This window comes from Vicia villosa, linkage group LG5, assembly GCF_029867415.1.
Source record: "Vicia villosa cultivar HV-30 ecotype Madison, WI linkage group LG5, Vvil1.0, whole genome shotgun sequence".
NCBI lineage: Eukaryota > Viridiplantae > Streptophyta > Magnoliopsida > Fabales > Fabaceae > Vicia > Vicia villosa.
This window is the reverse complement of record NC_081184.1, coordinates 16,330,010-16,400,433: the sequence shown is the minus strand read 5'-3', so window position 1 is coordinate 16,400,433 and position 70,424 is coordinate 16,330,010. Positions and strand designations below refer to the sequence as shown.

Genomic DNA, 70,424 nt, shown 5'->3' with positions numbered 1-70,424 from the left:
GTGAACTATACATTCATATTTGAGGGCTTTGATCTTGTTCGAACCGGAAGCGTGGCTCTGGTTTTAAATCGGGAGCGGTGAGCTTGATACTCACAATTGTACCATATGCATGAGTCGCATTAATTGCATTTCAAGTCGCATTTTGTGTTATGTGACTACTTGAATTGATGTGATTTGCTTGTGTGATGATTGGAAATTGTATTTGGGTTGAATATTGTGGATCTTGTTCAAATTATGAAGTGTGATGAAAGATTATGCTATTGTATGCTATATTCATTGTCATTTTATATTTATTCATAATGAATTGAATTCTCATCCTTCTGTTTGAATGATGTTCACTGTGACATCGCGTAGGTTCCGATGAGTAGTGTGCTTGCACAAGAATTTAGCCGAGGAGCTTATCGGTTATTTCGTTTTGCTTAAGTAGTGAGTCAGATGTTCTGATCATGTAACACTGAGGGGTTTTGAAATTATGTTTTGAATATTTGGATATTGTTGTCTTAATTGTATTTTAACATGATACTTTGGATATATTATGTTGGAAGCTATGTTGTCTAGTTTTTATATGACATATATATGTGAGCTGATTATGTCACTATGATTAGGTAGATGAATATAGTATGAGATATATTCATTGAAATTGTTTGAGTAATATGATTCTGTTGCGATATGCATAATTTATTAAACATGAAGTTTTCAAACTGTGTTATGAATATGATCAGGTGCATGTTTGTATGTATGATTTGGATTTTCATTGCTATGAAAACAACATGTGACACTGATAGGTAAAATAGCAAGTGTACTATTTTGCCTCTGTAGTAATAATAGGAAAATTCCCCGAATGTCGATCTCAAGGACTGCGTAGTAATATCGAGTTCAAATTATAGATCAATTAAACAAAAACTAATATTGGGGTTTTGTTTGCAAATTGTCACTAAACAATAATTAAAATAAGCAGAAAAGTAAATTGGCTTTTTGACAAATATGAGTATTATGCTAGGGGTATAGTGTGTGATTGTTCCTGTAATAACCTTGGATTTAGATCTCTTCAACAAGTTCATAACCTTTAATTACCGCCCTTTAGATTATTTTCCCCTAAGTCCTTAGTGGGAAAACCTTTGAACATTCATCCTAACTCCTAAGTCCTTAGAGAATTATGATGAAATCAAGCCTTTATGTTATCAAGAGTTAACCGGTAACTATAGGGTATCCCTAGTCCTAGGTGATATCTACTATAGTCTAATCGTACAAAAACCTTAACAACCGCTGTCCAGCTGGTTGTTAACCGTAAATCAATCTTGTTGGTCCGACAAAGAAAGCATAAAAACCTTGTACAATTAAATTAAATAAGAAAACAAATCTATTGATGAACTCAGGAATTCAAAATCATTACAGAGTCAAATCAGGGACACCCCCTAGCATTAGGATTTAGTTACTCATATTGTTCAAAGAAAACAAATTATAAAATAGATACATTACAAGAATTGAGATGAAAGTTGATCTTCAATCGCTTCCGTTCATGAAAACCTTCTTCTCTCCCAAACCCTTGTTTTCTCCAATCTTCAATCGTGTCTTCTCCTAGCCAAAAAGTCCCCTCTCTCTTGCCCTAAAGTTGTTTTTATAATCAATCTTCCATTCCGGTTGAAACCAAATGCCAAGAATACCCTTAATGATTCCATTTGAGTAAGGAAGCTTATAAACACATATTCAGCCCGCGCTCATCAACACGGGCTGTGTTCCTGCACACGGGCGCCCGTGTTGATCCTCTGACTTTGGTTCAAACTCGCATTTCTAGCCACATTTCAATACGGGTGGCCGTGTTGATTAACACGTTCCGTGTGAGACCTTAACTTCATAATTTGGCTTTGTGTTCTTCATCAAAGTTGTAGCCCTTTTCGTTAGCGAAATTTTGCCACCGGAACCGCGTCAATCGGAGTTACGAAGCTCTAGTTATGATCAAAATACTACACACCTGTCACAATGAGAAACATGCTGAAAATTTCCAGATCTCACACTTGCTAACACGAGTCGTGTCAGCCCCGTGACTTTCATCTCTTTTGCATTTTCTTGGCCACGCTTCATCCTAACATGGCCAGTTTCAGGTGACACAGGTGGTCGTGTCAGACCTCATGTAGCTTGACTTTTCACTTCCTTCGAAACTCCCCTTTTTGTATTTTTTGGCATTGATTTGTCTCGATTTATTCCTTTAAGCCTGCAAACAGTAAAATACACAACCAAAGCATAAAATGTAGAATAAAGAAATAAAACACTCAATAACATAACTTAAACATACCTAAAACAACGGTAAATATATGTGTGAAAATCATTGATCAGACACCCTTTTTATTATATGCATGTTATATATGTGTTTATCGGGGTTTAAATGGGTGTTACACTAGTGGTATCATTGCATGGTCGACCAGTTGGTCAAGGTTATTAATATCTTTTATTCCCGTTGTATTAGATTTGTGCATCTGACACGATCAATACTGTTTGTTTCTTTGGTTGTTGGTTGTCTTAGGACGATGGTGTTAGAACAAGAAATGTTCTGATCAATATTCTTAGTTTTGATGATAACATTATATATGAATTTTGTATAAGAGAATGTGGTACTCTAATTATTCACGTTTTTCATTTCAGGAAAAGTATAAAAGAGTATGCACAAAATCAGTGTTTAGAAGCACTGACCCAGAAGTTCTGGATGGCTTCATCAGAACATGGTCTGGCAGACATCAAAAGATGGTCCTGCAGAATCAGAACATGATCTGGAAAGCATCAGAAGATGGAAGTCAGAAGTAAAGCTCTGAAGATCTGATGGTATCACGCTCAAAATACTTCTAAAGTCTGAAGACAGAAGTTGCATCTGCACCAAAGCTGAAGACTCTGATATTCAAACGTTTGTTCTACATAATCTGAGTCCAGAAGAAAGTACAAGATGAAAAGGCTATAACGTCAAATCTCTGACTGACAAAAGGAATGTTAGAAGCTACAAAAGGCAAAGTCAGTAAAAGCAGTGAAAGCATGGCTCGAGGTAGTTAACAAAAGAGTGAAACATTAAATGCAACAGTGTATTATTCACGCAAAGCATTAAATGCTCCCAACAGTCACTTTTCCTTAGCGCCTATAAATAGAAGTTCTGATTCAGAAGCAGTAACGATCTCTTGCGCGAAAGAACTAAAACGGTGTCAAAATGAAATCAAACAAAAGAAAAGAAGAACTTCATATTCAACCTCACAACTTTGTAATATCTTAGTGAGAGTTAGATCTTAATCTTAAGAGAAAAATCACTTAGTGATTATAGCTTATCAAGAAGCATTTGAATCTCTTGTAACATTTATTTTACATTGATTGTAAAAGGAAGTTCCTAGAGTGATCAAGTTGTGATCAGAATACTCTAAAAGACTTAAAGGGTATCTAAGTGGAGTACCATTGTAATCAGTTTGATTAGTGAATTAAATCCTGAGTTGAGGTAAATCACCTTATCAGGGGTGGACTGTAGTAGTTTAGTTAACAACAAACCAGAATAAAAATAATTGTGTTATTTATTTTTATATACCATTTTTGAGAAAGAACCCTTATTCAATCCCCCCCTTTTTAAGTGTTTTTCACTCCTTCAGATGGTTGCAGGAAACAACGATGATGTCATTGCTGAGGCATTGAGGATGTTGGTTGGATCTCTTGGTCAGATTCCTCAAGTGAATGCTGGTAATCAGAATTGATGATGATGAGTTTCGTGCTTTAGGGAAGTTCCAGAGGAACAATCTGCCTATATTTGAGGGAGAGCATGAACCTGATAAAGCACAAGCTTGGTTGAAGGCGATTGAGAAGTTGCATTTTAAGATATCGTATTGTCATTTTTCCTATGTTAAATGACTTTTGATTAAAGAAAACATCTTTTATTAGTGGATTCATATGACTGACTAGGCTCAGAAATTTATTGGAGTGTAGTTTTCCTTTCTAGGACAAAACTTAGGTGCATTTTCTAAGATGTTTTTTGAATGGTTCTAACTTGTTAAGAGTCTCACATCGGACAATATATGAACTTAACATATTTCTTAGGTCCAAATCTTATCCTACAAGCCGATTTTGTAGGGTTGAGTTAGGTCCAACCATATTTCTTAACATGGTATCAAGAGCCTTCTGAGCATGAGAGAGTGTGTTCAGAGTCCCACATCGGACAATATATGGCCTGAACATGTGCTTATAAGTGAAGACAATCCTCACCCTACAAATCGATTTTGTAGAATTGAGTTAGGTAGGTCCAACCATATTTCTTAAGACCATCTCCAATGGTGCAACTCATTTTTGAGTTCTTTATGGGTCCCACCAGCCATATCATCTCAAAATAATTTATTTAATATTTATTTTATTGGTGTAATTCAAATGGGTCCCACAACTTTACCTCATAAATTAATTTGATTGTGTACCACAATTTTTTACTAGTTGCATTGCAATGCAACTCTACTATGACATGACAAATTATTTTAATATTTAATTATTATATTGATGTCTAGGTGGAGAACTCATTGAAAAATACTACCATTGGAGATGCTCTAACATAACTTAATCTTTTTTGCAGTTATCACAAACGTTAAGAAAATTATTTAAACACTTTGGAAAATGCACTTAGGTTTTGTCATTTTTTCTGTTGTGGGAACTCAACTTGGTTTAAGAATTGAAATGTTTCAGGTAATTTGCAACAACTCACGTTACTCGTTAATAGGGGTGATCAAAACCAAACCAACCCAATAGAAAACCGCAAACCAAACCAAACTGAAACCGCAAAAAACCGCATTTGGTTCGGATTAGTTTGGGTCAGTTCTTACAAAACCGCACGGTTCGGTTCGGTTTGCGGTTTGTATTTTGTAAACCGAACCAAACCGAATCAAACCGCACTATGTTACAACCTAAATTTTACTAACTTACATCCAACCCAAACTTAAACTTATTATACATTAGCATTATGATTACGAACAATTTTCTCATCCTTACACATATAATTTCAGTCCCGATCTTCTAAAATCTCTAATAACATTATCGCACCTTCTTTGTCACATACATCTTCCCTCTTCTTCTATAATCTCTACTCTCTTATATTCTTTCTTTTTCACCTTGTCATTTTTATGTAAATGTTCCGTATTTCAGTTTCGTTTTTATCGCATATCTTCTTCTCTAATCTCTCAACACTTTTTTTCTTTTTCACTTTCACTAATCTTTCGTCTCTTCTATTTTTTTGTTTCGTTATAATAATTTTTATATTGTTTTATGGTATTATTTTATGTTTAATATTTCACTTTTGTCTAATTTAATTTTTACATATTAAATGAAAAATTGTTGTCAAAATATGACGAGTTTTGTTGTTATTTGATAGTGTATGAATGTATAAATACAAAATTATGTTATCATCTATATGTGTATGTATGGCTCAATAAAATATTTGTAAAAAACCGAACCAACCGAACCGAACCAAACCGCATTAGTTTGGTTTGGTTTGGTTTGGTTCGGATTTTTTTTAAAAGCCAACCGAACCAAACCAAACTGCACTATTTTTTCTCTTGCGGTTCGGATGATTTTTTTCGTCAAAACCGCCCAAACCGCACCGCGAGCACCCCTACTCGTTAAAATGACTATACAATATTATAAAAAATAAACAAATACAACTAAATTTTATTATATGTGTTTTTTCCAAAATAAAAGTTATCATTAAATGTTTACCAACTTTGCTTTTGTCTTTCTTTGTATACCTTTCAATTGTCTTGTTTTACTCGCAAAGTTGTTAGCATATATATATATATATATATATATATATATATATATATATATATATATATATATATATATATATATATATATATATATATATATATATATATATATATATATATATATATATATATATATATATATATATATATATATATATATTATGACTAGTGTAGACATACCCGAAAAGGTAAATGGCTTGTGGGTTACACACAAAAGTTCAATATTAGTTCTTGAAAGTTGATGCGCGCATGATTGCTTTTTGCATCACATTGTTATAAGTCTGAAAAAGGCTAGGAGTAGACAAGAAAGATCATGTAATATGTGTAATATTATCACGTAATGGTGATCTTGTCTCAGACCTGTGTCCAGAGAGGTAGGCATTCAACAAAAATAATTCCTGACCATACAATTTATGATTTTTGAAGTGAAATGACATATATACCAGTTTTCGTTTTATATTCTTTGTTTAAATTTGAGGTAATTGGTGGATGTTGTAGGTTCAAGTGAAGGATTCTCAGAACTAACTGTTACATATTCCCAAACTTGAGAGTCAAGTCTTACGGTAAAGGCAACATATGGTGGGATCAGCAATAGCTTCATGTAAGTTTCAATTGAACACATTAAGCTAATACTGAAGTTGAGTTGCTCCCTTTGAGGGATCAACAATCCCCTTGTGCTCCCAAGGTCAATCACATAAGGAGGTGCTATGCTATATGTTAATGTTCCTCTGTGATTATATGAATAACATCATCAAAATTAATTTTGATGGCAGCTTCTTGATAACCTAGGTCCATCAGGTTTTGGAGGAATCATCATGACCCTTGTCCTTCTATTGTAAATCACATTTGGAAGTTCTTATCTCAAAGTTGGACACTTGGACTATTCCTTTTTAGCATACTTTTTGAGAGGCACATGGTTGTGTAGATTAGCTTTTTTTTTTTTTGGAGGATTAATTAAAATTGATTTAGCCATAATTGAATCTAACTTGTAGCTTGATTTAGAGTTTTTGTCTTTAGAATTAATTTTTAGCATCAAATTATGTTCAACTCATGGATTTATTTAAACAAAAAATTACTTTACAGTCTAATTATTTAGTTAGAATTGATCTTATAAGGGGTCCATTTATTTTAACTTTAAAAAATTAAATTTTTTCTTTGTATTTATAATAATTTTTATAAAAAAAAATTTAAAAAGAAAAAAATTAAACTCATTATAAAATAAAAGACTAATTTTGACATCTATTAACATAAATGTATATTATAAAAAATTAATACTATAATACTATTGACATCTATTTAAAATAGTTATAATAAAATGATGAAATACCAAAAAAATATTTTATGAAAACCATTTAAACCAATTTTTTTTGATTTTTTAACAAATATAATACTATAAAAATTATTTTTTAAAAGATTGAACCAAACGAATTCAAAATCAATTCATTTCAAATTAATATTTAGGCAATTTCTCATTGCATCCTTATATTATGGGGTGCACCTCAAAATCCAAAAATATTTTTGAGTGAATTCGGAGATACATTTCTAGGCGCACCAAATTCAAAATTTTTTTTTTTAAAATTTAGTTCTGAATTCTCCCAAGGTTAATTTAGAGATGTATCTCCAGAAATACTATTTGTTTTAATTACCATCAATTTCTTAATAAAAATCAGTTTCAATTCTATCAAATAAATTGAAATAAAATGATTTGGAAGAATATGTGAATCGAACATAAAAAATGATCTCAAGGAGTGAGAAAAAAAAGAAAGAGAAGTTACAAATAAATAGAATAACTATGAATAAGACTCTACTAGGATTGGACCATGAGTTCTCCAATGATTTATACATGTCTGCATCTGGATGTGAAATTTGTATTTCTGAACCGTCCATTACAAAAATAAGTATACGTGACACAACCTCCTGAATTTGTGAAAAAGAATCAGGAAGCGATGGTGTACATATTACATAAAGTGTTGTATGAACTAAAACAAGCTCCTATAGCTTGAAATTTGAAAATTGATTCATTTTTCAAGCTTCAACGATTCAGAAAGTGTGAGATGGAGTATGAGATTTATGTTCAGCATATTTTTGAAGGCAATATGATTCTGGTGTGTCTCTATGTTGATGATATATTGCTAACAAGGAGCTGTTCATATGAGATAGTCAAGTTCCAATAGGTGCAGATGAATGAGTTTGAGATGACTGATATGAGAAATATGGTATCTTTTTCAGGATAGAGATTTTGTACTCTGAAAAAGGTATAATTTTGCATCAGTTGAAGTATGAACTTGAACTTTTGAAGAGATTTGAGCTAACAAATCACAAGACTGCAATCACACATGCTGAGACGAATAACAAGCTGGATTATGATGTTGAGGGTGATGATGTAGGTGCTACAAATTTAAAATAGTTGGTTGGCTCATTGAGATATCTCTGTAGCATCTGACCTGACATTTGCTATGCAGTTGAAATAGTGAGTAGGTTTATGAAAAAGTCAAAGTGGTCACATTACCAAGCTGCTGTCGGGATACTGAGGTACATTAAAGAGACTCTGAGGTATGGAGTGTTGTTCCGTTCTGGTGTCAAATATGACTCAAAGGTGATATGCTATTCAGACTCTGATTGGTGTGGAGACAGAGTTGACAGAAGAAGTACTTTTGAATTTTTTTTCAAGTATCTGGGAAGTCTCATTTGTTGGTGCTCCAAGAAGCAACCAGTCGTTGCCTTGTCAACTTGTGAAGCTGAGTACATTGCAGATATTTTGTCTGCGTGTCAAGCTAGTTGGTTTATGAACTAACTACATGATTTGAAGATTAAGGTGAGTAGGTCTGTGAGGTTTATATTAACAACAAATCACCTCTAAGCTTTGCTAAGAATCCAGTGCTACATGAAAGGAGAAAGCACATTGACACAAAGTATCATTTTCCGAGGAATCAAATTCAAAAAGGAGTGCTAGAAGTTGTGCACTATAGCACTTAGAAGCAACTTGCAGATGTGCTGACTAAAGCTGTCAAGATTGAACACTTTATTCATTTGAGAGTTGAAATTGGTGTTGTAGATTTTGGTTAGCTAAATATGAATTAAGAGATAGTGTTAAAATTAATTCATGTTCAGAAGTTGTGTTGTTCCAAAATGTGTTGTTAGTCAGAAGCTACTGCATCTGAGATGGTTGGTTAGGAGTTTTCTAGAAGTTGGTCTTAGCTGTTAGCTTTAACTTTGCATATTTTTGTTGTGCCTATGTGACAATTTCATTGGTGTATTTAAACACTTTAGTGTAACAGATTTTTTAAAAATGAATTTTCACTATTAAGAGTTTGTTATGTTTTTCTCTTTTCTCTCTTCTTTCATCTTCATCTTTAACCTTGTGCACCAACAATTTTAATAGTTTTGTAAAGACATAACAAAGGAGTGAATGGTTACCTTGCGGTTGTAGAGTGTTAAATCGAGATGAAACTGGATCGGAATTACATGGTGACAACGACGGCAAAACAAGGTTGGTAGTTTTGAAGCTAAAGAGAGTGTATAAATAAAAATGGTTCTGATGTTTTTTCAGAGAAAGAAACATAATTTGATGAATGTGAAAGTGATGGTGTGGGAAATATGGGAAAAGGATTGTCTCCTATGAAATAAAAAAATAGTCAAAAACCAAACCTGTTTGTTGTGACTCCATCTTTGTCATGTCTTTTCACCATTCTGAGCTCGAGTAACTTGGTTTAAACGAACATCCAGAAGACTAAAAAAATATTACATGATCGTAACTAGAAGCCAAAATATCCAGCCAAAGAAAATTTCTCTCTTGAACTACCCTCCATTTCCATTTAAGCAAGAGTGCGACGTTAAACTCTTCGATTTTCTTAACTCCTAAACCTCCCCTATCCTACCCAATAAATTTTCTTCCACCCTACCCAATAAATTTTCTTCTTAAGATCTTTATCACCCAAAGAAAGTTAGCTTGAATCCTTCTTATAATGAATTGGAATATGACTCTTGTCAATCCGAATGAGTGGAAATGGAAAAAAAATGACTTAGTTGATTATCAAGTTGACCTTTATTAAGTGCAATTAAATTTTAAGAGAAGGGCATTTAAGGGAAATCACACCTTCTTCTTGTATTTTAGTTAGATAGTTGATTGATAACATATTTTTAACGAGTTTGACTTGTTCAAATTTCAGCGATGTTTCGCTGGAAGCTCTATGAGACGAGTTTGACTTGTGCAATTTCAGCGATGCTTCACTCCAAGCGTGAATACTCGCACAAAGCAATCAGAACTTGCTATTCAAACAAAGTTTTGCAATTTCAGATTCACTCTTCGGAGAAATTTTCCATCAAATTCATCCATGTCTTCCAAATTTGAATCCAGATCTAGTTCCGGTCCAAACCAGAAGAGGTACAACGTGTTCTTGAGTTTCTGCCCTACAGATGTCGGACAGTTTGTTCCCAATCTCGATATGGCTCTTAGTTCAGAAGCTGGAATCTTTGTTTTTGGGGAAGATGAGAGGTTTCAACACGGGGAACAGGTAGAGTCGGTGCTGAATGTAATTCGAGAATGCAGAATTGCTATAGTTGTATTTTCAAGAAATTATGCTAATTCAAGCTCGTGTATTAAAGAATTGGAGAAAATAACCGAGTGTTGCCGAACCTCCGATTTTAGTGTTCTTCCCTTGTTTTGTGATGGTGTTCATGCCTCATATGGAAGTTTAAAGGGAGATATGTTTGGAGAGTCTTTTCCTAATTTTATTGATAGAATATCCATGAAGGGAATCCCTAAAAATGAAGATAAGCTCATGACTTGGGTGGCTTTGATCACTAAAGCTACCAAATATTTAGGATCAAGTGATCGCCTACACAAACCCACACACAGGTAATTTTAAACTTGTAACTTGCTTCATTTCAAATTATGACTTTTCTAATAATGTTTTGATTGTGAGCTTTGCAAATTTAAGATCTTTCTATTATAGTTGTGACTTGAGATTTTAATTTAAGTTCTTTTGACCTATGAACATGTTGGAGACTTCTTATACTTATACTTGTAATCATCTCTTATTCATGTGTTACACAGGTATGAAAATGTATATATTAAGGATATAGTTGAACGTGTTACGTGTGTGATAAGCAACAAATACTCATTTGCGACTACCCATGCACCGAGTGTAAAATCTAGTGTGCAAGATGTGGTTCAACTATTGAAACAATCAAAATATCCTCTCCTACTAGGGATATGGGGGATGACAGGGATTGGTAAATCAACCATTGCCGAAGCCATTTTTGTTCAAATTGGTCTTTATTTTGAATACAAGTGCTTCCTCGATAACGTTGGGGAAGTTGGGACAAAAAATAATGATCTACTTTCATTGCAAGAGAAACTTCTTTCTGATATTAACGGACCAACTGAAGAAGAGATGCCTATATCCGCAGTTGAATCAAGAGTGATCTTAAAACAAATTCTTCGAAGTAAAAGAATACTTCTTGTACTTGACAATGTTGATAAATTGGAGCAGCTACATGCTTTGTGTGGAAGTCGTGAATGGTTTGGTGAAGGTAGCAAAATAATCATCACGACAAGAGACAGGCATCTACTCAAGGAGCATGGAGTTGACCACATATATCCAGTGAAACAACTGGATGAAAGTAAATCACTCGAGGTTTTGAATTGGGGTGCATTCAGCCAAGCTCGGAATCCTCGAGAAGATTTTGTTGAAGTTTCTAGACAACTAGTTGCTTATTGTGGGGGATTACCTCTTGCTCTTGAAGCCCTTGGGATGTTCTTGCGCAGAAAGGAAGTACTTGAATGGAAGGGTGTGTTGAGGAGTCTCCAAAGATTTTCAATTCCAGCTCCACGACTACTAGAAGCTCTTGAAAAGAGTTTTAGAAATTTGAGTAATGAAGAGAAATGCATATTCCTTGATATAGCATATTTCTTTATAGGGATGAACCAAAAGGATGTACTCCAAACATTAAATAGGTCAACACAATCCGCAGCTTTTCAAATAAGTCTCCTTCAAGACAAGAACTTTGTAACTATTGATGAGAATAACAAACTTGAAATGCCTGTTCTGCTACAAGCCATGGCAAGAGATATCATTAAGAGGGAATCAAGTAATAAGACTCATCAGGTGCGCGCGTGTGTGTGAGTGATGTATCACTATTGTATGATTTTTTGTTTCATTAATGAAAACAGTTTATTAGCATTTGGTTTCATATTAATCACAAGAACATTGGAAGTTAATTAATGAGTCTTAATTGATAATTAATAGCAATAAATTATGGGTAACCTCATAGTTGATGATGTATTAGTGGCATCAGGAATCTCAACATCCATATATCTAAGCTATGGTTTTATTTTTATTTTTTTGATGCTTCAGCCAAAGATATACGATGTGTTTTTGAGCTTCAGAGGAGAAGATAATCGGTCAAAGTTCGTGTCACATCTCTATTCTTCTCTTCAAAATGCAGGGATTTATGTTTTCAAAGACGATGACGAGATTCAACGAGGAGATCAAATCTCAATCTCACTACTGCAAGCAATTGGACAGTCTAGAATTTCTATCGTTGTTTTGTCTACAAATTATGCTAATTCTAGATGGTGTATGCTAGAGTTGGAGAAGATCATGGAAATTGGCAAGGTCAAGGGTCTGGTGGTCGTGCCAGTGTTCTATGAGGTAGATCCCTCAGAAGTACGTCACCAGAAAGGTCTTTTTGGAAAAGCTTTTGAAGGTCTTATATCAACAACAATCTCCGTGGATAAATCCACTATGAGTAATTGGAGAAAAGAACTCTTTGATATCGGTGGCATAGGAGGGTTTGTACTCGTAGATTCCAGGTTATTTATTTATTTACTTTTTTACTTGTCTTTTAGAATATTGTTCGTGATACTTTAAAATTCTTTGGCCTTGATGTGTAATATTTTCTGTCCATTTTAAAAATCACTTTCATTTTAAGATACTTATTGAAAGATTTGAGAATAATTACAAAATATGTTGATTGTAATCTATTTTGAATTTTTGAATAGTTTCTAACTAGAAAACAAATACTTCTTTGAAGTATGGTAAATGAGAATAAAATGTTACTTGTATTTTCTGTGATTTGTAATTATGAACATATATGGATTAACTTTTATTTTTCATAAACGTCTCTAAAAAGTTCAATATTTTGTATATAATGTCTATAATACAATAATAACATTTTTATCTTATATGTATTATATTATGTGATGGATCTATAGAAATTACTCAGATAAGTATGTATTAGTAAGTCCTCTATTTGGAATTTCTAAAATTGTTGGTGAGCTGTTTGGGGAAGCCATGAATCCTTATCTCAAATTTATCCCCCACTTTTTTTTTTCTATAAGGATTTGCAGACCAAATAGAACTATGTTTGTATTCTTGAGGTTGCATTTTAACTGAATCATCACTCATGGCAGGATATGGTGGGCTTAATATTGATATTCTATTATAATTATTATATCAGAACATGCATGTGAATCTAGACTTCACGAGATTCTTAAACTGCTGTCGGAGTGACTTTTGGTAAATTTCATTAACGTAACTTAGAATAATAACGACAGATTGGTGGTTTACTGATGCTTGTGCTTTTCTTTCATTTCCCATTCTAATGCAATTCTTTTCTTTTAAAAATATTCCCGTTTACTTGCAATATTTTTCCCTATCTTTTTAATACATACAATTTATTGTGCGCCTTATTAGTGGTTCATATTTTATAGGAATGAAAGTGGTGATATCAAGAATATTGTTGAACATGTTACTCGTTTGCTAGACAGGACAGAATTATTTGTTGCTGAACATCCAGTGGGAATTGAATCTCGTGTGCAAGCCGCAGCAAAGCTATTAAACATCCAAATAGCAGATGATGTTTTACTTCTAGGGATTTGGGGCATGGGGGGTATGGGAAAAACAACCATTGCCAAAGCCATCTATAATCAAATTGGGAGCAAATTTGAGGGAAAGAGCTTCCTTTTGAATATAAGGGAACTTTGGGAAACAGATACTAATCAAGTTTCATTACAACAACAAGTACTTTGTGATGTTTACAAAACAACGTCATTCAAGATACGTGACATTGAATCAGGGAAAAATATATTGAAGCAAAGACTTTCACAAAAAAAGGTACTTTTTGTGCTTGATGATGTGAATGAATTGGACCAACTAAAGGCTTTGTGTGGAAGCCGCGAATGGTTTGGTTCAGGAAGTAGAATAATCATTACAACCAGAGATATGCATCTTCTTAGATCGTGTAGAGTTGATAGAGTGTATAAAATAGAAGAAATGGATGAAAGTGAATCTCTTGAGCTTTTTAGTTGGCATGCATTCAAGCAACCAAGTCCGATAGAAGATTTTACTACACATTCATCCGATGTGATTGCTTATTCTGGGAGGTTGCCACTGGCACTTGAAGTCCTTGGCTCCTATTTGTCTGACTGTGAAATAACAGAGTGGCACAAAGTTTTGGACAAACTCAAATGTATCCCCCATGATCAAGTACAGAAGAAGCTAAGAGTAAGCTTCGATGGTTTAAAAGATGTTACTGAACAACAAATATTTCTTGATATAGCTTGTTTTTTTATTGGAATGGACAGAAATGACGTCATACAAATATTAAATGGGTGTGGATTTTTTGCCGATATTGGAATTAAAGTCCTTGTAGAGCGAAGTCTTGTAACGGTTGACAAAAGGAACAAGCTTAGAATGCATGATCTGCTGAGAGACATGGGAAGACAAATAATTTATGAGGAATCCCCATTTGATCCTGAGAATCGCAGCAGGTTGTGGCGCCGAGAGGATGTGTTTGATATGTTATCAAAGCAAACGGTAATTACTAATTAAAGAACTTCTTCTATGGTTTGTGTAGAAAATAAATATGATGTGTTTCGAAGTTGAAATAGTGTACAAACCTTTGTAGCACTGACACCTCTGAACAAAGTTTTGTCAGGTATCCAACTTGTTTAAGTGTCCGACACTGACTCGTTCAATTTATTAATATTCTCAAATTATGACCGGTGTCGACGTGTTAGAGTCCGTGTCAATGTTTCGGCGATACAAACGCTAAGTTGTTTATCGAGATTATTTTAAACCTAATAAGTCTGAGTAGTAGGCCGAAAACAATTAGTACTAATAATGATAAATTATTAATAGTAATTACAACTACACATTATTTTCAACATTCTTCATGAAGTTGGTAAACTAATATATATCATTTCCAGCTTACAAGAAAATTGGTTGAAATTGTCAGATAAGTCAGTATAGGTTACACTCATGGCCTGCATTTAGGCATGTGCTAGAATTAGTATGCCAACTAGCTGTTGTAACTGCCATAACTGAATTACAAAATTAGTTATGGGATATAGTCTATAAATAGATGCTACTACATCATAACAAAATCCCAATGTAATAATTCATTCAATCGATAGAATTTTTTATTCTCATCTCAATTCAGTTTTCAGTTTAATATGGTATCATAGAGCTTCAGTTCGATCCGTAATGGCTGAAACTGAAATCAATTCTCCTTCTCCACCTCCACCCTCACCTACTCCAGTGACTCTCGTTCCTCCTTCTGATGGTGACTTGCCTTGCGTCAAGTTTCATCTAAAGATCTCAGAAAAACTCAATGAAAAGAATTTCTTAATTTGGTGCCAACAAGTCAAGCCAGTTATCAATGTTCACAATCTTCAAGACTGTGAACACACCCCCTCACGCTCAACAAGTCAAGCCAGTTATCAATGTTCACAATCTTCACCACCCAAGTGAGACTCTTTAACACACCCCCTCACGCTCTGGACTGGATTTCTGGAGCTTGAACATAAATGGTGGGTGGCTCGATAGCATAAGCCTAATAGCTGGTGGGCCAATGGATCTTGAAAGAGTCTAATACCACTTGGAATTAGAGTTTGACCTAACTCATTCCTAGAATACCAGCTTTAAGATGAAGATTGCCCGCACGTATAAACTCATGTTCAGACCATATATTGTTCAATGTGGAACTCTTAACAATATGAATTATAAACTTATAATGTCAAAATTATAGACTACATTACAAGGATTTCCCCCACTTATAAACACATGTTCAGGCCATATATTGTCCAATGTGACACTCTTAACAGCATGCGTTATAATATCAAAATTATATATACTACGTTACAAAGTTTTTAGCTACCAGATCTCAAAGCTGTTAGTTTTATGTTACTCTGTATTCTTAATTTCAGGGAACAGAAGCTGTCAAGGGTCTGAATTTGGAGTTTCCAGGAAAAAATACAGTTTGTCTGAATACCAATGCATTTAAGAAGATGAATAAACTCAGATTGCTTCAACTTGCTGGGGTACAGCTTAATGGAGATTTTAAAAATCTTTCAACAGATCTAAGGGGGCTGTACTGGCATGGATTTCCGTCAACTTACACTCCTGCAGGATTTCGGCAAGGAAGACTAGTTGTCGTCGAATTAAAATATAGTAATCTCAAACAAATATGGAAGAAAAGCCAGGTACAGATTATGTTTATTATTTGGCTCGTGGTTTCTTTCGTTGATCATATTTTCCAGAAGCAATAAATTTAAATTTATTGTCTCTTCTAACTCTTTAATGTTAAAAAACCACAAATTTGTAGATACAAGCCCTTTCATAAACTACATCATTTCAAGTTATCACCTTGACAAATTATATATTCACCTCTACTTAAAGCGAAATCAATATAGATATAACCATTAAACAGTCCTTAGGGATAAAAAAACCAACACTATACAATTATGTGATTGATACATACCAGGGTCCACGTTTAGTGGTAAATAGTATATCTTCCAAATTCCAATCTATTTTTTTCTAAGCTTCTCTCATCATCATCATCATCATCATCATCATCATCATCATCATCATCATCATCATCATCATCATCATCATCATCATCATCATCATCTTGGGTTTTATTTTCTTGCAGATGCTAGAGAATCTAAAAATTCTTAATCTTAGTCATTCTCGGGATTTGACTGAAACTCCAGACTTTTCATACTTGCCTAATCTTGAAAAGCTAGTACTCAAAGACTGCCCAAGTTTGTCTACAGTCTCCCATAGCATTGGATCTCTCAGTAAAATTCTTCTTATAAATTTGACAGACTGCACAGGTCTTCGAAAACTTCCTAGAAGCATCTATAAATTAAAATCTCTAGAAACTCTGATTCTTTCTGGATGTTCCATGATTACCAAATTGGAGGAAGACATGGAACAGATGGAATCATTGATAACTTTGATTGCAGATAAGACTGCAATAACAAAAGTGCCTTTTTCAATAGTAAGATCGAAAAACATTGGTTACATTTCTCTATGTGGCTTTGAAGGATTTTCACGTGATGTATTTCCTTCTATCATTCAGTCTTGGATGTCACCATCAAAGAATTTGATATCTCTAGTTCAAACATATGTGCCCACTTCATCTCTTCGTACTTTCAAGGACCTTCTAAAGCTTCGAATTCTTTGTGTAGAGTGTGGTTCTAAACAACAACTAAGTCGAGATGTAGAAAATGTTTTGGATGTATTAAAAGCTACAAATTATCATAAATTGGATGCAAGGGCAACTGCACCACAAATCTCTGATATGTTTCCTTCTCCTTTAATTGATGATTGCCTTGGTGAAGTTCGCACTTCAGGGTCAAAGAATTACTTGAAATCTTTCTTAATTCAAATGGGAACGAAATTCCAAGTATCCAATATTGCCGAAGACAACATTTTACAGGTTTGTATATCTCTTCCGAGTATCTATTTTATTAAAAGTAAACTGGAATTTTTGTTCCCGAGACCTTGAGAGAAACACATTTCAAGACCCAAACCTTCACCACTCGGCCAACCCCTGAGGTTGACTTTACTTTTCCTTTGATCCCTAATTTTAGCCTTTTATATTTTGGTTTAGTGTACAGCCTTCGTGTGACAATAAATCTGATTCTTGCAAATGGTTTGATTTTTTTGAATATAAGAGAAGAGAGAATAAAATATAGAATATTGTGTAGAGGAGAATCATCCTTTTTTTTGTTTTTTTTGGCTCTATAGAGCTAGAGTGTAACATAGTATTAATGCGTTTCTTATTCTTAGCATAACTCATTTTTATCTTAAATTTCAAAACAAACATTTCAAAAAGACTTAACAAACTCTCAATAGCTAGATGTTACCTTGTAACTAAAGATTTTTTTTCATATTACAGACAGCAGATGGGACTTGGGATTCATTTTTGCTCCCCTGTGACAATATATCCGATTGGTTAAACTTCAGTTGCCAAGGTAGTTCTATAATATTTGTTGTCCCGGCAATGAAAGGGAGCATCCTGAAGAGTATGATGTTGTTCGTCCTCTATTACTCTTCCCAAGACAACATAATATCAGAAGGTTGCCATGGTATGTTGATCATAAATTACACAAAGACAACCATTCAGGTCTATAAAAGAGATACACTAATGTCCTTTGTGGATGGGGATTGGCAGAGTATTACAGCAAATCTAGAACCTGGTAACGAAGTGGAGGTTATGGTTGTTTTTGGGGAGGGATTCACTGTAGAGAAGACAACAATATCTTTCTTATATGATAAACCAATCAACCAAGAAATGGAAAACCGCAATGAGGTAGACGAGGAGGGTGTTATTGTTTATTATGGTCATGATGAGGAGGATGTTAGTGTTTTTGATGGTTATAATACTGATGTGCCAGTGGACAACATTGCTACTGGTCTTGGTCAAGATGAAACTATAAGTGAAGATAGGCGCTTGCATGCAATGGATAAGAATTCTGATGATGATGCCATAGCAACAAGTAAGAAACCTGCCTGCTGTTTCTGGTGGCGGTGATATACCCGCAGACTAGAATGGTGCCGTTTCTAGGGTAGACGAAAATGTGAGTGATATGAACAACTGGGATGCGGTAGACCGTAGACAAGGATGTTAATGTTTCTGGGGAAGTAGGGAAGAATGTTGTTTCTGGTGGAAATGTAAATGTGACTGATAAGAGTATTTTTTTCCCCTTAAGTAAAAGCTTTCTTCTTTTCATCCTATGATGCAAGCAGAATTTAACAAATGAAGCTGTTGGACAAACAGGATTTAAGTGTCACATATGTGGTTTCTTCCCCAAGCCTCCTTCCGTTGTTTGAGCTGTACTGATCTCGCGGCTTTTCAGGTCCAGTCTGGTTGGCGTTCTAGTTTGGTGCACTTCCAGCCATTTTAAGAAGGGAAGAAGTCCAAACCTTATTACAAGGTAATAACATAACTAGACTTTATTATAATATGTGTGTTTATTATTAAGAATCCATCGTTATTGTTTAGCTTGAGAGGAGAGATTTTAATATAGGAGATTGAGAGGGGAGAGAAAAAGAGATTGGGATTTAATAGGTATTTTGTTTGGTTGAGAAATGTAGAATTTGGTTCACAAGCTAAGGAGGGAGGTTTTGAATAAGCGAGTAATATTGAATTAAATAAGACTAAAGATAATCTCTTCCCTACCCTTTTCTTCATTTTCTTCAAAGATGTGCACTTCAATTATGGTTTTTTATGCAAGGAGAAGTTGAATTTTAGGAAATAGTATTGTCACTTTTTCTATTTAAAATGACTATTTTGATGAAAGAATTATATGTGAGAGAGTTGAATCCTAACATCTTTTATTAGTGGATTCATATGACTAATACCATTGTTGTATATTCTTTCCTTAAATTTGAGGTAATTGGTGGATGTTGTAGGTTCAAGTGAAAGGTTCTCACAGCTCACTCTACATATTCCGAAACTTCAGAGTCAGGCCTCACTGCAAAGGCAACATATGGTGGGTTCAGCAAACAATAACTTCATGTAAGTTTCAACAGGAAAATACCCTTTATGTTAATGTTAATGTTCCTCTGTGGTTATATGAATAACATCAAAATTAATTTTGATGGCAGCTTCTTGATAACACAGGTCCATCAGGTTTTGGAGGGATCATCACCCTTGTGCTCTCAAAACTGGTCTATTTCTTTTTAATATACTCTCATGGTTGTGTAGATTAGCTTATTTTTTGAGGAATTAAAATTGATTTAGCCATAATTGAATTTATCTATTATTACATATATGAAAACAGAAGCGCGAAGTAATTCATCTATTATTGTGCCATGTAATCAATATATTATGCCATGTAAAAAATATTATGAGTTGGCATCTTCCAATACTTACAATGTCCTTCTTAATAATACTGTGCATTCTCTGTAGCAACCAATTCAATTCACTCTTTTTCTTTATGCTTATTCTGTTTTTCTTTTAATGCACCTACTTTATAACACCACTCAATTCTTTTGCCATTCTTCCACTATTATTTCATAAGTTATAATTAAACTCTTTTTCCATTTTGGATAAATGCTTGTCTCTCTTCCATCTCACATTGGTTCATTTGCCATCGAGTGTCTTACCTGTCCCACTCTTACACTGGTTCAATTTTTGCAGACATGGTGAGTATTCTTCTTCCATTTTTTTAAGCAAAAAAATTATATTATAAGAATTATGATGGGTACTCCAACCAAATACAATAAAATAGTCTAAGCACAGTAAAAATTATCTATGGTAATTTCTTTTTTCACCCTTATGGTGTGGTTCACACTTTTAAAAATTTGAAATTGATCTTAAAATATTTTGGAGATATATCTTCGAACGCACTTCAGTCAGTTTTTGCCAAAAGTTAATCTGGCGATACATCTCCAAAATTTTTAGGGTAAATTCGGATATGTATCTTCGAAACCCCATTTGCTACACGTTTTCATTAAAATTGACGCCGTTTTCGGGGATTCTCTGTTGATTTTAATCAATATTATAATCATAGAAATTGTATCCTTGCGACCTAGTGTAAAAAACTCGATTTTCAGAAAAATCGACCTTGAATCGAAATTTTACCTTATCATTTCATTAGAAAAATCATGAATCAAAGTCCTAGATTTAGAAACTAAATATGGAAAATCACGAAAAAATTTGTATACTCTTAATTTGATTTTTAACTGTATATTTAGAAGTTTATAATTTTATTTTAATCGCTTTTTTATTTTTCAATTGTTTTTCTCAATAGAGGCGTCGTTGATATTTACATATTTATTGCATTGTTGATGCATGACTATTATATCTATCAATTTAAACTCATGTGAATTTATTTAAACAAAAATTACTTTAAAATCAATTTATTTAGAGTTAAAATTAATCTTATAAAGGGCTTGTTTTTTGTTTTAAAAAATTACTTTTTTTTTTGTATATTTAAAAGTTATTTTTATGATATTTTTTTGTAGGGTTGAATATGTTTGACGTCCCTATAAATATAACGAATTTTCGATTTTAGTCACTCTAAAATTTTTCTTCAAACAATCCTCTCAAATTTTTCCGTTCCTAAATTTGGAGGATAACTTGACAAAAATTTAAAAACAATTGAGATTCCAGGGGTTTTTTAACCTCCTCTAAAACAAACCTAGAAAAAAAAATTGATTGTGAACTTTTGTCGAACACTTTCTGCTGCATCTCTTTAGTTTCTTTAATCTATGTATTCCTAGATTAGTTAATTATATTATATATGTCTTTATTCTAGATTAGGAATAGAGAGATTAAAGAAACTATGAACTATGAAGTTTGTTGTTAAAACGATTTACAACATGTGTTAATCCTCTTTGGTTGTGCTGATTGTGTCATATGTGCCTGAATGCTGATGGAAATAAAGCAGCAATCAATCCCAAAGGTGTGGCCAAAAGTGACCGTTACTCTTGTGCTATGTGTGGATGGATTATTACATGTGTGTTAATTGGATCATTGAGTAAAGGAAATCAATGATATGAGTTGTTGGGCTATGGAAGAATGTTATGTTGAAATTTACTTGTCATAGTTGTTTCTAGGTAAGAGCTTTTATGTCAACTGAATATTTTAATCAATTCGAACTAATCACAATTCTCAATCTCTTTTATTTATCATTTAATCAATTGTTTTTCTTCGATAGTTGACCTAGCTGCAAGCTGTTGTCCATGTGTATGTACTAATAATTTTATACAACTAGTACTAGTTTATTTATTATAGCAATCACGACTTTTAGTATTCAAATCATCGTTTCATTTCAGTTGTTCATTCATTTCTTCTGCTTGTTGTGCAATTTCAGAGTCATCCCTCACTCTGAACTACTTTTCATCAAATCCATACCATGTCTTCTTCCATTACTACCAATCCCAAGGGGAAGATCAGCTACGATGTCTATCTCAGTTTCAGCGCGAAAGATCCGTCTACTTTTATTTTGAAACTCCATAAGGCTCTTTCTAAATATGTTCCAGGAGCTCTTATTTTCTTGGATCATACCAAGCTTCAAACTACAGATCAGGAAGCAACATCTTTAGACTCATCACTTAAGGTAATTGAAGAGTGCAAAATAGCTGTAGTCATACTTTCAAAAAATTATACTAATTCACCATCATGCATTCAAGAACTCGAGAAAATAACTGAATGTTGCCGAACCACACCCGGTCTTGTTGTTCTCACTGTCTTGTATCCCATCCATCCAAGATTGCATCGCCATGCGTTTGGAAAGGCTTTTCATGATTTTCTAGATAGAATCTCGATAAAGGAAATCTCCCGATGGGAAGACAAGATCATGACTTGGGTGGAAGCAATTACTAAATCTTCGCAATATCCAACAGATTTCGTTCCCACAAACGAGTAAGTTTAAAGTTTAAACTTTGTCTGATTTGAAATTGTATTATTAACACTCATTTAAAATGTTGAGAAGTTGAGAATTGTATGTTAGAACTTTGGTGTAGTATATCGAATTTTCTTGCAAAGTTAACTATATGATTATTTAAATTTAAATGTAGCTCCTCCTTTCTTTTCAAATATGTAGATGTTCGTCAACTGTTATATGACTAATCATATTTCATGTCTTGTTCATATAGGAATCAGTATGATTGTATCAAGAGTGTAGTTGAACGTGTTATTTGTGCGCTATACAAGACAAGACCCGAACTCTCGACTACTTTCTATACACTGAGTGTAAAATCTGGGGTGCAAGACGTGATCCAACTATTGAAACAATCAAAATATCCTCTCGTTATAGGGATTTGGGGGAAAGCAGGGATTGGTAAAACAAGCATTGCCACGACCATTTATGATCTCATTGGTCCTTATTTTGAGGGAAAATGCATGTTCACTAATGTCAGTGGAGTTTGGGGACGAAGTAATGGTCCAGTTTCTTTACAAAAAGAACTTCTTTTTTATGTCAACAAAACCACTGCACTCGAAAATGTGACTTTAAAAGAAAACCTTCGACATAAAAGGGTACTTCTTATACTTGAAGATGTTGATAAATTGGAGCAGCTAAATGCTTTGTGTGGAAGTCGTAACTGGTTTGGTGCAGGTAGCAAAATAATCATCACAACAAGAGATAGACGTCTACTCAAAGAGTATCGAGTTGACCATATATATAGAGTGAAAGAATTGGACAAAAGTGAATCGCTTGAGGTTTTCAAGTGGGGTGCATTAGGAAAAGAAACAACTTCTCCAGAAAATTTCGACGAACTTTCCAGAGAGGTAGTTGCTTATTCTGGGGGATGGCCTCTTGCTCTTATAGCCCTAGGGAGGCTTATGCATGGAAAGGAAGCCCTTCAGTGGAAAGGTGTGTTATGGAGTCTCAAAAATTTGTCCATTCCAGCTCCACGACTACTGAGTACCTTAGAAAAGAGTTTTAATGAGTTGAGTGATAACGAGAAACAAACATTCCTTGATATAGCAAGTTTCTTTATTGGGAAGAACCAAAATGATGTACTCCAAATATTAAATAGGTCAATACAAAACGCGGCTCTTCAAATAAGCCTTCTTGAAGACAAGAGCCTTGTAACCATCGTTGAGAATAACAAGCTTGAAATGCATATTCTCCTACAAGCCATGGCAAGAGATATCGTTAAAAGAGAATCAAGCAACAGGACTAATCAGGTGAGTAGTAAGTAGTAACATATAAATGATTTTAGGGTTATCTTAGCTTTATCTATCATCTGTTTATTGTGGTTTTCCAGAAACAAAATATATCACGAAAAAGGAACCAAACTGAAAATTACTGAAATCAGTTTGTTAACATTTGATTTCATAGCCATCACAAGAGCCCTCAAAAGTTAACTATTATTACTATGAGTTGGAAATTAGTAACAAATAAACTGAGAGTAGCCTCTTAGTTTGATTATGTAATAGGGGAATAAATAATTTCAGTAACCATAATATATCTAACCTGTTATTTTTTTCTCCTTCTTTTCTTTGATGTTTCAGCCAAAGATGTATGACGTGTTCTTGAGCTTCAGAGGGGAAGACAGTCGTGCAAAGTTCATGTCACATCTTTCAAAATGCAGGAATTTATGCTTTTAGAGACGATGATGAGATTGAACGAGGAGATCAGATCTCAATATCACTTTTGCGAGCAATTCAACAGTCTAGAATTTCTATCGTTGTTTTGACTACAAACTATGCTAATTCAAGATGGTGCATGCTAGAGTTGGAAAGGATCATGGAAATTAGCAGAGCCAGGGGTTTGGATGTTGTGCCAGTGTTCTATGAGGTAGATCCCACAGAAGTACGTCATCAGGAAGGTCAGTTTGGAAAAGCTTTTGAAGAACTTAGATCAACAACCTCAGTGAATGAATCCACAAAGACTAATTGGAGAAGAGACCTCTTTGATATTGGTAGCAAAGCAGGGTTCGTTCTCAAAGATTCCAGGTTATTTTATTTATTTTGTTATTTTTCCTTAACCTATTGTTTTGATACTTTAAGTTCTTATGCCTTGGTGGTGGAATAATATGCATGTCCTTTAACAAATAATTTTCTCTTAAAAATTGTCATAAATTTATACATCTAACTAATATGTAATTCACCCACTTATGATGGATGCATCTATTGGAGAATGCTTATTTATATAATTGATTTTACACCTTATCATTGGTTCATATTTTATAGGAATGAAAGTGAAGATGTCAAGAATATTGTTGAAAGTGTCTCCCGTTTGCTAGATAGGACAGAGTTATTTGTTGCTGAACATCCAGTAGGTGTAGAATCCCGTGTGGAAGCAGCAACTAAACTACTAAATATCCAAAAATCAGAAGATGTTTTAATTCTTGGGATATGGGGAATGGGGGGCATGGGTAAGACAACCATTGCAAAAGCAATTTATAATCAAATTGGAAGCAAGTTTGAGGGAAAGAGCTTCCTTCTGAATATAAGGGAAATTTGGGAGATCTTGCACCAAAGGAGGTATGCACTTGAGATCTTGAAGAGGTGTGAAATGGAGCATTGCAATGCGGCCATTACACCATGTGAAGCAAGGCTACAACTGTCCAAGAGTGAGGATGAGCAAGATGTGGATCCAACTCAATATCGGAGATTGAATGAATCATTATGTTATTTATGCATATGCGACCGGACTTGGCATTTAGTGTCAGTATTGCTAGTAGATTCATGGAGAGACCTAAGGTATCTCATATGGCAGCGGTCAAGAGGATCCTTAGATACATTAAAGGAACTATTGGTTGTGGAATTCTCTTTCCGGCATCGGATATAGGCCGAAAATGCAATTTACTTGGTTTCACCGATTCCAATTGGTGTGGCGATAAGGATGATGGAAATTCGACGGCTGGATACATCTTTATGTTTGGTAGGACTCCAATCTCGTGGTGTTCAAAAAAGGAACCGGTGGTAGCACTCTCATCTTGTGAGGCCGAGTATATTGCAGCGTCGTTATGTGCTTGCCAAGCCATGTGGCTTATGAATCTATTGAAGGAGTTAGGTAGCAATGAGGGTGAGGCTACTACACTTATTGTTGATAATGTTTCTGCTAACAACCTTGCGAAGAATCCGATTGCACACGGAAGGAGCAAGCATATAGAGATGCGGTTTCATTATTTGAGGGAGCTAGTGAGTGATGGAAAGTTACGATTGGGATATTGCCGGAGCGAGGATCAAGTGGCTGATTTGTTGACCAAAGGAGTAACAAATGAAGTGTTCAAGAGGCTGAAGATGAGCTTGAGCATGCTGGATTTGGACCAACTGAAGTGAGGTGGTGTGTTGAAACTATTGTTTTTAACACTTCAGTTGACGTAACCGGATACAGCCCTGATAGTCAGAAATAGAGGCGTTGTTGTTGTGGCGTAACCGGTTACGCCAAATGTCGAAACCGGTTACACTGAAGCAATGCAGTTTTTCATTTTCTGTTTTGGTTGTTTTTAATTTCCCAATCATTTATAACTTTGTACTATAAAAGGGGCTCACTACTCCTCATTGTTGTTAATGTCAATTTTACCACTCACCATCAATTACTCTCTCTTTTATTTTCTCTCAATTCTCTAATCTTCATCTTCTCCAATTATACCAAATTCTCCATTAATTCACCTTAATCAATTTTGTATGTTCAAACAGTTTGGACTTCTTCCCTTCTTAAAATGGCTGGAAGTGATCCAAACCAGAATGCCAACCAGACTGGATCTGAAAAGCCGCGAGATCAGAACAACTCAAGCAACTGAATGAAGCTTGGTGAAATAACCTTGATATCTCATATAAAGTATAAACCCATATATGTGATGCCTAAATCCTGATTGTAACAGTAGGAGCAATTCAGTTTTTCTAACAGCTTCATTTGTTAATTATTTAAGGAGAAAAAGTACTCTTATCAGTCACATTTATTATAACCAGCAGAAACACTAACATCTTCCTCATCATGACCATAAATAATAACACCCTCCTCTCGTCTACTGCATTGCAGTTTTCCATTGATTGATTGGTTCTTGAGAGTAACTTTTTTAATTTATCATCTAGTCTAAGTAGGAGTAAAAGTAAAGTTACAGTGACTTTTCCGCAAAGGAAAGTCACCCCAGCCATTTCCCACTATCATCGGCCAATTTTCTACAGTGTGATGGCTTTTATTAACCCAGAAACGACTTCGCTTCTTTGAATAATTTTTTTTGTCTCAATTGGAATTTTTTAATCAATTCAAACAGTTCACAACACACAATTTCTTTTATTTATCATTAAATCAATAATTTTATACAAGTAGTAGTAGTTTATTATATACCAAGCAAGCACCACTTTTGGTATTCAAAACATCATTTCATTTCAGCTGTTGATTTCTTCTTGTTCTTCTTCTCTGCAATTTCATCAAATCTAAGCCATGTCTTCTTCCATTACTACTTATTCAAAGAGGAAGAAGACCTACGATGTCTACTTGAGTTTCAGCGCAAAAGTTCCATCTACTTTTGTTCGGAAACTCCATAAGGCTCTCTGTACATATGTTCCACGAACTCGTATTTTCTTGGACCGTACGAAGCTTCTAAGTACAAATTGGGAAACAACACCTTCAGAGTCATTGCTTATAATTGAAAAGTGCAAAATGGTTGTAATCCTACTTTCAAGTATTTATATGAGTTCACCATCGTGTCTTGGAGAACTCGAGAAAATAACTGAGTGTTGCCTAACCACAACTGATCTTGTTGTTCTGCCTGTGTTGTATCACTTCGACCAAAGATTTCGAGGAGACATGTTTCGAAAGGCTTTTCATGATTTTCTGGACAGAATCCCTATAAAGAAAATATCACCAGAAGAAGACAATATTATGACTTGGGTGGAAGCGATTACTAAATCTACCCAATATCCAACAGATTTCATACCCACAGACAGGTCATTTTAAAGTTTAAAGTTTAAAGTTTAAACTCTCCTTGATTAGAAAATATATTTTTTTAGAATAATATTATTTTATTAAAAAACATTGTTTATCGTATAAATATACGTATCTGTGTAGGAATAACAAAGCTTGTTCATGTTTAAAATACAGGAACGAGTGTGACTGTGTCAAGAGTGTAGTTGAACGTGTTATTTATGCGCTATACAAGATAAGACCAGCATTGTCAAGTACTTTCTATACACCTAGTGTAAAATCTGGTGTGCAAGACGTGCTTCAACTATTGAAACAATCAAAATGCCCTCTCGTAATAGGGATTTGGGGGATAGCTGGGATTGGTAAAACAAGCATTGCCAAAACCATTTATGATATGATTGGTCCTTATTTTGAGGGAAAGTGCATGCTCGATAATGTTAGTGAAGTTTGGGAACGATATACTGGTCCATTTTCTTTACAGGAAGAACTTCTTTTTTGTGTCAACAATGCCACTGGATTTGAAAAAGAGACTTTAAAAGGAAACCTTCAAAATAAAAGGGTACTTCTTATACTGGATGATGTTAATAAATTGGAGCAGCTAAATTCTTTGTGTGGAAGTCGTGAATGGTTTGGTGCAGGTAGCAAAATAATCATCACGACAAGAGATAGACATCTACTTAAGGAGTATGGAGTTGATCATATATATACAATGAAACAACTGGACCAAAGTGAATCGCTTGAGGTTTTCAAGTGGGGTGCATTCGGCAACGAAACAACTCTTCCAGAAGATTTTGCTGAACTTTCCAGACAGGTAGTTGCTTATTCTGGGGGATGGCCTCTTGCTCTTATAACCCTAGGGAGGCTTTTGCGTGGAAAGGAGGCCCTTCAGTGGAAAGGTGTGTTATGGAGTCTCAAAAATATGTCCATTCCAGCTCCACGACTACTGAATATCCTAGAAAAGAGTTTTAACGAGTTGAGTGATAACGAGAAACAAACATTCCTTGATATAGCAAGTTTCTTTATCGGGAAGAACCAAAATGATGTACTTCAAACATTAAATAGATCAACGCAAAGCCCAACTCTTCAAGTAAGCCTTCTTCAAAATAAGAGCCTTGTAACCATTGATGAGAATAACAAGCTTCAAATGCATGTTCTGCTTCAAGCTATGGCAAGAGATATCATTAATAGGGAATCCAGAAGTAGAACTATTCAGGTGAGTAGTAAGTAGTAACATATATATGATTTAGGGGCTATCTTGGCTTTATGTATCATCTGTCTCAGAATGTGTGGGTTGAGCCTAACTCATCCCTACAAAACCGGCTTGTAGGGTGAGGATTGCCCCCACACATGCCATATCTCTAAGCAATGTGAAACTAAATCCACCCTCTTTAAAGCCAACACAATAAAGGTGTTGGGGCTGCAATGAGGTAGGTCAAAGTGCCACAATTAAGCGACGAGGCAGACCACAATTAAGGCAGAAAGTCCAACAATCTTTTTATTATGATTTTCTGGAAACAAAATATATGAGGGAAAAGGAACCAAGCTGAAAATTAACAAAATCAGTTTGTTAACATTTGGTTTCATAGCCATCACAAGAACCCTCAAAAGTTAACTATTTTGATTATGAGTTGGAAATTAGTAACAAATAAATTTTGGGTATCCTCATAGTTTGATTATGTAACAAGGAAGTCAAGAATTTTAGTAACCATATATATAACCTGTTATGTTTTTCTCCTTCTTTTCTTTGATGTTTCAGCCAAAGATGTATGACGTGTTCTTGAGTTTTAGAGGGGAAGACAGTCGTGCAAAGTTCATGTCACATCTCTATTCTTCTCTTCAAGATGCAGGTATATATGCTTTCAGAGACGATGATGAGATTCAACATGGAGATCAGATCTCAATCTCACTTTTGCGAGCAATTGAACAATCTAGGATTTCTATCGTTGTTTTGACTACAAACTATGCTAATTCAAGATGGTGCATGCTAGAGTTGGAAAGAATCATTGAAATTAGCAAAGCCAATGGTTTGGATGTTGTGCCAGTGTTCTATGAGGTAGATCCCTCAGAAGTACGTCATCAGGAAGGTCAGTTTGGGAAAGCTTTTGAAGAACTTAGATCAACAACCTCAGTGAATGAATCCACAAAGACTAATTGGAGAAGAGACCTCTTTGATATTGGAAGCAAGGCAGGGTTTGTACTCAAAGATTCAAGGTTATTTTATTTTTTTTCTTATTTTTCCTTAACCTATTGTTTGTGAAACTTTAAAGTTCTTAAGCCTTGGTGGTGGAATAATATGTGTGTCCTTTACAAATCTATTGGAGAATGCTTATACATACAATTGATTTTACACCTTATCATTGGTTCACATTTTATAGGAATGAAAGTGAAGATGTCAAGAATATTGTTGAAAGTGTCTCCCGTTTGCTAGATAGGACAGAGTTATTTGTTGCTGAACATCCAGTAGGTGTAGAATCCCGTGTGGAAGCAACAACTAAACTATTAAATATCCAAAAATCAGAAGATGTTTTAATTCTTGGAATATGGGGAATGGGGGGCATGGGTAAGACAACCATTGCAAAAGCAATTTATAATCAAATTGGAAGCAAATTTGAGGGAAAGAGCTTCCTTCTGAATATAAGGGAAATTTGGGAGACAGATACTAATCAAGTTTCTTTGCAGCAACAAGTACTCTGTGATATTTACAAAACAATGACATTCAAGATACGTGATATTGAATCTGGGAAAAATATCTTGAAGGAAAGACTTTCCCAAAATAGGGTACTTTTTGTACTTGATGATGTGAATGAAATAGACCAAATAAATGCTTTGTGTGGAAGTCGCGAATGGTTTGGTCCAGGGAGTAGAATAATCATCACAACAAGAGATATGCACATTCTTAATTCATGTAGAGTCGATCATGTGCATAGAATAGAAGTAATGGACGAAAGTGAATCTCTTGAGCTTTTCAGTTGGCATGCATTCAAGCAATCAAGTCCCACAAAAGATTTTGCTACACATTCAATAGATGTGATTGCTTATTCTGGGGGACTGCCACTAGCACTTCAAGTCCTTGGGTCTTATTTGTCTGACTGTGAAATACCAGTGTGGCAGAAAGTTTTGGAAAAACTAAAATGTATCCCCAATAATGAAGTACATAAGAAGTTAAAAGTAAGTTTCGATGGCTTAAAAGATATCACAGAGAAACAAGCATTCCTTGATATAGTTTGTTTTTTTATTGGAATGGAGCGAAATGATGTAACACAAATATTAAATGGGTGCGGATATTTTGCTGATATTGGAATTAAAGTTCTTATAGAGCGAAGCCTTGTAACAGTTGACAATAGGAACAAGCTTCAAATGCATGATTTGTTAAGAGACATGGGAAGACAAATAATTTATGAGGAATCACCGTTTGATCTTGAGAAGCGCAGTAGGTTGTGGCGTCCTGAAGAAGTGTTTGATATACTATCAAAGTATACGGTAATTACAAATTATAGAACTTGTAATGTTTATGTATTTTATTGAAAAATAAAAGACCTAAGGAACAATATTTTTTTTTTAATTTCAGGGAACAAAAGCTGTCAAGGGACTGGCTTTAGACTTTCCAACAAAAAACAAAGTTCGTATAGATACCAAAGCATTTAAGAAGATGAATAAACTCAGATTGCTTCAACTTGCTCGGGTACAACTTGATGGAGATTTTAATAATCTTTCAGGAGAACTTAGATGGCTCTACTGGCATGGTTTTCCATCAGCTTCTATTCCTGTAGAATTGCAAAAAGGAAGTCTAGTTGCTCTGGAGTTAAAATATAGTAATCTCAAATATACATGGAAGTGCTGCCAAAAGGTACATGTTCTATTTTAAATTTTGCTCTTGTTTTTTTTCCTTTACTGATCATATTTTTTACCTAGAAGCAGCATGTTTTTACTGGAACATCAAAGACGAACTAGCAATAAATTTAAATATGGAGTGAAGATCCATTTTAGTCTATAAGAAAAACTATTAAATCAGTTTTAGTCGTTAAGGAAAATTGCAAAACCTGATTTAGTCTCTGAGAAAAATAAAAGCAACTTAATCTCACCTTTAGTTCGGTCTTCAAAACATTGCAAGTGATCTTAGTGAAAGCTTTACCAAAATTCATGTTCTGAAGCATTGAGTTTTAGAGTATCAATATACTGAAATAATCATTAACCTGCCATTAGGCATCAACACTAAACAAATAAATTTTGTAATTTAGATAAAGGTGGGAGAAAAATAAGAAAAGCTTTAATACTATGGATGATACCTTGAAAGTAACTTGATACAAAAAATTAGTACTATTCCTTATTTATAGGAACAGAATACTTCAAGGTTTAACGGTAACTAGTCATTTGTTTAGATTCCAAAAGATTTTTTTTCCAAGTTTCTCTTACTGCTTTTGTGTGGCTTTGTTTTCTTGCAGATGTTAGAGAATCTAAAAATTCTTAATCTTAGCCATTCTCTAGAATTGACTGAAACCCCAAACTTTAGTTACATGCCTAATTTGGAAAAGATAGTACTTAAAGACTGTCCAAGTTTATCTTCCGTCTCTTATACCATTGGAGATCTCGATAAACTTCTTCTTATAAACTTGACAGACTGCAGAGGTCTTGGGACACTTCCGAGAAGCATCTATGATTTAAAATCTCTAGAAACTTTGATTCTTTCTAGATGTTCCATGATCGACAAGTTAGAGGAGGATTTGGAACATATGAAATCGTTGACAACCTTAATTGCGGATAAGACTGCTATAACACAAGTGCCATTTTCAATAGTAAGATCTAAAAGCATTAAATATATTTCTTTACCTGGCTTTGAAGGATTTTCACGTGATGTATTTCCTTCTCTCATTCTGTCTTGGATGTCACCGTCAAATAATGTGGTATCCTTAGTTCAAACAGCCGGTTCCATGTCATCTATTGGTCTTTATGTGAAATGTGGTTCAAAACTGCAACTGTCTCAAGATGTAGCAAGAATTTTGGAAGCATTGAAAGCCACAAATTGTCAGAAATTGGAAGCAAGTGCAAGTTCAACTCCAGTACATATCTCTGATATCTATCCTTCTAGTTTGATTAACGATTACATTGGTCAAGCTTCCACTTCAAAGTCAAATAATTACTTGAAATCTTTCTTGATTCAAATGGGAATGAAACTCCACGCCACCAATATTGTCGAAGACAACATTTTACAGGTTTGCATGTCTCTTATGAGTAAATTCAACATAAATATTGTCGTAATTTAGTCATTTACTTATTTGTTCATCGTGCAGACTGCGGATGGAATTTGGAATCGAATTTTGCTCCCATGTTACAATATATCTGATTGGTCAACCTTCAGTAGTAAAGGTTGTTCTTTAATATTTGATGTCCCAACAATGAAAGGAAGTAACCTGAAGAATATGACGTTGTTCGTTGTCTATTACTCTTCCTCGGACAACATAGCATCAGAAGGTTGTCAAGGTGTGTTGATCATAAATTACACAAAGACAACCATTCAGGCCTATACAAAAGATGCACTTACCTCCTTTGAGGATGAAGATTGGAAGAGCATAACATCAAATCTAGAATCTGGTAACAATGTAGAGATTATGGTTGTTTTGAGGGAGGGATTCATTGTTGAGAAGACTACGATATCTCTCTTATATGATGAACCGGTCGACAAAGAAATGGAACACTGCAATGCAATATTCGAGGAGAGTGTTATTGCTTTTAGTGACGATGATAAGAATGTTGGTGTTTCTGGTGGTGATAATATTGATGTCCCAATGGACGACATTGTTACCAGTTCAGAGCAAGATGAAGCTTTAAGTGATGATAAGCATGGGCAGGCAATGAGTAGAAAAAGAAAGTGAGATCATTGTAATGGGATACTAGGTTGAGAAAGTGTAGCAAGTAAGAGGCCAGTTCATATACCCTTAACTTTCCTCCTAAAGCTGAGTATAGTTTACTTGGTTTTTAGTGTTGCATCAAGTGTTTTTTGAAATATTGTAAAATAGATTTTTTTTATATATATTAAAATTCTCACTACAGTACTAAAATAAGTTTATTTAAGTAGAGAAAAAAATAAATCTAATACACTTTGGTAATAGATATCAATCATTCCAAGCTTACAAGTTGAATCGTCGTTTTGTTGGTAAATTCTTTGCTAACACGTATATTAGCCGACATTCAAAAGGAATGTAGGTTGAAGTTATTAATCTATCATCATTTTTTTTTTATGAAATGCCGGTTAATTTCAATGTGTTTTATCTTGTTATGTTGGTGATGATTATGTGCAATAGTGAGAGCCAATTTATTATCACAAAATGACTTCATAGGAGCCGCCACATTGTATCTTCAAACCTTTTAGTACATGTTTCATTTATTGTATCTTCAAACCTTCTAAATATTGCTTATGCGCTTGATTGAGTAACTACACTTTGCTTCTTAGTTTTAAGTAACTAGATCCCACACAAGAAAATACGATAGTTCGAAGTAGATATTATATCACTTATTGAACTTGCATAATGAACATAGATGTTCACATTTAAGCTTTCACCTTTTAAACAAAACTCATTTTTCTAGAGTAATTTTGAGATATTGTAAAATAAGTTCTACATCTTCCAAGTGTCTCACCTATGAATCATGCATAAATTGATTCACCACATTGAGTTCATGTCAAATCCGTCCTAATATACCTCAAGTAAATCATTTTTCCTACTAATCTTTGATATTAACCATTGAGAACATTACAACTTCCCCCCTCAAAGTTTATTTTATGATTCTATTCAATGGAAACATTTACAAGTTTCCATTCAAGTTTTCACGTTTCTTGCGATAGATAAAAAAAAAATTTGAGATACAATTGTATTGCTTTGATTAGGCTACTTAAACTTCCAAGAAATATTTGAGTTGTCAAAGATCTTTCTTCTCAAACTTCGGTGCTAATTTTTTTTTGTTGAGTTTTTTGTCTCTCAACCAAATCATCACTTATAACAATACTATCGCAAACATAAACAAGAAATGCATTTAATTTACTTTCTTATCAATGTTTGAAGAATAAATTGTGATCTCCTTAACTTTATACCCAAAGTACACCGTAGCTTTTATGAATTTTACAAACCAAACACAAGGTGACTGCTTTAACTAGTACAAGACATTCTTCAGAGTCGCCAAACAAATTTGTACAAGACACTTAGAACCGATTTCCACACAACTGTAAACACATAGGACACTTTAGGTCAAATCGCACATGCACCCCATGCATACTAAATGTGTCAATCCAATTGGTGTGACGTTCTTCATAGCAACAACCAAATATACTATATCTTCAATTCCATGGCTTCTGCATCAGGCTTGAAGCGCACATAATCAATAATGCATCACGCTTCTGCAACAACAATATATATTTGTTAATGATGTGACATCATTAGGCTTATTAATGTGAAGTTTAATGTTGGCCCCTTGAAACTTACATGAAGCTATTGTTGAGCCACATATGTTGCCTTTGCAGTATGGCCGGCCAAGACTCTGAAATTTGGGAATATGTAAGAGTGAGCTTTGAGAACCTTTCCGTCGAACCTACAACATCCACTGGTTGCCTCAAATTTAAGGAAAGAATATACGACGAAAACTGCTATGTCATTTCACTTCAAATATTTTTCAAAAATCATAAGTTGTATGGTCAAGAATTATTTTTGTAAATGCCTGCCTCTCTGGACATTATGAGGCCTGATATGAAATCACAATTGTTATGACCTACATGAGAAGATTTCAACCCAAAAATTTAGTCCACTGTGTGATAAAATCTTATGATCTTTCTTACCTACTCATTTTGAGACTCATAACAATGTGGTGCACAAAGCAATTCTCTGCATCAATTTCCAAGTTTAACTCTGACTGGCAAACTCTGAAGGCTTTGTTTGCCTTCATGTCTAAGTAATGAGCTTTCGTGCGCAATCCACTAGTCATTTACCTTTTCGTGTATATCTACATTCATCATAATAATTATTTATCAGTAAAGGCATAGCTACTAACAACTTTCCAAGTAAACCAAGACGGTTGAAAGGTAATAATGAAAGACATAAATGCAGAGTTGATAAAACATTTAATGAAAGCTTTTATTTTGAACAAAAAACATATGATAAAATTTAGATGTACATATTTATTTTTCATAATATTATACTTTGACTATGACGAGTTATATGAGTTGTTCCTAATTACCAAAAAATATTTCAACTCTCGAACCAAGTTGAGTTCCCACAACAGAAAAAATGACAAAACCTAAGTGCATTTTCTTAGGGGTTTACTATCTATGATTTTCTGAAATTCATAATTTTCTCGTTAGCTATAACCACGAAAAAGATTAAGTTAAGAAATTCTAATACAAGTCCCTAATTCTCTTCTATCTTACTTCCTATACTAAATTGAACCCATTGAATATCACAGAAGGGATGGGAATACACAGAGAAATCTCTTATTCAAAATCTCCTTCCTTATCTTGTGAACCAAATTCCACATTTCTCAACCAAACAAAATATACCTAGTAAATCCCAATCTCGTTTTCTCTCCCCTCTCAATCTCCTATATTAAAATCTCTCACCTCAACCTCAACAATATAACAATGGATTCTTAATAATAAACACACATGTTATAACAAAGTTTAGATATGTTATTACCGAGTTCGATTCCTGGTGGGAACAATGTTTGGTCAGTGTTCATACCTCAGTTCACAACTCTGGATTAATAGGGCCCCTTTCCCCTAGGAACCAGAGAGCTATAAAGCCAAAAAAAAAGTTTGGACTTCTTCCCTTCTTAAAATGGCTGAAAGTGGTCCAAACCAGAATGCCAACCAGACTGGACCTGAAAAGCCGCGAGATCAGAACAGCTCAAACAACGGAAGGACGCTTGGTGAAATAACCATGATATCTCAGATAAACCCATATATGTGACGCTTACATCCTGATTGTAACAGTAGGAGCAATTCAGTTTTTCCAACAGCTTCATTCATTAAATTCTGCTTGCATCATAACATGAAAAGAAGAAAGCTTTTATTTAAAGAAAAAAATTATACTCTTATCACTCACATTTATATTTCCACCAGAAACAATGTTCTTATCTGCTTCCCCAGAAACATTAACATCCTTATTTATCGCATCCCAGTTGTTATTATCATACATTTTCGTCTACACTAGAAACGGCATCATTCTTGTCTGCTAGCATATCACCGCCACCAGAAACAGCATGCACGTTTCTTATTTGTTGCTATGGCATCATCATCAGAATTCTCATCCATTGCATGGGAGCGCCTATCTTCACTTATATTTTCATCTTGACCCGGGCCATCAGCATTGTTGTCCACTGGCACATCAGTATTATTACCACCAGAAACACTAACATCTTCCTCATCATGACCATAAACAATAACATCCTCCTCGTCTACTGCATTGCAGTTTTCCATTTCTTGGGTGATTGGTTCATCATATAAGAGATATATTGTTGTCTCCTCTACAATGAATCCCTCCCCAAAAACAACCATAACCTCCACTTCGTTACCAGGTTCTAGATTTGCTGTAATACTTTTCCAATCACCATCCTCAAAGGAGATTAGTGTATCTCTTTTATAGACCTGAATGGTTGTCTTTGTGTAATTTATGATCAACATACCATGGCAACCTTCTGATATTATGTTGTCTAGGGAAGAGTAATAGCGGACGAACAACATCATACTCTTCAGGACACTCCCTTTCATTGTTGGGACAACAAATATTATAGAACTACCTTTGCAACTGAAGTTTAACCAATCGGATATTGTCACAGGGGAGCAAAAATGAATCCCAAGTCCCATCTGCTGTCTGTACAATGAAAAGAATCTTTGAGTTACAAAGTAACAACTAGTTATTGAGAGTTTGTTAAGTCTTTTTTAAGTGTTTATTTTAAAATTTGAGATAAGAATAAGAAATGCATTTGAATTTGAATTCTATGTTAAACTAGTTATATAGAGCCAAACAAAAAAAATTGATGATTCTCCTCAACACAATATTCTATATTTAATTTTCTCTTCTCTTATATTCCAAAAAATCAAACCATTTGCAAGAATCAGATTTTTTGTCACACGAAGGTAAAACACATACCAAATAGAAAAACCATCACCAGTCTGTACAGCAAACCAATGTATAAATGGCTAAAATTAGGTATCAAAGAAAAAGAAAAATTCATGATAGTAACTTATTTAAATTTTCATCTCTACTTAAGATATATAAAAGGGTTAATGAAGTTTTTGGTCCCTCTAAATATTGCAGATTTCGTTTTTAGTCCCTCCAAAATTTTCCTTTAAGAAATCGTCCCTTCAAAATTTTTCGTCTAAACTATTGGTCCCTAACGTCAAATTTGCTAGAGATTAGCTACGACTTTAGCCACTAATTAGCTACGAAATTTGACGTTAGTGACCAATAGTTCGGAAGAAAAATTTTGAAGGGACGATTTCTTGAAGGAAAATTTTGAAGGGACTAAAAACGAAATTTGAAATATTTAAAGGGACGAAAAACTTAATTAACCCTATATAAAATGATAGATTTTCTTTTCAAATATATGATCATCAAGTCTAAGTAGGAGTTGCCCTAGTGATGAGGGCTTCGGTCTTGAGAGTGTGTTTCTCTCAAGGGCTCAAAGTCTCGGGAACAAAAATTCCAGTTTACTTTTAATAAAATAGATACTCATAAGAGATATGCAAACCTGTAAAATGTTGTCTTCGGCAATATTAGATAGTTGGAATTTCGCTCCCATTTGAATTAAGAAAGATTTCAAGTAATTCTTTGACCCTGAAGTGCGAATTTCACCAAGGCAATCATCAATTAAAGGAGAAGGAAATGTATCAGAGATTTGTGATGTAGTTGCCCTTGCATCCAACTTATGACAATTTGTAGCTTTTAATACATCCAAAATATTTGCTACATCTCGACTTAGTTGTTGTTTAGAGCCACACCCTACACAAAGACTTCGAAGCTTTGGAAGGTCCTTGAAAGTACCAAGAGATGAAGTGGGCGCGTATGTTTGAACTAGGGATATCAAATTCTTTGATGGTGACATCCAAGACCGAATGATAGAAGGAAATACATCACGTGAAAATCCTTCAAAGCCACATAAAGAAATGTATCCAATGTTTTTTGATCTTACTATTGAAAAAGGCACTTTTGTTATTGCAGTCTTGTCTGCAATCAAGGTTGTCAAAGACTCCATTTGCTCCATGTCTTCCTCCAATTTGTTAATCATGGAACATCCGGAAAGAATCAAAGTTTCTAAAGATTTTAATTTATAGATGCTTCTAGGAAGTTTTCGAAGACCTGTGCAATCTGTCAAATTAATAAGAAGAATTTTACAGAGAGATCCAATGCTATGGGAGACCGTAGACAAACTTGGACAGTCTTTGAGTACTAGCTTTTCAAGATTAGGCAAGCATTTAAAATTGGGGGTTTCAGTCAATTCTCGAGAATGACTAAGATTAAGAATTTTTAGACTCTCTAGCATCTGCAAGAAAATAAAACCACAAGATAATAAAAGTAAGAGAAGCTTAGAAAAAAAATAGATTGGAATTTGGAAGATATATTATTTACCACTAAACTAGACCCTCGCATGTATCAATCACATATTTGTTTAGTGTTGGGTTTTTGATCCCTAAAGACTGATTAGTAGTTATATCAGTATTGATTTCGCTTTAAGTAGAGGCGAATATATAATTTGTGAATGTGATAACTTGAAATGATTTAGTTTATGAAAGTGCTTGTATCTACAAATTTGTTCGTGGAGCATAGTTGTACCTGGCTCTTCTTCCATATTTGTTTGAGATTACTATATTTTAATTCAATGACAACTAGACTTTCTTGCTGAAATCCTGCAGGAGTGTAAGTTGACGGAAATCCATGCCAGTACAGCCACCTCAGATCTCCTGAAAGATTTTTAAAATCTCCGTTAAGTTGTACCCCAGCAAGTTGAAGCAATCTGAGTTTATTCATCTTCTTAAATGCTTTGGTATTCAGACAAACTGTATTATTTCCTGGAAATTCCAATGTCAGACCCTTCACAGCTTCTGTTCCCTGAAATTAAAAAACAGAGTAAAATCAAACTAACAGCTTTGAAATTTGGTATAACAACTGACATTATAATATTGTTAAGAGTCTCACATTGGACAATATATGGCCTAAAGCCCTAAACATGTGTTTATAAGTAGTGGAAATTCCAGTAAAGCCTCCAGAGACCCGGGTCCCACCTAAACTAAAACTTGAAGTCAGAGCTTTTGGTGGTTTGATCTCACATTTATGATACTTCATATTGAGATCAAACAAAGGCCACAATATCCCAAACCTTATTAGCTCTTGATTTTAATCCTTTGCTTTCCAAGATGTTAGGACAATTGGGCCTTCAAACCATGATTCAATGGAGGTATCCGGAGAAGAGGACTGGACTGCGTACCAGGCCAAATACTTAAGCCAGGCACGGACGAGCTAGCTGGGCGAAGGGATTCCCGAGTCAAACGACTACCATACATAGCATAGAGCTGGAAGCTGCACTAGTGGACAGAGAAGACTGGACGTGAACACGAAACTGTACAGGAATAAGAATCGCCCGCCCCACTTTCCCTCTTTGAAAGAGCATAGCCCTGTAACCCCTAAAAAGACATTATAACCCATATTGTAGAGAGTCCCGCACTGAACAATATATGGGCTGAACATCTCTTTATAAGTGCGGACTATCTTCACATTTAAAGTCGGTTTTATAGGGATGAGTTAGGTCAAACTCTAAATTTAAGATGGTATTAGAGTCTCTTTCAATACCCGTTGAGTAATTTAGAGCCTCTTTCAAGACCCATTGGACACTAAAACATGTGGCATACCAGACACGCCTTTGTCCAGAGGTGTCCGTGCTACAAAGATTTGTACACTAATTAGAACTTTGAAATACATCATATTTATTTTCTAAACAAACCATAGAAGAAAGTCTATAATTAGAAATTACCTTTTGCTTGGATAATATATCAAACACTTCCTCACGGCGCCACAACCTACTGCGGTTCTCAGGATCAAATGGGGATTCCTCATAAATTATTTGTCTTCCCATGTCTCTCAGCAGATCATGCATTCTAAGCTTGTTCCTGTTGTCAACAATTACAAGGCTTCGGTCTACAAGGACTTTAATTCCAATATCAGCAAAAAATCCACATGCATTTAATATTTGTATGACATCATTTCGGTCCATTCCAATAAAAAAACAAGCTATATCAAGAAATATTTGTTGCTCTGTAACATCTTTTAAGCCATCAAAGCTTACTCTTAGCTTCTTTTGTACTTGATCATGGGGGATACATTTGAGTTTCCCCAAAACTTTGTGCCACTCTGTTATTTCACAGTCAGACAAATAGGAGCCAAGGACTTCAAGTGCTAGTGGCAATCTCCCAGAATAAGCAATCACATCGGATGAATGTGTAGCAAAATTTTCTATCGGATTTGGCTGCTTGAATGCATGCCAACTAAAAAGCTCAAGAGATTCACTTTCGTCCATTTCTTCTATTTTATACACTTGATCAACTCTACACGATCTAAGAAGATGCAAATCTCTGGTTGTAATGATTATTCTACTCCCTGAACCAAACCATTCGCGGCTTCCACATAAAGCCTTTAATTGGTCCAATTCATTCACATCATCAAGCACAAAAAGAACCCTTTTTTGGGCAAGTCTTTGCTTCAATATGTTTTTCCCTGATTCGATGTCACGTATCTTGAACGATGTTGTTTTGTAAACATCACAAAGCACCTGTTGTTGTAATGAAACTTGATTAGTATCCGTTACCCAAAATTCCCTTATATTCAAAAGAAAGCTCTTTCCCTCAAATTTGCTCCCAATTTGATTATAGATGGCTTTGGCAATGGTTGTTTTTCCCATACCCCCCATGCCCCATATCCCTAGAAGTAAAACATCTTCTGTTTTTTGGATGTTTAATAGCTTAGTTGCAACTTGCACACGAGATTCAATTTCCACTGGATGTTCAGCAACAAATAACTCTGTCCTGTCTAGCAAACGAGTAACTTGTTCAACAATATTCTTGATATCACCACTTTCATTCCTATAAAATATGAAACACGGATAAGGCGCACAATCAATTGTATGTATCAAAAAGAAGAGGGAAAATTATATGGAAGAATACGTGCATATTTTTAAAAGAAAAAAAAAAATTGAATTGGAATGGAATGGGAAATGAAAGAAAAGCATAAGCATCAGTAAACCTGTAAATCTGTAATCTGTTGTTATTATTATAAGTTACGTTAATGAAATTTAGCAAAAGTCACTGGACAGCAGTTTAAGAATCTCGTGCAAGTCTAGATTCAAATGCATGTTCTGATATAATAATTATAATATATATATTACATAAAAATTGTTTTACTTTTTATAGACGTTTATGTAAAATAAAAGTTAATCTATATATGTTCACAATTAAAAATTACAGAAAATAATTGTTTTCTAGTTAAAAACTACTCAATTACCATACTTAATAGAATGATTTGTTTTCTAGTTAGAAACTACTCAAAAAGTCAAAATAGATTTTCATTACATTGAAATTTCAGATTTTGTAATTATTCTCAAATCCTTCAATAAGTATCTTAAGATTAGTGATTAGGGGTATTCACGGCGTACTTCAATGAGAGAACCAAACTGTACCAAATTGAACCATAATAACAGTTTGCAGAACCGAACTGTTTAAATTTATTAAAAATCGAACTGAACCAAATAATTGGTTCGGTATACCGGTTCTTAATTCTGAACCGTACCAAACTATTAATACCCATTTTTTAAGGCTATGTTTGGGAGTTTGGAGGGGAGGGGAGGGGAAGACTTCCAAAAATGAAAATTTAAAAAAATATAGAAAAATATTTGATATTTTTTGAAAAAATGATTTTGTTTAGAACGATAAAAGAGTCATTATCATTACTAAATTTTTAATTTTCAGAATACAATAACAACCTAAAAGATATTTGGAAAATTTATGTAAGCCTTTCAAAACCCTCTAAAACCCTCCTTCAATACAATTTTTGAGTTGCCCCATTTTATGGGGTTTTTGGTGTTATGAATAAACTCAAACCCTCCAAAACCCTCCTACCCAAAATCTTTTTATCCTTTTCACCCAATTCTTCTTATTTTTCAAAGCTCTCCCCTCCCTTCCCCTCCAAACTCTCAAACATAGCCTTAGAGAACCTTATGGCTATGGTGAATAGAACTTGTTATGGTGATAGAACCGTTACATTTTTGAAATTTTTAATAAAAATTATTTTAAATTTTTTAAAACCATTTTTATAAATATATTTTATCACTAATATATAATATATAGTATTTAAATTAAAATCTCAAATTTATTAAAAAATTAAAAATTATATACAATTAAATATTATTAAAAGTAATATTGTTCCGATGAATTTTACAAAATCTATCCATATATATAAAAACTAACAGTATTATGCTTGTGCTTATTGCGTAAAGAAAAACAATATATAAATAAACTAACAGGATTGCTATGCTTATGTTTGATATATAATCTAACAGTATATATCAAAATCTATCAATAAGATAGAGATATTAAATGCAGGATGAGAAACAGCAATATTCACATGAAAAACAATTAAATATTAAATATTATTATTACAAAAATTTAATTTTAAAAAAACTAACTTTTTCATAATTAAAATAAAGTTTAATATTAAAAAATTAATTTGGAGAAAATACCACTTAACGAAAATTCTATTATAACCAAGAAATACTAAACCATACCATAAACATGGTTAATTAATAACGGTTTGGTTCAGTTAATTTTGGTTCAGTTGACGGTTCAGTTATCGTACTGTTTGATAAACTGTGGTTTGGTTCATAAATCAAAGAGAACGGTTCAGTTATTTAACAACAGTTCGGTTCGGTTCTATGAGTCAGTATAGTTCTATGAATTTTTTAACAGCCCTAGAGGTGATAATATTTCAAATTAAAGTGATTTTCAAAATGGACAGAGAGAACTTACTTTTACACCATCAAGGCCTAAGAATTTTAAAGTCTCAAGGACAATATTCTAAAAGACAAAAGTAGAAAAGTAAATAAATAACCTGGAATCTAGGAGTACAAACCCTCCTATGCCCCCGATATCACAGAGTTCTTTTCTCCAATTACTCTTAGTAGATTTATCCACTGAGATTGTTTTTGATATAAGACCTTCAAAAGCTTTTCCAAAATGACCTTTCTGGTGACGTACTTCTGAGGGATCTACCTCATAGAACACTGGCAGGACCACTAGACCCTTGACCCTGCCAATTTCCATGATCTTCTCCAACTCTAGCATACACCATCTAGAATTAGCATAATTTGTAGACAAAACAACGATAGCAATTCTAGACTTTCCAATTGCTCGCAACAGTGATATTGAGATCTGATCTCCTCGTTGAATCTCGTCTTCGTCTTTGAAAACATAAATCCCTGCATTTTGAAGAGAGGAATGGAGATGTGACACGAACTTTGCCCGATTGTCTTCCCCTCTAAAACTCAAAAACACATCGTATGTCTTTGACTGAAACATAAAAAAAATTAAAAAACCATAGCTTAGATATATGGCTGCTGAGATTCTTGATGCCACTGAGACATCATCAACTATGAGGTTACCCATAATTTATTGTTATTAGTTATCAATTTAGACTCATTAATTAACTTCTGATGTTCTTGTCATTAATAAAAAATCAGATGTTAATAAACTGTTTTCATTAATGAAACCAAAAAATCATACAATGGTGATACATAACACACACACGCACCTGATCAGTCTTATTACTTGATTCCCTCTTAATGATATCTCTTGCCATGGCTTGTAGCAGAACAGGCATTTCAAGTTTGTTATTCTCATCAATGGTTACAAAGCTCTTGTCTTGAAGGCGACTTATTTGAAGAGCTGCGGATTGTGTAGACCTATTTAATGTTTGGAGTACATCATTTTGGTTCATCCCTGTAAAGAAATGTGCTATATCAAGGAATATGCATTTCTCTTCATTACTCAATTTTCTAAAACTCTTTTCTAGATCATCTAGTAGTCGTGGAGCTGGAATGGAAAATCTTTGGAGACTCCTCAACACACCCTTCCATTCAAGTACTTCCTTTCCGCGCAAGAACTTCCCAAGGTATTCAAGAGCAAGAGGTAATCCCCCACAATAAGCAACTAGTTGTCTAGAAACTTCAACAAAATCTTCTCGAGGATTCCGTGCTTGGCCGAATGTAACCCAATTCAAAACCTCAAGCGATTTACTATCGTCCAGTTGTTTCACTGGATATATATGGTCAACTCCATGGTCCTTGAGTAGATGTCTGTCTCTTGTCGTAATGATTATTTTGCTACCTTCACCAAACCATTCACGACTTCCACACAAAGCATGTAGCTGCTCCAAGCTATCAATATCGTCAAGTACAAGAAGTATTCTTTTATGTCGAAGACTTTGTTTTATGGTCACTTTCATTGATTCAGTTGTGCACATAGGCATTTCAGATGGTCGGTCAATATGAGAAAGAAGATTGTCTAGTAATGAAACTTCAGAAACTTCCCCAATGTTTTCGAGGAAGCACTTGTGCTCAAAATAAAGACCAACTTGACTAAAAATGGCTTTAGCAATGGTTGATTTACCAATCCCTGTCATCCCCCATATCCCTAGTAGGAGAGGAGATTTTGATTGTTTCAATAGTTGAACCACATCTTGCACATTAGAATTTACACACGGTGTATAGGAAGTCGCAAACAAGTACCTCTTGTTTATCACGCCCTTAACATGTTCAACTATATCCTTAATATATGCCATTTTAGACCTGTATGATAGTAAACAAGAGATGATTACAAGTGTATAACAAATCTCCAACATTTGCTAAGCTCACAATCAAAACATGTACTAATTATTATAAAGGCCATAAAGATTGAGTAACATAATTTCTAATCGAGTAAGTTACAAGTTTAAAATTACCAGTACACGGGTTTGTGTAGGCGATCACTTGATCCAAAATATTTGGAAACTTTAGTGATCAAAGCTACCCAAGTCATGAGCTTATCTTCATTTTTAGGGATTTCCTTCATTGATATTCTATCAATAAAATTAGGAAAAGACTCTCCAAATATATCTCTCTTTAAACTTTCGGATGCGGCATCAACTCCATCATAAAACAAGGGAAGAACAATCAAATCGGAGGTTCGGCAACACTCGATTAATTTCTCCAATTCTTTAATACACGAACTTGAATTAGCATATTGTTTTGTAAATACGATTATAGCAATTTTGCATTCTCCAATTACATTCAGCACTGACTCTACCTGTTCCCCGTGTTTAAACCTCTCGTCTTCTCCAAAAACAACGATTCCAGCTTCAGAACGAAGATATCTGTCGAGATGGGGAACGATGAAATGTCCAATTTCTTTTGCGCAGAAACTCAAGAAGACATTGTACCTCCTCTTGTTTGGACCAGTACTAGATCTGGTTTCAAAGTTGCGTTGGCTTTTGGAGGTGGAAGTGAAGGAATACATGGATGAATTTTATGAAAAATTCTCGGAGTGAGTGAATCTGAAATGGAACAAGAAGAAAAAATGAAGTGAAACGATGAAGAAAAATTCTGTTTGAATAGCAAGTCACGCTTGCTTAAGGACAGTATTTACACTGGGAGCGAACCTTCGCTGGTCAAAGTCGTCTCAATACAATTGCAGTTGGAATTGGAACGAAACATGGCTGATTATTTTTTAAGCCACAAAACATTACAATTTAATTTACAACGAATCAGGAAGAAGTGTAGCTATCCGTTTGGTTGAGGGTAGATACGCGGCAAGTGGGAGATAAGACATTTTAAATTATTTGTATTTGAGGGAGAGAGATGGAGAGAGATGAAAATAATTTGCATAAATGATTTTCCCTTTTTTTTTAATTTCTTTTCCCCACGTTCTCTGACACCTATGGCGGAAAGCTAAGAATTTTTCTTAAATTCAGAGATACATCTTCAGACACATTATTTTCAAATTTTAATTTGAAGATGCATCTTCGAATGTGTTTTATGGTTTGTTCTTAGATGCATTTTTGAATTAATTCTTGTTTTCAAACTAAGGTAAATTTTCAGATATGCATCTCCTAAAATGTTTAATTCATATACAACGCACGAAAACTCTCCCTCTTCACCTTCTTCATTTTGCGGAATATTTTTCTTTTCCCATTTGGAGCTCGTGAGCAACATTGTTTCAATCTATCTTTCAAGCAACAGAAGAACATTAACTTCAATATTACAAATCTCAACTCACTCTACATACTACATTGAAAAGTATTTATCATCATCAACACTTTTTTGAGTAAGTTTCTCATTTAACTTTTTCTTTACTTTTGAAGAACGTATTAGATAAACTTATTTACTCTTAATGGATTAGATAGTATTAGATTTTGAAATAGGTAATGTTACAAACATGCACTATGTTTTGGATGCTTTTTGGATGGTTAGGGCAAGTTTAGGAACAGCTTATGCCATTGAAGCAAAACACAAAGCTTCTTCAGAGAGGCATCTCCGAAATGGGTCCTTTCTAATTTTCAAATACGCATCTTTGAATTTGGTCTTTCATACTATATAATTTGCATAATTTAAATTAATGTCTTTGTTCTTTTTTTCCAAGATAATGGCTGAAAACAACAACAAAATGAGACTCAGTTGTGAAACCCTAACCGCGTTCGCTCGCGCGTGAAAAGGTTCATCACCATAAGCATGCCAGATTTATGCGACTCCACGCCCCTAGGCCTCACGACGGGGAAGCGTGATCTTCTAGGAGTCGCCTAGCACAAGGGTCCTCATCCTAGGCTCACGTACACTAGGAGGAAGCCCCTCTTGCAAGTGATGACCTTCCTCCACTTGCAGACCCTTATCTAGGAAGGTCCATTGACACCTCATTACTCATTCGTTATAGAGATCACTTTGTTCCGCATGTATGGGCCGGATAGATATATTTGTTAACGGTTGTAATTTTTTATTTTAAACAAATTCAATTCGACTGATATTGTTATATTTTTCGTTACAATAGGAACGCGGTTATTTGAAATTTGTTAACCATGCCAAAAAGATTCTCAAGCTTTATCAGCCTATGGATGAGTGGCGAGATGACAGTTACACTTGATGACGTCATTTTCCTCCTACGCCTTTCCATCAGGGGAAAGTTACTTGATCATTATAGGATCAAAAGCGATGAGGCCTAAGAGATGATGGTGATTCATTTGGGAGCTAACCCAATAGAAGCCCTGATGCAGTGTGAGAACACCAGAGGTGCTCGTGCTAAATTCTCATACGTGCAGAACCTATATGCAGAAAACCAACTTGTGAATTCATGAAATCTTCCGAAGAGTGTTTTTTTGTCGAAGATTCTGTCGTTGATCGTGTCCTTAATGTTGGTGACCAAAGAACTCTAAATCCTTCATCCATTGTGAAGCAGAAATGGATTCAAGTTCCTTCTCCTGTGTCATCTTCATTTTCAACCCATGCAAAAATTGCAAATCATGTATATGTAAGGATTCTTATTGTTGAGCCTGGTTTCAATGATGGAGATTTTCACATTGATGTTAATTTCAAAATTCCTCTGAAACCTCCTGATCCTGTTTTTGTTCTGGAAATTTCATCATGCCTCCACCACTTCTTTCTAAGATTGTTACTTCTCGCCATTGTTCAAGGCGTGTTGGTCGAAACAATTATTTCATGATGAAGGAGGTTGTATCTGTCAGTTTAGAAGCAGCTTATACTTCAAATGAAAATGGATCTCTGAGCCATAAGATTTCCAAGGGTAGCACTTTTAGTTCTCATAATAATTTTGCAAATGGAACACATGTTACTAAAAATGTTAGTTCTATCAAAGGGCACATAACATCATATACAGGACCTGCATTAACTCCAGAGGCTTATAGACGTCGTCGTGAGATCACTGTTACTGGAGATAATGTTCTTCCACCTATTTCTGATGTTTTGAATGGGAAGTTCACATGGAAAGTTCATAATTTCAGTTTGCTTAAGGATATGGTTAAGACAAAGAAGACAGTGAGTTTGGTTTTTCCTGCTGGGAAAATGACCAAGTTTTTCCGGATTTTATGTCCAGGTCTTGGTTATGTTTGTGTAAGGAATCGAATCGGCGATAAGTCTTATGAAGATGCTAGAGATGAAGAGCAGAAGTTGTCTGCGTCTCATTCACTTATGTCCAAAATAGACAAGTCTATTGTTGGAATTCCTGTATTGGCTCAGAAGCTTGTTCAGGTTCAAGCTATGATAATTTCGATAAATTTTCTGGAAATTATTAAGAACTTCAATGAGAAGCTTGCTTATAGTTTACATGTAGATTCAAGGCAAGAATATATATGTGATCAATTCCTAATTTCTTGTGCTCTAATATGTCAACACTTTGGTATGTCTTCATTATGTATGTATTATGAGTTTAAATAATGGTATCCTGGAAAAGTTATATTCTGACATTACTTCATTTTTTTCCAACCTTGAAGACAAGGTTGATCTTGAAGGGGTGAGTAATGATAGAGAGTAAAGTTATATTATTTAAGTTAATTTAGAATTTATATGGATGTTTTATGTATTGTTTATTTAGTGTGCTCTTATTAATATTTGGGCCTCTTAGTTTATTATCCATTTGAGGTATTATATATATATATATATATATATATATATATATATATATATATATATATATATATATATATATATATATATATATATATATATATATATATATATATATATATATATATATATATGTAGTCTCTATGAGACATAAAAGGATATCAAAGAAATCAAAAGTTATGTTTTATCTTTATTTTCTTAGTTTATCTTCTTCATAGTTTAGATTTTCCAGCTTTTAATAGTTTTGCTAGGGTTCTTATTCAAGTATCCTAACATACACCATGGAATTATTCAAACATCTACTATTGCACTGTTGTAGTTTCACATTATCAAACACTACAACAACAATTTTCCTTTTTCCCTCCCGTACATTCACACCAATGTCACCATTCAACCAACCTAGTTGCTGCCCAATTATGACCTCATCAATACAAACAACACAACATAACTACGAAAACACCGGCATGAACATAGATATGGCAACGTCAACATGTATGGGTAAAGCTGGTGAGAAATACAAGAAATGCTTGATGGTCCAATCTAGGGGACTTCATATCAAACACATGAGTGCATCCAACGAGAACTATATGACACATACAACCTCGGGGGTGCGGAACCGGTGACCACTTTGATCCAGGGGTCATAACCATTAATGTAAAAATGTATTCTCACATGTGTAATCCAATTTTAATTATATAACATTAGTATTTAATTTTTTTAATTAATATTTTGTTATATATGTTATATTAGTTAAATACGTTTTTTGTCCCTCTAAATATTTCAAATTTCGTTTTTAGTCTTGTAATACGGTGAACTGACTTTTTATATTTAAGCAAACAATGTTGCGGTGAACAAGAGTCGCCACCGACTTTTATTTTATCCAATTTAAAGAAAGGCTAAAAGAACAGAAAAAGACCTTTTAAAGATTTTGAGTTCGGGGGTAGGTCATACAAGGGAAGGTTTAAAGCATCCTTTGTATCCATGGTTATCCATGGGCTCTTAATTGCTTAGCTCACTTTTGAATTGTTTGAAATGTTTGAAGTGTCGTGTGTGTTTAGAAAACATTTTTGAATAAGGACTTTAGCTTGTAAAATAAGCGTAGCTTTTTTGAAGGTTTTTGAAAGAGGAAAGTTGGATTTAAACCAGAGCAGGCAGTTAATAGCAACTACCCTAAGTTTTGAAAAAAATATTCTTTTAGATTTTCAGGGCTATCCACACCATATGAGGGTAGGAAGTCCTTTTATTGGATTTAAAGGGTCATCGGAGTTATCGTTCGCCATAAGACTGACCCTTCCATAAAGAGGGCAGGTAGTCTAAGGGAAGGATATAATAGTCATTTGATATTTTTAGGCAGCAGGCGAGGATACTTAGCAATTGGACAAATCATCATTTATCGAGGCAACATCGAGGGACAAAATTGATGATGAATGAACTGAGGGCAACATTTTGCTTTAGGTATCCTCGGAATCGAGGGACTTGACTATTTTAAGGCAACAATAATAAGGCAACAAGGCAGCAAATAAGGCAACAGGCAACAAGAGAGGTTACCCTAAAGGTGTGTGTGTGGCACAATCACGTGGTTAAATTCAGTTATTTTATCTTGTAAGTTAGTTATTCTAATTCAATTCAGGGTTGCACTCCCTAAGATTACTAACCACGCAGTTAATATTATGGCGAAATAAAAGGCAGAAAAATAAAATCCTACGCTATTACAATAAACACCTGCGGGCAAAAATAAAAGGGCAAAATAAAAAGAGAATAATTATTTTAGGGTAATCGAATGGCTTGAGCCTTCATCGATCCTTGATCTACCCTGAAAAATAAGAATGAAGAAGAGAAAGGTTAGTGCATTATGGATCTATTGATTATTTACACAAACCCTAATGTAAACCAAAATGGGCAAAACAATTAATTTAATGTTTTTAATAACTATTAAGAGTTAAGAAAACCGAAAGTTCGATTAAATTTAATAATTAAACAATTATTTGATTAGACCCTAATTAATTAATTAATTAAAAGCAGATGTGAAAAAACAATAACTATTATTAAAAAATTGATTATTAATGTTATGAGAAAAATCGAGTTTTCGATTAAATAATTTGGAGATTCATGCAAATATTTATTTAAGAACTAGAATGTTTAACTAACATAATTTTAATAATTAAAAAAATAAGATAGAGAAAAGGAAATAAATAAAAGGGGTTTATGTAATAAAAAATAAAAAATTTGAAAAAAAAACTTAGCTTGGATCACGTGTGGTGAGGCTGAGGAGGTCCATGGTGAGCCTGCAACCTGGCGTGCGTTAGATCCATCTTAGGAATGATCCTAGGGCCTCGATAAGAGGGTGCACCATGATCCTTCGTTTCAAGCGTGTATGAGATCTGCAGCATGTTACTTCAATAAAAAATATAATGTTGGGATGAGGGATCGAACCCTCAACCTGAAACTCAAACGCTTCCATTACCAATCCAGCCAAGCACGTTTTGTTGTCACATGTTCTGCTCTGTATCATCATATATTATTTCACAAAAGTGGAAAAGAAAAAAAACACGCGTTGGGCCTCATATTCAAATTGGCCCAATCGCTGAAAGCCACGAGGTCATCTTCCTCGTTCACCCGTCGTTTTAGGTAACGACCTTTTACCTACAGTCAGTCTCCATAGCCATAGCACCTGCCACCTTCAAAAATTCATACAAGCTATATAAATCAAAAGTAAAGCCATGGTTAGACTCGCCTCTTCCTTGCGACTTCAACCATGTGCTTAATTTGGACTAATTTTCCTGTATCAAGAAAAACCTAAAACAAAACCCTAGCAATCAACAATGGTGATTCACTCATACAGACATATAAATGCAATTAAATCTCCAGGATCATCCACCACATCATGACAAACAAAGATATGTACTCAGAAATCATTTATAATGCATGAAACTATGAAATCGATATTGAAAAAAAGTGCTCAAACCGAGAGGTATATGTGATGATTCTTGGTGTTGCAAGGCTCGGTGACGACCTGGACTGAATCAGGGAATTTTGAAGAATGTGTTTTAATCACCTAGAACCCCTGAATTGGCTTGTGTCCTCGAATTTAAAATTGACTTTTACTTGAGATTTTTGAAGCTTCGGTTAGGGTTCCTGGGCTGCCAAGAAACGTGTCTTGAAGTCTGGAATGCTTGTGCATATATATGAGATCCAATTAGGTCAAGAAAATTGAATTGAATCCACTTGAATCAATGATTGGAAATTTGGAAAATATGATTCATGAAACTTTCTAATTTTGATCCAATATTGACTCAATCATTCCAATTCCAATTTGCACGAAATTGAATGTAAAATATGATGAAAATTTGATTGGATTTGTTTGGAAATTAAAGCCAAATCACATCCCTTCCAAAATCTCTTGATTATTTGATTTTAATCACCTTTTAAATGATAAAAAAATCAAATAAAATTAAATATTATTCAATAATTCGTGGGGATTGGATTTGATGCTTTAGATAACTTGAGGATGAAGGTTGGGCCAAAAAAGATTGGGTCCTTTTGCAAAAAGATTCATTTTGGAGCCTTTTATTTCACATTTTTTCCTTTAAAATGGTCTAACTTTGACAAGGCATATCTCCATCAATTTTTAAGATATGGAGGAGTTATAGGACTTTTGGAAACCTCAAGATGTCCTTTACAAGACACTTTGGAAGATGTTTTCCATTTGATGGTTTTATATTGATGATATGGGCTTTGACAAAAAACTGCTTTTGGTTGACTTTCAAAAGGGACCTATAATCTTTTGATCCATATCTCTCAAATGAAGCATTTTTAGACTTGGCATGTGAGAGGAAAAGTTGTAGAGAATTCAATTTCCTTCAAATTGAGCTTTGGATGGAAAATTTATGATGTTCCATGTGAAAGTTATGGCTGGTCAAAGTTCAGTTGACTTTCTCCTACAAAACCCTAATTTAGAAACTATGCGCTTTGTTGATTTCTGAACTTTCCTTGATGAATCATGATCAATACTTGATCAAATTATGAATGATACTTCAAAATAATGGTGTTGACAAAAAATCAGGAATTTTGACTGTACTTTGACCACAATTGACTTTTAGGTCAAACTAGTCGACTGTTGACTTTTTGGATAATTGACTGAGCAATCCTTGGTATTGAAGCTTGTATTTTGCCATAGAGATAGTTTAAAACATCATGAACCATCTGAAATCCATTGGAGACCTTGATTTAGTAATTTTCTTCAGAGAAACCAAAACCCTAGTTTAGGAGGTCATTGTTTAGGAGAGTATGTCCTTATGTTTTGAACTTTGGTATGAGCTTGAAAGGTGAAATGAGATGGGAAAATTTTAGGGTATGACAAGTCTCTTCAAAATTTTCTATTGAAGAATTGATCCCTAATGTCAAATGCCACTAACGACTGCTTATGTGCAACACACATGGAATAAATGTTTGATGTTGAAGTTGTGAAGTCCTAACGTCAAAAGCCAAAACTCAGTAGAAAATTGTGTATCCCGAAAAATTATTATCAAAAGACATATAAAGTATGCCTAAAAGAAATTGTGAAGTCCTAATGTTTAAAATTGACTTGTAGTTTAATGTTGAAGTTGTAATGCATCAACTTGACTTGCAGTTTGATACTGAGGTTGCAATGTGCCAACTTAACTTGAAGTTTGATGTTGAAGTTGCAATGTGCCAAAATGAGGGATTCTATTTACATCATATCCTCAATCATGTAATTTTAAAGTTTAAACTTTATTTCATTTTAAATTATATTACTCCATTTTTGCGACATTTTTTCCCTGTAAGTAAATTGCGTTCATTTGAAACTATATTACTCAATCTATGCAGATGTTAGCCAACTTTTATACCTCTAATAATTTTATTCATATATATTATACGCGAACGAGTATGATTGTGTCATGACTGTAGTTGAATGTGTTATTTGTGAGCTATACCCTGAACGCGTTATAGACATTTCACATACCTGTAATACACTGAGTGTAAAATTCAGAGTGCAAAATGTGATTCAATTGTTGAAAGAGTCTAAATCTCCTCTACTAATAGGGATATGGGGGATTGAAGGAATCGGTAAAACAACCATTTGTTGAGCTATTTATGATCAAACCAGTCCCTATTTTGAGGACAAGTGTTTCCTCAATATGGTCGGGACAACTTGGGGAGAAATTAATGGTCAAATTTCTTTACAAGTGAAACTTCTTTGACAGGTCAATAAAGCCACTAATGTCGAATCAATAAAATAGATTTTAAGAGAAAGACTTCGACATAAAAGGGTACTTCTTTTACTTGAAGAATTTACTAAATTGGGACAACTAAAATCTTTGTGCGGAAGTCATGAGTGGTTTGGTCCAGGTAGCAAAATAATCATCTAGACAAGGGATAAACATCTACTGAAGGAGCATGGAGTTGATTGTATATATAGAGTGAAAGAACTTAGAGAAAGTGAATCACTTGAGGTTTTCAATTGGCGTGCATTCGGGAAACCAACAAGTCCTCCAAAATATTTTGTTGAACTTTCTAAGCAGGTAATTGCTTATTCCAGAGGATTGTCTCTTGCTCTTAAAGCCCTTGGAAGGTTTTGCATGGAAAGGAAGCCCTTCAATGGAAGGGTGCATTATAGAGTCTTGAAAAATATTCCATTCCAGCTCCATGACTAGTACACTCTTTAGAAAGGAGTTTGGATTATTTAAGTGACGAAGAGAAACAAAATATTCTTTAATATAGAACAATTCTTTATAGGGATGAACCAGAATGATGTACTCCAAGCATCAAATAGGTCAACACAAAACACATCTATTCAAATAAGTCTTCTTGAAGATAAGAGCCTTGTAACCATTGATGAAAATAATAAGCTTGAAATGCATGTTCTCCTATAAGTTATGGCAAGAGATATCATAATAAGGGAATCAACCAATAGGACTAATAAGGTGAGTGGTAAGTCCTATTCAAATGAGTGATATGAGTGGCTTATGATGAAGGATTAGAGACCCTTGAACTATGATTTGAGCCATGGGATCTTGTCCTGGTCAAAAGTCAACTTCCCAGATGAATTAGGTCAAAAATCCTAATTGTGGACCAGGTGAAATTGGGAGTTATTGAACTTGAATTGAAATTCATCTTGCATTAGATATTGATGTGGGAATCATTTAAAGATGCTTTAGCTCTTTGAATCATGCTTTGAAGCTTAAAGTCTCTTCCCAAATGAAAATCCTGATTCCAATCCCTGATAGGCTCAAAACCCTAATCTGGTGCCTTTGATGGATTTGAGGCTTAATGCTTTGATATTGGGGATCATGAAGCATCTTGAGCCCTATGATTGTGTTGAGGATCAATTCAGTCATTGATTGATCCTTTGCTTAAATTTCCTGACTTGAAACCCTAATCTGAGTACTTGGTGAACAAGTGATTGCTCTGGGTATCTGTTTTGAGTTAATGGAGTAGTTGAGATGTTATATGATGTGACATCTACGAAAGGTTAAAATTTAGGTTATGACACACTGCCGCATGGCATTTTTTGTGTATTTTAGGTATTCAAGCCCTATGAGTTTTTGTGAGAAATCAATACGAAATAGCAAAAACGGGAAGAAAATCAGACAAAAATATAGTTGTGACAGACTGCCCATCAACATGACGGTGGTCACTCCCGGGTGGTCAACCTGTCACGCAAAAGTTAACAAAGTGGAGAAAATGAGCTACAACAGCTAGGGGTGGCAAAACGGGCCCCGCCCGCGGGGAAATCCCGATTTACCTACATTTTTTTTGCGGGGCGGGGTGAGGTTTTAAGCCCGCTTCCTATAATGAGCCCGCCCCGCCCCGCCCCTTTTTTTGGGGGCTTTTGCGGGCATGAGCTTTTTCATACAATTTTACTATTTTTCGGCCTAAAATGTTCAATACTCGCGGGCTTTCCCCGTCCCGCCCTCACTATTTTGCGGGGTGGGGTAAGATTTTAGACCCGCACTCTCAAATATGCCTGCCCTGCCCCCGCCCCGTTTTTTCGCGGACTTTTGCAAGGCAGGTCTAAACGGGGCGGACATGCCCGTTTCCCACCCCTAGCAATAGCGTGACTGTCTAACTGTTAGGGTCGTGACGTCCCTCACACCTCAAAAGCTTCGTGATAGTCTGACCATCAGCCAGGTGACGTTCGTCACGCTGGGGCAGTGTAGAAAAAATCGCCCAGTCTTCTCCACCTCTTAATTTTCTCCTACTTTCAATGAAAATCTCCACGAAGTCCTACACGATTTCAATGCAGTTTCTATCGATTTTGACTCTATAAATTTGCCTTTATTTCTTCAGTTTAGGGATCCAAATTTTTAGAGTTTAATTTAGACAAATATTTACATCTTTCAGAGCAATTAATTTCTCACACTTAGAGATTACTGCAGTTTAGATTTAGAATTTGAAGTTTATCTGTCTGTACTTGAATCAAGTACAATTTAATCTTGCTTCCATAATTTTTTTTTGAAAATTTTTAAAAGTTTTCATTTTTACCAATTTGGAGCTCTTTCCAATTAAGTATATATATATTTTTTTTATGTTTTTTCACATTTGCTTTTTTACTTTCCTGATACACTTGCATGCTTATTATTATATTGTTAATTATTACCGTAATGAGTATGTTTTTTTTATGTATAAAATTTCTTTACACTGCTCCGTTTCAATTATGTCCAACTAAGTTATTAGAGTTCGGAATGTGGGAACCGTCGTGTTTATGGTACTTGCATGTAAGTTGGAAATTAACGGTTAAATTTGAAATTTGTTATTTGGGCTGATTTTTACATTACTTAAAATTTAAAATAACTGTCGCAAAAGCGTCAGTTTAGAGACACCAGCTCTGCATCAAAAGAAAGGAACTGTTATCTGACTTAGAAAATAAAAATCAAATTTTAAAACTTATTTTAATTTGCAAAAATATTTGCTTTCAAAAATAGAGTTTAAAAATATAAATGTGTTGCAACATCAGGCGTTTGTGGGTTTAAACCCCGGTGTTACATGAGCGACAACCGGTAACACCTTTAGATATATTTTCACCAAAGACGGCTTTTTAATTTATTAAAAGTACTTAATTTTCAAAAACATAAGTTTTATACTTTAACACGCTGAACAACGACAACGACAATATATATTTTAGGATAAAACTCGGTTCCAGTTTCGCGAACGCAAACAATTCATTTAAATTAAGTTTCTTTCTATTAAAGAAAAATATTATCATGATTTAATTAATAATCTCAAATTAGCAGTGGGCACTGTTGATCGATGCGAACCACATTCTAGTCCCGCTTTTGTCATATTTTCTAAACTAACTCGTTTTAATTTTTGTTTTAAATTTCCTTCCCGTTAAGATCCACAGCCTTAGATTTACACGACAATACTAGATAACGGTTGATTGGTTATTGTCCTTGTGAGTTCGACATCTTTTTATAGTACAACTGATATTTCCACACACTTGCGGAACACACATCATGCATCTCTTCAACAGCTTCTTGGAGATAAGGTCGGAGGGAACTACCCCACTCACGTAACCAATTCCTTGATAGAAGACACCAACTGACCCTTTAAGAATCGTTATTCCTCGTCCTTGTAAGACATAACCTGACTTTGGTTAGGAAATGACCTTGAGTCTAGTGCTTACGAAAGATGTCCGTGCAGGAGGAGGGATTCTCCAGATCCAAATTGCGTATTTTTAAATGTGCCTTCTGAGTGAGACGGACCACCAAGAAAAACGATCTCTGACACTCGTTAAACTCCCAAAATTAGGCTCAAAATATTTAGTATATTTCCGTAAGGAAATAATTCCATAGCCATATGCGGATTTAGAACCACTTTGTACTCCGAAATGTTGGAAAAACAAGGCCGATGTCGATTTACTTCCTTTATACTCGCACCAATGTTAGAAAACCAAGACAAATGCCTAGATCACAGGATGGAATTGTGAAGGAGAAACCAACAAATTGTTTAAGACAACAAAGGAAAATTGACATTCATGAAATGGGATAACACGCCCGGTGTATGAGCCGCAAACCCTTTGATCTTCGAATGGAGGAAGGACACCTCAATCCTCAGATGGACCAATGTCTGTCATTGCTTAAGAAAAAAATTATTTCAGAAGAAATACGAGGCATATCCCAAAATGCCTGAACTAATCCAAACTCCAAAAATGTGTGTAACAACTCTTGGTTGACACAATAGAAATGGTTATGGTTGTAGTGTTAACGACTAAACACAACATAGTATTAGTTGGGCAAATGAGCGCGAAGAAGCAAAGAAACCCTAAAAACAAAGAGAGAACACGAGAATTCAGAAAAGCGAAATCTCAAAATACGAATAAGAAATCAACAAACACAAACTAGGTCAGTAGAGAAACTTTTCAGAGATGTGGTCAGGTCACGCACACATAATCTTCAAGACGACAAGGCTAAGGAAAAAAAACTTTCCAAAAAGTCAAAATGTGGGAGAGTGAAAGGAAAGGAGTCCTTTCGGAAACCCATTGAACTTCCCCAAACAAATCAAAGTCACATGATCGTGCTCCACTACCAATGGTCGAGATCTCTTTACGGTCTTCGAAGCGACGTTAAAACTCTTTAGGGTAATCCTGCGAACGATCAAAGCAGATGGCACATGTTAGTTATTCTCTCTCTCTCTCTCTCTCTCTCTCTCTCTCTCTCTCTCTCTCTACGACATGCAAACATCAACAATTACAAAGCCTTTCCCCTTTTTGCAACAAAGACAACGACTGGGCAATTGTTTTAAATCGAACATAATTAAATACTCTTATTCCTATCTGTGAACCAACGAGTAATTAAATATTCTTTAATTTTATTTGTGGACATCCAATAAACCATTAAACCCATATCTACTATGATTGAAGAACCGATCCATGCTTACTTTCTAAGCTAATTTGTTATTTAGTAGGTGTTGAGTTATCACTCATTTGCTCTTATCTTTAATGTTGAAAAATATGAATGAAATACTTTATGAAGTGTCATGAGACACAACCAATTTATAATTTTACAGTACTACGTAACTTTTACCCGTGCGGACCCACACATATATTGCAGTCGTCCATCTCTAATTATGTACAAAATATAAAAAAAATAAAATTTGAGAAAAATTCAAAATACTTTTTTTTTTCCTTCATTTTATTGAAATTCCTTTGTTAATTTTCTTCTCTATTGTCTTTGATTCAAAACAAAACAAAAAAAAAAATCAGCGCGATCAGTGTTGCGTCTTCTTCAACATGCCTGTGAGAGTAGTATTGGAGAACACTCCCACCCCTTCTCATGTTTCAGGTATATACATATTCCGCGTTTCACTGTTTTCTTCTTCCTCTTCTTCGAATTATCATTATTGTATTCCTTAATATATTCAAATCTTGTTTAATTCTTCATCTTTAGCTGTAACTCCAAGGCGTCGTTCAGTCCAATCTTGTACCCTTCTATGTGCTGGACAGGTACTTACTTTATTAATTTCCATCTTTTTGTTTGAATCTTGGAAATAATTTGGGAAAGAAATAAAACCCCTTTTGAAATTAGGTTTTTTTATGAATGTTTGGTGGAAATAATCATTTTGGGTTTGATCAAAGTAACTAGGGTTAGTCTCTGATGATGGGAATATATTAGGGTATCTGGATATAATTTTAGCGTATGTTTGGCTTTGCGGTAAATAAAATTGATTTTGAGTGAACCGACTCTGTTAAATTGATTCGGGCTAAAAGTGAGTGCAAGATAAAGTGATTTATAATTGGATAAATTTTTGCATAAGTAGATTGAACAGTGTACAAACCAATTTAAACTTTAAAGTTACAAATCCGAGCTTCAAGTATTATCAATTCTACTTGAGTATAATCAATTCGGCTTGAGAGCAACCAAACACATCCAAAATCAATTATGAGTGTTCCAAATGTGAAACCGAGCATACACTTGATGAATTTGAAATATAAGTGAGTACTGAATAATAGAGGAATGAGACTGGATAATAGAGGAATGAGTGAATAGGTTCTTGACATCTTGTTCTGTGTGACTCTGTATTGTGGTCCCGAGGAGGTGTTTCTATTTCAATATATGTTTGGATCCGTGGTGAGTTTTTTTTGTCAAAATCGCGGTGTCGCTGTGATTCTAGAGAAGTTCCAAAGTGTAGCTTTTGCTGGAATTGTAGTGGTTCGCCGTGATTCTCACAATCCCGTAGCCAATCCAAACATTAGGGAGCTGATACAATTACAAGGAATCTAAGATGTATAGCCAAATTCTGGGTTGGGTGAGATTTGAAGCATGAGATGGATTGTATTGATTTGGGCTCAAAATACTTTCATTTTGCAACAATGTTGTTTAATAGCGGCTAGAACAGCCCTATAGCCTTATATTGTAGCAGAGTTTGAACTAGTTGCTATTGTTTTGCTATATGCTATTTAGTATAAAATGTTGTCAAATAGCTGCTAAGCGCCGCTACCGATCTGTTGCGCAGCTGAATTTGAATGAACTGCTATTTTCCCACCGTGATTGACAACATTGTTTTCGCAACTAGTCTTGGCTGGTACCCAAGCCACTCCATGATTTGAAGGGAAAACTCTGTACTGGGTGTATAGATTGTCGTATAAATGTATTTTATGTGCACCTGTGCCTTATACGTATCCGATATTTGTGTGGGTTGTTGGTTTCAACTTTAGCTTTTAAACCGCTGAATTACATTTAACATCTTTTCTGTCTTTCATCTTAGTATATGTTCAAAGTTCTAGTGGTTGTTTATTTACATGTGTTATACTTTCAGGCCTTTTCTGGGACTCAGAATGTTTCAAGCTTACAAAAAGACGAAGCATGGAGGGTAAATGTCCGTTTACAAGGATGTGATCTTGAGCACGGATATCTATGTGGCACCATGGAAGCTCTTAATGTTCCTATGGCAGACACACCTGTAAGGAATTTCTCTCTAGTTCATATTTCTTAAAGAAAACACTTTTCTGTTATATATTCATCGAAAATGAATTAGCGATGTTTATTGAACTTCCATTGGTGTGTCATACAATGATTTTCTCTTATGATTTTTATCAGGTAGTAACATTCTGGGAAGGGGAGATTGTTGATGCGAGGAATTATACTTTCTTCACCGGAAAATGGGAGGCAGCGTATGTTATTATGCAATAACTAACAATTAAATCAAGCATGAAGTTTTTATGTTTCGTTAACTTTTTTTTAATTTGTTTCTTTTTTCTTCATTTTTCAGACCAGAAGATGATATAAGGCACTGGACTAAGTTTCCATCGTTTTCCCCTCTATTGGTAGTGACCTCGACTTTGCTGTCATGTGTAAAATGTTGTTTCATCATATATGTAATGTTTCTAATGTACTTCAATTTTGTAGAGCCAAGTAGAGGTAGATGGTGGCAAATCTATGGACCTAAGCAACTATCCCTACATATTCATGGTAAATTGATCACCGATATTAAATGAACAACATCTTGAAAAAAAATTTAGTATGTGAAATGAAACACTTGCATTATGTTTTTCATTTCAGAGATGGAAGGAGCAGTACTTCGTAAATGTCGGAACTGACTGTGGGTTAACTATAGCTGGATTTTACTATGTTTGTTTCTCGTGCAGCGATGGCTCTATCAGCGGATTCTACTACGATCCAAATAGCAGGTGGCTTCCTCTTCCGATTCGTAATGATTGAGCAGTTTAATATCGAATCGAGATACAACTTGAATGTATATTCTTATATATATCGTAAATTTTTTTTAACATATAACTCATGAAACCTTTGCAGCCCATTTCAGAAGCTTGAGTTGAAAGCCACAAATGATGGAAGATCGGGTTTCTCTTTTTCATCGTATGAGCTACAATAGATTGTGCGACACGTAACATATCAGAATACATCATTTTGATTGAACTTCTTTAAGTGCGTTACAGTCAATGAAAAAACCTGGAAGATTATGCAAGAGCTCAAGACTGTCAGTGATGTATAAGAGTAAGAAAAGTGAAAGCTTGTTGTTGTTGTTACAGTGAATCTTGTCACAACTTTGTTATATACCACAAGCTACTTATTATGACTTTTTACAAGCTACGAATATAGTGAAAAATGCTCAGTTTAGTGAAAGCGCCAATGTATCCAAGAAGTGTGTCGGTGAAACTATCTATTGTATGTATTTGAAGGGAACTTCAAGAACTCATGTGATTGTACAAAGTACAAACCAAAGCCGACATATCGATATTCCCGGCATAATAAATAACAGTCCAAACATCATCACTTGTCATGAAACATTTTCTTACAGGTTTTGTTATCTGTGGTGCTAGTTTTGTCATCCCTAATGATTTAATTATCATGTCTAACTTCATGGTTTATACAAATTTTATTAAATGCAGAATCAGAAAGATGATTTTGTTAATTAAAGTTGCAGACGAAAATGTTTGATTTGAGTTTTGGTTATCACATGGTTGATTTTAGTTTTGGTTATACTTATCACATGGTGGTTGTAATTTTCAAGGAATAAAACCATTGTAATCTTGGAAGGAATGAAGATGCAAAAAATTTCATAAAGGTAGTTTTTACACGGAGATTGGGATGTTTTATATGACATGGTTATGTTGCAACAAAGGTGTTTAATGAAATGCCAAAAAGAAATAAAATTTTGTGAAGATGATGATTAGATGCTAATTGGATGTCACAAATACAATTTTTGGGTTGAGAAATATTATAAGTGATTCAAAAATAAAATAAAAATATATACTAAGATTACAATTTTTGGGTTTTTATTATTTATAAGGGATTTCTTCTCTTTTCAAATAGAATTTTCATCTATTTAGAATAGTTATAATTGATTTTATAGAATTTTGAATCTTAAAAATAATTATAAGTGATTTTTTTTATCAAACTAGTGGGATACCCGTGCGTTCGCACGGGTACTGATATAATACGTAAGTTTTTGTTTATAAAAGTAATAAAAAACGTTAAAAAAATTAAAATAAAATTGTTTTATCAAAATAGTTTATTATTTTTAAAAGAAAAACATATTTTGATTTATATATGAGTCATACACATAAGTTGTTCATATATAAGAATATTTTGATGAACGGTATATTTCACTATTACAGTAATATTATTTTTGTTTTAACATTATTTATAAAAATATTTGGATAAAAAATTTACAAATAAAAACTATATATTAAAATTCACTCAATTTGAATAACATGTATTAGTGAAATGATTACATCAATAATATATAACTCAATTTTTTATATATTATCTTAAAAAAATATTATATATTAAATTAAATATAATTTTAAAATAAATATATTAATAACATAAATAATTAAAAAACAAATCATTTTTCCAGTGTGATACGCACGATGTTGTTTTCAAAATGTAATAAAAATGTAAGTAAGAAAAAATAAATTATTTTACCAAAATAGTTTATTATTTTTAAAATAAAAACAAAATTATTTTATCAAAACTGTTTTACATCAATAATATATATTTCAAATTTTCATATATTATCTTAAAAAATATTATATCTTAAATTAAAATAATTTAAAAATACTCGTGCATTCGTACGAGTACTGTTGTGTTACGCGCATTTGTTTCAAGGATATTTAAATCAATAGTAAACTTGTTCCCGTTATTATTTAATATTTAAATCAATAGTTAAATATCATTACCGTATACGGGTATCATATCAGTACCCATGTGTTCGCATGGGTATTGGTGTGGTATGTTAAGTTGTTGTCAATTATTTACAAATTTGCAGAAATAAGACATTATGATGAAATAAAGAAAAATAAAATAATTTATTAATTATTCCTAACCAAAATAATTTATTATTTTTAAAAGAAATAATAAACTGATTTCTATAATTTATTCTGTGTATGAAAATATTTGAATCAACAGTGTGTGTGTGTATATATATATATATATATATATATATATATATATATATATATATATATATATATATATATATATATATATATATATATATATATATATATATATATATATATATATATATCATCTTTTAATTCAATAAAGAAAAATTAGTTAATGAATATAACTACCTATTAATAAAAATTATTAATATAACAATAATTATAATATATATAGTTATATCACGGGTTTACTATATTAAATAGCTATATTCATTTTTTAAATATTATATAATTATATTAATGATTTCGAGCTAATGTAGTAGCAAATATTTTTTTTAAATTAAAATCGAGCTATATTAGTGGTTATAATTAAAGTGATAATTATTTTATACAATAATTATAGATAACAATATCATATTTACAAAATAAAAAACACCACTGATTAAATTATATTATATAATAAATAATCTATAGTAATAGTTTGATAAATTATATTTGTTCTATCTTAAGAATTACGATAATAGAATGAATTTTTTTAATAAATTTTCTAATATAAAATAATTTTATATTTTGGTGTTTATTATTCTATAATTTAAATTTTAATTTTAATTGTCATTCAATTAAAAAAGGGGAATGATATATTATTTAAAACTATTAATTTAGTTATTTATTAATCCGAAAAACTATTTGTATAGTTTTTCTTTTTTTTTGAAATAAAATAATATATATTATTTCAAAGAGATATGTACAAAATCAATCAAGTCCACCAAACAAGGACTATTACATCATAAGCAAAGCTAAATTTTTCCTATATTTTGCTTTGAGCCAAGCTCTAAACACTATAGTATCAATGATTCTATTCACTACTTCACTAGTATCTTCATTATTGTTGGTTCCAAAGATCCTATCGTTTCGATAATGCCATATACAGTAAATGGTTTCAGCTATAGCAATTTTCAACACATGGGATTGGAATCCTTTCCCTCTAGAATGTTGACTGATCCAATCAAGCTCTTCATGCCAATGAACCGGTTTATGATGCAACTCAAGCCAATCTAACACAGCCTGCCAAATATTTTTAGTCACTCTGCATTCAATCAGTAGGTGGTTAGTATCTTCCACACCACTCAAACAAAGACTGCATATGTCATCCTGCAACATACCAAGCCTCTTCAATCTACATTTGGTTGCTAGTCTTTGATGGCAAACAATCCAAAGGAAAACAACTGCCCTGGGTCTGGCAGCATTATGCTGAATCAAATGACTCCACTGAACATCAGCATCATCCTTTAAAACATGATCATAGAACTTCTTCATAGTAAATTTACCACGATTTTCCATCTCAGTCCAGAGTTGCCTATGTTCCTGAAAATCATCCCTCCTAACCATGATCTCCTTTAAGATCCATGATGTAGTACCTGGCAGATTAACAGTCCAAATATTAGCATGTTTAATGAAATAGGCATGAACCCATTTCACCCACAGGCTATCCCTCTTTAAACTCAGGTTCCATAAGCATCTCAGCATAGCTATTTTGCTCCAAGTCTCCATGTTAATAAGGTTCATGCCTCCTTTCTTTATGGAACTGCAGACTCGAGACCAAGCAATAGGGCTCTTACGACTTTTCTCAGAACCTGTCCACACAAATGCTCGATATATAGCTTCAATTTTATGGATGACATGCTTGGGGATGGGAAAGCACATCATCCAATATTGGGTAATAGCCAAGAAGATACTTTTCACTAGGAGGATTCTGCCAGCAATACTAAGGAGTTTGGAAGACCAGTGTCTTATTTTGTTCAAATTTTTTTCAATTAGAGGCAGATAGTGAATGGTACTAAGTCTCTTACTAGCCAGGGGGACTCCAAGATATCTGACTGGGAATGTGCCTCTCCCAAAAGCAGTGATATCCTGAATAAGGCTACAATTCTCTTCATCAATGCCACTATAAAAGATTTTGCATTTTTGTGGATTCACACTTAGGCCTGTTGAATCAAAAAAAATTGAAATGCTTTCATCATGAGAAGGACAGAGTTAGGATCACCTTTGCTAAAGAGCAGAACATCATCAGCAAAAGCTAAGTGAGTAATTCCCAGTTTAGCACATTTGGTGTGGAATCTGAAGGCAGTAGTACTAGTCATCTTCACCATAACCCTATGGAGATAATCCATAATAATGACAAAAAGCAAGGGAGAAATTGGATCCCCTTGCCTTAGGCCCCTTTTAGCTTCCAAAATCTCTGTATAATCCCCATTAACATTGAATCTATAAGTAACAGAGGAAGTAACAAGCATAATCCACTCCACAAATTTCTTAGGCATACCTATCTCATAGAGGATACACTCAAGAGAATTCCAATCTACCATGTCATATGCCTTCTGTAGGTCAAGCTGCATCATACAATTAGGAGGTCCATATTTCCTTCCATACCCATTCATGAGTTCAGTGGCTAGCAAGATGTGATGATGGATCTGTTGGCCAGGGATGAAAGCAGCCTGGCTATTGTGAATGACATCTTTCAGCACATTACCTAATCTCTGAGTCATAATCTTGGATATAATCTTGTAGAAGGTTGTACACCCTGTTATGGGTCTGTACTCCCTAATAGTATTGGCTCTAGCATGCTTAGGGATTAGAGTGACAATTGTGCTGTTAAATGCTCTGAACAGTTTGCCTTTCTGAAAAAACTCCTGGACTGCCTGGATAACATCATTTTTTATTGTGGTCCAGCACACCTTGAAGAACTTTGCTCCATATCCATCTATGCCTGGAGCCTTAAGATCACCAATACCCTTGAGGGCCTCCTCAATCTCTTTAACTGTGACTTCTGCCACAAGATGTTCACTTTGCTGCAAGCTAATCTGTTTGCCTTTCCTTAATGCTTCAATATCCATTTTTTTCAGATTTCTAGCTCTACTGCCCATAAGGCTTCTATAAAACCTTAGAACTTCATTATGAATATCTCTCTGCTCAGAAAGGACAGATCCATCCTCTTTATGCAAACTATCCATACTCCTCTGCTGGTTCTTGGCTTTGATGGTTGCATAAAAATAGGATGAATTACAGTCTCCTTTGGCCAGCTAGTCCACTTTAGATCTCTGTTTCAGCATGCTATCCTCCAATTGATTTAAATGAATAACTTTGTCAGTAAGCTCCTTGACTTGCATAATGCTTGTGGCATCCATCTTGTTTTGGCTAAGTTCAGTTTGGGCTTTTTCAAGCTCAGCTCTAGCAGCTTTAACTTGGGCACTCAAATTCTTTACATCCTTGCTAAACTGGGTTAAGACAGGCTTCAACCTCTGCAATTTGTTCCACAGGATGAACATAGCATTACCTGTGATAGGCTCATTCCAGCTCTGATTGACAACTTCCTGAAAGCCTGGCATCTCAGTAACACAATTATAGAATTTGAATCTTCTCACTTTTGACTTCTTAGGTCTTTCCTCCTCAAAACTGAGCAGGGCATGATCAGAAACATTAGGGGGAAGACACTTTAAGATTTTATTAGCATTATGGAGGAACCAGTTAGTATTACCAAGCATCCTATCTATCCTTGAATAGATGATCCCTGTGGTATGCTTGTTACTCCAGGTGAAATGGTCACCACTACTACTCATTTCACTAAGACCAGTTTGATTCATCATCTCATGGAGATCTTTGTACTCAGACTCACAAACCATTTTGCCCCCTATTCTATCTTGGGCAGTCATTACATTGTTGAAATCACCAAGTATGCACCAAGGTCCTTGAATAGTGGCATGAATCTGCTCAATGGTTTTCCATAAAACCTTCCTCTGAGCCAACAGGTTATGTGCATAGACTGCAGTGAGAAAGAAGCATAGAACACACTGATTATCTAGAACTCTGCAGTGAATAGCTTGATCAGTACATCTAACAAGCTGGATATCATATTTAGCTGCATTCCATGAGATCCACAGCCTACCATTGGCATGCTTTTCATAGTTATCAACATAGCAGTTGTGGAGTTTAATGTTCTCTCTTATAGACTTAACTTTATTCTCTTTAACACGCGTTTCAATGTAAATCATAATATCAGGTTGTATGCTACGGAGACGGGAGCTAATCTCTCGTAATTTTCCTGAATTATTAAGCCCCCTAACATTCCAAAAGGCTAACATGGATCACCATCTGAAGGCACTAGTGAATCCTTCGAAATACCTAGTGCTTCAAATCCATTAATACAATTTACCACATTAGTTGTTCCAGCAAACAATATTTTCTTACCTCTATCACGACTGGATGTTACTTTGGTCCAGTTATCTCCCTCATGCTCCTTGGAATCCTCAGAATGCTGCACAGTAGGAGTCTTAGGTGTTGCTACTTCCTCTGTAATATTGTTGCCTTCTTTCATCTGGTCTTCCATAATTGGCTCCTTAGGCTTAGGTTGCCACACCCTCTCAACCTTTTTTAGTGGCTCCTTGCATTGATGACCCAGTTTTTTGCACTTATCACAGAACAAAGGCCTCCATTCATACTCAACAAATTGTGTGAATTTTCTACCTTCATTGTCCTTAATAGCAATTTCCTTTACCATTTCCTTAGTGATGTCAACCTCCACCAGAATCTTGGCATATGATACTCTGTGTTTGCTAGCAGTACACTCGTCCGTTACAAGTGGAACTCCAATGGCGCTACCAATTTTACTCAAACTCTTCGCCTCCCAAAGATACAATGGGAGTTGCGGAAGCTTGATCCAGATTGGAAGTGTCCTCAACATATCCCTTTTCAGATTGAAATCAGCACGCCATTCTTGGATCAATAGTGGAACATTCCTCATCGTGTAAGGACCTCTCATAAGCACAGCATCAAGATCTTCATGTGAGTGGAATCTGAGGATGAAGTAACCTTCATCGTTGTAGTACATATTAGGGATCTTAACAAAGTTCCATGTTTTCACCATAAAGTTCTTGATCATGTTCATGCTGAAATTTTCTCCCAGCGCATAGAGAATAAGAGCATTCTCCCAAAATAGGATCTCCGATTGAACATCATCTTCTTCAATTTCAATTTCAACTTCTCCATCAACCAGTGACGGAGCTACATACTGAATGGTTAAGCCTTTAGATGGATTCCGATTCTCACTCAAAACATCAACCCATAGTTTGCGATCCGATTGCGTCTTCGTCTTCTATAATTTGTATAGGTTTTGATTTAAGTTTTAAATTTAGTTGCTATTTTTTATAAAATAACTATAAATAATTGTCACTAATTAAAAAACAAAAAATACTATCAATAAAAAATATTTTATGTCAAACAAATCTAAAATATTTTAGTCCTACAAGGCGAGAGATCTCTTGCAGGGGAGAGTTTGCCGCCTATCGAGTCCTACTAGACTTGAGGAATTAATCTTTACAGTTGCACGCAGAGAATATCATATTTATACTAAAAAAAAGTTTAAAATAATATTTTAATTGATTATCATAATTTTTAAAATGCAACAAATATAATTTTTCAAAAAAGATAGTGTGAATTAAATTTTCGCATAGACTATATAAGTTATCTTGAAAGAGGACTATGTTATGACTAATTATTAATGGTTATGATTAATTATTTTCATTTCTCACAATAATTTATAGTTCTCACTTAATCGCCTCCTTTGACATTTTATTTATTTATTTTGGTAAGTATTTATTCATATTTTTACCAAAGTTGTAATTTGCTTTATTAATATAATCATCGATTTTTCTTTAATATATCTAAATTTAGTTAGTTACTGAAAAATATGTGTATCAATCAAACATGTACATATTAGAATGTTAATATTATATAATATCCTTTAAATTTTAATAAAACCTTGCCTAAATTACATTTTTTTTTCTCATATCATGGATATTTGTGAAATTCGTATCCCATTTTATTTATAGATAGTTTTGATCTCTTTTCTTCCTTTTTGGTTAAAAAATATTGATGAGTAAATTATTTTAATAGATGGCATGTCTTGAGTGACATGGACTTTGATATTCTCTGCTTATAAATTGAGATGTTTTCCTCTCTATTTCTCAAATCGAAATAAACATATATTATCAAAGAAAAACAAAATTTTACATTGAGAAGAGGTATGACAAAGTTTGAGATGAAAAAAATTATGTCAATTTTTTTTATGTTATTATTAGTCTTGACACAAGCTGATAATTCTTCTTCAACTCTATCACCTTTAAATAATCCAATTGGTAAGGGAATTTGTATGGCGAAGTGTGCTTATGAATGTAAAAGCTTTATAAAGAAAATCCCCTTATATACAAGTTGTGTTGCTGGATGTGCATTATTGAAATGTCATAAGGTATCATCAAAAATTGCTCATAGCTGCACAACCAAGTGCTCTATTACAAACTCTCTGAAAGCTAATACTGGTAATTAATTTTAACTTTTATATTATTTTTTATTAAAAAATTTTATTTTACATTATATTATATTATCAAACTAATCTTATTTATGATTGTGATAATTAATT

At 34.2% G+C, this 70,424-nt stretch overlaps 5 protein-coding genes, 1 long non-coding RNA gene and 1 pseudogene across 6 annotated transcripts; 4 read left to right on the top strand and 3 right to left on the bottom strand.

The window, feature by feature from the left end:
• Nucleotides 1–9,921: 9,921 nt before the first annotated feature.
• LOC131601410 (disease resistance protein RPP4-like) lies at nt 9,922–20,977 on the top strand. The gene is made up of 9 exons (XM_058873224.1): nt 9,922–10,623; nt 10,822–11,875; nt 12,125–12,582; nt 13,483–14,587; nt 15,979–16,254; nt 16,704–17,495; nt 17,958–18,996; nt 19,475–19,580; nt 19,670–20,977. The coding sequence occupies exons 1-7, from the start codon at nt 10,100–10,102 to the stop codon at nt 18,591–18,593; spliced, it is 4,845 nt and encodes a 1,614-aa protein (XP_058729207.1). The 5' UTR covers nt 9,922–10,099; the 3' UTR covers nt 18,594–18,996; nt 19,475–19,580; nt 19,670–20,977.
• A 1,014-nt stretch (nt 20,978–21,991) lies between these two features.
• Nucleotides 21,992–24,273, top strand: LOC131601415 (disease resistance protein Roq1-like). Its single transcript, XM_058873228.1, has 4 exons — nt 21,992–22,128; nt 22,202–22,433; nt 22,667–23,702; nt 24,030–24,273. Exons 2-4 carry the CDS (start codon nt 22,369–22,371, stop codon nt 24,123–24,125), a joined length of 1,197 nt encoding a protein of 398 aa, XP_058729211.1. The 5' UTR covers nt 21,992–22,128; nt 22,202–22,368; the 3' UTR covers nt 24,126–24,273.
• Nucleotides 24,274–26,198: 1,925 nt separating this feature from the next.
• LOC131601411 (putative disease resistance protein At4g11170) lies at nt 26,199–33,455 on the top strand. Its single transcript, XM_058873225.1, has 7 exons — nt 26,199–27,419; nt 27,574–28,609; nt 29,153–29,607; nt 29,772–30,876; nt 30,965–31,243; nt 31,839–32,606; nt 32,685–33,455. The coding sequence occupies exons 1-7, from the start codon at nt 26,914–26,916 to the stop codon at nt 33,264–33,266; spliced, it is 4,731 nt and encodes a 1,576-aa protein (XP_058729208.1). The 5' UTR covers nt 26,199–26,913; the 3' UTR covers nt 33,267–33,455.
• Nucleotides 33,456–34,406: 951 nt separating this feature from the next.
• On the bottom strand, nt 34,407–35,208 carry LOC131601422 (uncharacterized). Its single transcript, XR_009283656.1, has 2 exons — nt 34,869–35,208; nt 34,407–34,783 (listed from the first exon to the last, which is right to left on the bottom strand). It is a non-coding gene; the product is annotated as an uncharacterized LOC131601422 (long non-coding RNA).
• A 195-nt stretch (nt 35,209–35,403) lies between these two features.
• On the bottom strand, nt 35,404–46,196 carry LOC131601407 (uncharacterized; annotated as a pseudogene).
• A 13,035-nt stretch (nt 46,197–59,231) lies between these two features.
• LOC131601418 (uncharacterized) lies at nt 59,232–62,348 on the top strand. Its single transcript, XM_058873230.1, has 8 exons — nt 59,232–59,387; nt 59,493–59,548; nt 60,862–61,005; nt 61,143–61,216; nt 61,315–61,369; nt 61,452–61,514; nt 61,605–61,732; nt 61,857–62,348. Exons 1-8 carry the CDS (start codon nt 59,336–59,338, stop codon nt 61,933–61,935), a joined length of 651 nt encoding a protein of 216 aa, XP_058729213.1. The 5' UTR covers nt 59,232–59,335; the 3' UTR covers nt 61,936–62,348.
• A 5,736-nt stretch (nt 62,349–68,084) lies between these two features.
• On the bottom strand, nt 68,085–69,650 carry LOC131604280 (uncharacterized). The gene is made up of 2 exons (XM_058876732.1): nt 69,618–69,650; nt 68,085–69,101 (listed from the first exon to the last, which is right to left on the bottom strand). Exons 1-2 carry the CDS (start codon nt 69,648–69,650, stop codon nt 68,085–68,087), a joined length of 1,050 nt encoding a protein of 349 aa, XP_058732715.1.
• Nucleotides 69,651–70,424: the final 774 nt, after the last annotated feature.

Coding starts and splice junctions, on each gene's coding strand:
- LOC131601415 (XM_058873228.1), top strand. CDS start 22,369: ATGACTTGGGTGGAAGCAATTACTAAATCTTCGCAATATCCAACAGAT. Junction 22,434..22,666: donor GATTTCGTTCCCACAAACGA/GTAAGTTTAAAG, acceptor TTGTTCATATAG/GAATCAGTATGATTGTATCA. Junction 23,703..24,029: donor CAAGCAACAGGACTAATCAG/GTGAGTAGTAAG, acceptor TTGATGTTTCAG/CCAAAGATGTATGACGTGTT.
- LOC131601411 (XM_058873225.1), top strand. CDS start 26,914: ATGTCTTCTTCCATTACTACTTATTCAAAGAGGAAGAAGACCTACGAT. Junction 27,420..27,573: donor GATTTCATACCCACAGACAG/GTCATTTTAAAG, acceptor TTTAAAATACAG/GAACGAGTGTGACTGTGTCA. Junction 28,610..29,152: donor CCAGAAGTAGAACTATTCAG/GTGAGTAGTAAG, acceptor TTGATGTTTCAG/CCAAAGATGTATGACGTGTT.
- LOC131601418 (XM_058873230.1), top strand. CDS start 59,336: ATGCCTGTGAGAGTAGTATTGGAGAACACTCCCACCCCTTCTCATGTT. Junction 61,217..61,314: donor ACCGGAAAATGGGAGGCAGC/GTATGTTATTAT, acceptor TTCATTTTTCAG/ACCAGAAGATGATATAAGGC. Junction 61,370..61,451: donor CATCGTTTTCCCCTCTATTG/GTAGTGACCTCG, acceptor TCAATTTTGTAG/AGCCAAGTAGAGGTAGATGG.
- LOC131604280 (XM_058876732.1), bottom strand. CDS start 69,650: ATGATTATATTAATAAAGCAAATTACAACTTTG. Junction 69,102..69,617: donor TAAAGCAAATTACAACTTTG/GTAAAAATATGA, acceptor TACAAATTATAG/AAGACGAAGACGCAATCGGA.
- LOC131601410 (XM_058873224.1), top strand. CDS start 10,100: ATGTCTTCCAAATTTGAATCCAGATCTAGTTCCGGTCCAAACCAGAAG. Junction 12,583..13,482: donor TTTGTACTCGTAGATTCCAG/GTTATTTATTTA, acceptor CATATTTTATAG/GAATGAAAGTGGTGATATCA. Junction 17,496..17,957: donor CCGAAGACAACATTTTACAG/GTTTGTATATCT, acceptor TTCATATTACAG/ACAGCAGATGGGACTTGGGA.